General features: G+C 33.6%; 2 protein-coding genes across 4 annotated transcripts in view; both read left to right on the forward strand.

Moving 5' to 3' along the window:
* Window positions 1-28983, forward strand: part of maco1a (macoilin 1a) — a 32022-nt gene extending 3039 nt beyond the window's left edge. Inside the window, 10 exon segments of the mRNA XM_056479269.1 lie at window positions 3333-3456; window positions 8035-8050; window positions 8053-8092; window positions 8095-8211; window positions 11704-12205; window positions 12291-12449; window positions 15203-15385; window positions 18161-18281; window positions 20530-20704; window positions 26497-28983. Of these exon segments, the coding sequence (XP_056335244.1) occupies window positions 3333-3456; window positions 8035-8050; window positions 8053-8092; window positions 8095-8211; window positions 11704-12205; window positions 12291-12449; window positions 15203-15385; window positions 18161-18281; window positions 20530-20704; window positions 26497-26699 (1640 nt within the window). The 3' untranslated portion in view covers window positions 26700-28983.
* A 2266-nt stretch (window positions 28984-31249) lies between these two features.
* ldlrap1a (low density lipoprotein receptor adaptor protein 1a) lies at window positions 31250-54495 on the forward strand. Of its 3 annotated transcripts, none has more exons than XM_056480283.1 (10): window positions 31250-31475; window positions 42067-42209; window positions 45119-45231; window positions 45746-45860; window positions 48428-48500; window positions 49400-49483; window positions 49595-49695; window positions 49828-49862; window positions 51549-51646; window positions 53868-54495. In XM_056480283.1, exons 1-10 carry the CDS (start codon window positions 31391-31393, stop codon window positions 53912-53914), a joined length of 894 nt encoding a protein of 297 aa, XP_056336258.1. In that variant the 5' UTR covers window positions 31250-31390; the 3' UTR covers window positions 53915-54495. The 3 variants fall into 3 exon arrangements, with proteins under 3 accessions (XP_056336258.1, XP_056336260.1, XP_056336259.1); XM_056480285.1 differs by having other exon boundaries at window positions 31251-31475; window positions 51615-51646; XM_056480284.1 differs by lacking the exon at window positions 51549-51646 and having other exon boundaries at window positions 31252-31475.
* The last annotated feature ends 12555 nt before the right edge of the window (window positions 54496-67050 follow it).

A 67050-nucleotide genomic window follows, 5' to 3' on the forward strand; every position in this document is an offset into this window, starting at 1 on the left:
AAATAAATTATTTTGTGGTCAACAGAAGAAACCAAAATAGCTTTAGAACAATTGACAGGTGAGTAAATGATGACGTAATTTTCATTTTTGGTTTTAACTTGTCATCGTAGTTGCTGATTTTCATAGTTGTTAGCAGGATGGCTACCTTTTTGCATTTGAGGGGGTTTGCTGGCTGTGACATCTTTGTTTCCATGCTGTTGAATTCAACCAATCAATTAACTACTTTAAAACTCCTGAATATTCCACTTTTGTGCACTATATACTAGAGCTGCATGATATTGGAAAAATCTGACATTGCAATGTTTTGCTTGACATATTTATATAATGCAATGTGAATTTAATTTGATCAGATAACTTGAATAGCTCTTTTTGGAGGAAAAAAAAATATTCATTTAGATTGAGTGTTAATCATGTATAAAAATAATAAACAAATTGCAAGCAAGAATAATTACAATGTAGCAAAGAAAAAAAGTAAAATAAACAGTGCTTTATTGTTGTAGCGGTATTTGGCTAATAAAATGGGTTTGGGTGCCAGGGGTAGAAAACCCCACTACAGTTACTCAAATAATTTCATTAATGAAAAAATTAAGTTTCAACAAATGTATGATTTAATCAAGTAAACCAAAATCAAATGTTAAATCAACCAAATATATTAATAAAGGGGCAAACAATTAAAAAAGCAAACAATCTAACTTTAACACATTTTAGTTGAACTCATCATAAACCAAATAAATGTAATTTTCCAGGCCCAGGCACAATACCTATTAATACCCTTTACAATACAAGCAGAGGGTGATAAAATATAAAATTAATCTCCATAAAGATATAAATCATTTAAACACTCAGAATAGGCTAAACCAATAGTAATCAAATTTACACACAAAAAAATTTCAAGGCAAAAATCATCTCACACTAATGAATTTAGATACCTTAATCTTATAGGAATAACAAAGTAGATTTTCCGTTTGTGCACACTGAAACAATGGTATATTCAATGCACTTCAAAACATCTCTTCTACCATGTTCTAACTTAATCTTTTAAACAAAAAGATTCAAACAAAATCCAATCACTACAGTGATCAAACATTCAAACAAAAAGAGAAAACCCAAAACAAATAGGCAACTCGAGTGCCAAATTAAAACTAAATATACGCACCTCATTTTAAATCAATCCCGAAAACATGATGCGTTCAACACGCATCACCAAATATACAAAGGCTCCACCGAAAACCTCCCATTCATAAATGTTTCCGCTTCTATGTCTGCATCGAAAAATTTCTAACCCCAAGGAACCGGAGAATCAAACAGTATTCAGGTACAGAATTCAAATTACGACATGTATAATAATGTCTAGTTTTCATTGTAATAATAATTCAGTAAAATTATTCTGCATTAAAGTTACAAATGTTGTACAATATTGTGGCCGAATGCTTTACACTCACTTGAAATGCCTTTAAAAGACACACAAATGCTTTTTTTTCAAAATATTTTTGCAAAATACTTTGCAATGACTCAAAATCTCATGTATTCTCAATTGTTCATCAAATATAATCCCAACTCAACATCGCATATCCTGCGATGTGACTATTGAGGACACACACATTGAGATATCGATGCTGAAACAATATATTGTGCAGCCCTATCGTATACATCAGACAGTCTCACAGTATAATCTCTGTGATGTTTGAGACTAAAAACACATTTACACTTCATTGACACTTTCATTGAGAATTGAGCTCATTTTTGCCAATTGAACATGCAGAATCTTTTATTTAGGTATTAATTTATTTCAGGAACAGCCGAATCCACTCTTAAAAACAATTATTCAAATACATTTCATCACAATCAACAAAACATCTTCTTATTTAAACTCAGAAATAACAATTGATTTTATCCAGTCCGAAATGAAGCAAAAAATCTGTCAAATTACATGATGTATTCTGCTGATTGTGCACATTTGTTGGTGTCTGTTGGTGTGGTGTAAATTTGACTTCAGACTGAAGTGTTTTCACAAGTATCTTCTTAGGAGCAAGGCTGCTTACAAACTTGTATATTTATTGACATTGAGGAGAAACGCAACTGGCTGCCAAAATAAAACTCCTTCATGGAACCAAAAGTTACTGCTTCAGGCATCCACTAACCATGAAAATCTGCAGACATGTGTATCTAGTTGTGCTTTTAGAAATCCTGCTGACTGTTCTCTGACTGATTTAAAAACTGACCCAGTTTATTCCACATTTCTCTCCATGAATTGTTCAATCAGACGTTTCTATAGCATGTACAGTAAGTGCCCTAAAGAGTTTCCTACTGATTATTCAGTGGTATAATTCAGGAGCGTTCTGCTAAATATTACGCAACCGTTCACTTTCCTGGCAGTTACTAGAAAGGGAAGATGTTGAAAAGGCATTTCTTATGCAAACGATACCATTTAGATCACTCTGGATTGTCCTTTATGTCGACTGGTTTTGATAATTGCATAAAAGGAAAACTTGAACTAGAATTTTTTTTATTTTGTTTATTTTTTTTCCCCAATGCACTTGTTGTTGATAGATTATGCGCACAAACGTTCTAAGATTTGGACTTAATGTGATTTTTGTTAATGTTTTGATTTGAAGTCTCACAACGGCAGAATAGATTTGATCAAAAAAATAAAAAGCTATTATTTGTTATGATATTTAAAAAAAAAAAAACATGTAATTTTCATTGTAACGTCACCCTTCAAAAATTCTGTATTTTCTTGGATACTTTTCTAAAGAAACTAAATAAATTTAAAGCATCATACTTTACTGAATAAATACGCATTCTTCCATGTAGAGATGACCTTGCACTTATATTTAAACTCTGAGTGAACACCAGAGACTGTTGATGGATCTTTAAGTGCTCCTGTCATTATATGTCCTTTCCTTGGGTCGATTCTGTGATACTTCAGCATTGAGGAGGCAAAGAATTGCTGACACTGAGCGATTGTTCCTTGAAAACGGCTTCAATATACCTTAAGCTGTGACTGCGATTGCTCCTGCTGACACACAACTTGTAGCGTGTCTCAACAAGAGCCGGCGCTTTCAGCTGGATGGGCTTTTGTTTGCAGCCTAGAGCCTGATGTCTGAAACCTGTGCGACATTATTGATCCAAACAACCAGTGGCCTTTATACAGCATCTCAAACATCTGAAGACCCTGAAGGACACTAATGGGCTAGAAGTCATGGTAGTTTGAAGAATTATGCCTTCCTGGATATGCTGTAAAAATGTCAGAGCGATTACAACAGGCTAGAGATCAATTGTTGAACATTATATATAGTTCAATAGTCTCATGCTATTTTCCTTCTTTTCAGAGCGAGGTGTGTGTCTGCCGACTGTCTCTCTCTGGATTCTTTTTGTCTACATCGAAGCAGCCATTCGATTCAAGGACTTGAAACATTTTCATGTAGACCTTTGCCGTCCATTCGCAGCTCATTGGTAAGCTTTTGGTCAACATGTATCCAAAAGTGTTTAGCCCAAAGTGTACTTTGGTTTTGATTCATACAGGTGGCCCATATTTGTTATTGTGCAGCTTTTGCATGCTCTTCCTAATTTGGTTAAAATCAAACTAATTAAATGTGTTGTCCACAAGGAGGCAAAACTGGTGCAGGCCATTGATTTTAAAGATATTTAAATTCATTTTGACACATTGAATCTATACATATTTTGATCTATTTAAAAAAGTAATGTTCGAAAACCTCAAAGAAAAAAGATCTCTCAGAAAGACACATTATTTACTTCACTTTGCTGGCTCATAGATTTCCTGAGGCGTATTGCACAAAAGTAGAATCATGAAAGCCAGGATAACAGAAAAAGTGCAGCTTGACCTACAGTCGTTTAATCGGGCGCTCCTGGCTTAGTCCGTTGCTTGTTTGCTGATTCAGGATGATAACGAGCCGCTATATCAAACCTGATGTTAATAGCCAGGATAAGAGCACAAATTTGCGGCATTTGTTAACAGACCATGGGATCAGTCACAGAATCAATAATGCAAGTATGGATAATGCTCAGATCAGGATTTTTGCATCCGATACCGAGTACCGATTCCTTGGTGATCGGTTGATACAAAGTACAGATTCTGATGCTTTAAGCTTATAATACTATTATTATACGTATAGTACTTAAGTGGAGATCTCTCCTTACCTTAGAAAATAAATTAAGCATGCTGCATATAATCTCTTTAACACGTCTTGACCATTTAGGTGTAAACATGTCAAAAAAAATTGCTGAGAAATATGACTAAAAATGCAATTTGGAAACAACATGTCTCAGTCAAGAAAAAGTTTGGAGCACATATTTGATGCATAAGAAGTTAAAATGCAAACCTATAATCCATTGCTTCTTTACTAAAAGGAAATAGGTCTATAAATTACTGTATATTGCAATAAGTAAATTACAAGAAGTTACATTATTAAATATTCATGAAAAAAAAATCCTTTTAAAGTTTTTTTTAAAAATGCCTAAATGCATGCAAAATCATTCAAATATTTTGCTCATCTCCAACTAACACAAACACTTGTGATCGGTTCAGATCAGTGAGTACCGATCGAGTCAAATATGATTATCGGCCGATACCGATCTCCGATAACAGATTAAATCGTTCACTTTGTGTTAAATGTGACCAGTGGACATTCATGCTACTAATGAATTTATCGTGAAGATTATATCATACACTTACTCAATATTGCACATCTATTTTATCAGTTTATTTTATTTTATCAAGTTTATTTAATATTCATCTATATCAGGGTTGCCCAAGCTCAGTCCTGGAGGGCCGATGTCCGGCATAGTTTAGCTCCAACTTCCTTCAACACACCAGCCTGGAAGGTTCTAACACACCTAGAAAGAGCTTGATTGGTGTATTTAATTGGGGTTGGAACTAAATTATGTAGGACACCGGCCCTCCAGGACCGAGCCCTGATTCATTTAATTATTATTAATACCTAGTTTGAATGTCAATGCTTTATCTTTTTATACCTAAAGATGTTAGGTGAGTAAAGTCGTATTTTAATGAATATAACTGTTAAATAAAAAAAGTTTTGTTTAAACGCACCAAAATTAATGTTGATTTTTTTTTTTTTGTTATTATTATTTTTTTTTAATTATTATTATTGTTTTTTTTATTATTATTATTTTATTTTTTTTTTTTATTTTTTTTGCTGAGAAGTAGATAATAAAATATACATTTTTAAAAGGGGATGTACTCATTTATTCTGCTGAGCACTTTATGTGTATTTTTTTCTTTAATCATTTATCTATTTTTTTCATCTCTCTCATCTATATAAATCTGAAATGGATATATATGAACATGTATAAAAAGATTGCTAATAAAATATAGCATAATTATTTAATTCTAATAGTTGGAAAATATATGTAAATAGCCAAGAGCATGGAGTGACTGTAAAACACATACATTTTTAGTAGCACTGACACCCATGGTCATGTTACAGGGACCAACTAAATAAGACAGGGGTTGTTTTTGAGCAAATATTAAACAAATGTACTGAAAACATCCGATACTGATGAAGAAGGCCATGGTTTGTATTAATATAATTGTAATAATTTTTTTAAAGGCATTGTAAAGTATTTTGTGTTCTGTAATTTTAAGGGTACCAAACAATCAGATAGATTGCTTGCATATTGTTGCACAAGTATGCCATTTCACCCTAACAATGAGAACTATACTGTTAGCACCTACACTGGCTGAAGATAATGTTCTGTTTGTCATAGGCACACTTCTTTTTTTGGTATCTACCACATTTAAGTTCTGAAACTCTTTAAATCAGATTAAAATCTGGATTTTATCCTAAAGATATCATTCATAATTTTATTTATTTTATTTATTTGTATAATTGTGGTGTGAACTGTTTGAGTAGGTACTAATGCTCAAATCTGAAAAAATAAAAATCAAAATGCTACAGTACACCTGCCACATTCTTACAGCTCACTAATGTCGGTCGCATCAATTCCCAGACATTTAAATAACCTCTTCTGTGACCTTAGAAGAGTAGTTAACTGTCTATCCAATATACTCTTCAGAAACATACCGGAAATTTTTGCTTATTCAAGCAATTTTCAGTTTTTTTCCCAAATGATGCATTGTAAGTTGGATGTAATTCACTAGTGTATGAATTATATTACTAAGGATAACTACAACAATATATCACATTTAGTCTTAACCAGTCTTTGCGAACTATTATGGGACAAAAGAGGAGAAATTTCGAAGTATGTTCATGCTTTATTTTATTTTAGTGCTGGGCAAAGATTAATCGCGATAAATCACATGCAAATTTAAAGTATGTATTAACATAATATGTGTGTGCATATTATATATTCATATGTGATGCGCACACATACATAAAAACAAAAAAAGTGTAAAAACATGATGATGATAATAGTAAATTTTTTTATATATATATATATATATATTATATATATATATATTATATATATTATATATATATATATATATTTTTTTTTTTTTTATCTATTTTTTTTATCTATTTTTTTATCTTTTTTTTAAACTATTATTATCATATTTTTACACTTTTTTTTTTTTTTTTTAGTTTAGCCTTTTTGGCTAAGCTTACTTGAATATCCTAAAATGTCTGTGATTCGACTTTCGTATACGTTTTCCATTACCTTTTTATTAAAGCCTACTTTTGCTTGGTTTCGAAACTGACTGCACATGGACAGTTGCAAGATCAAGAGAAACATAAGATAATTCATTCTTTAATCTAAACAACACTGAAAAACTTTACTATATATTTTGGAGAGGGCGATATGACTGGCCTCAACTGGCTGCAATATATATATATATATATATATATATATATATATATATATATATATATCTATATATATATATATATATATATAATATATATACATATCTATATATATACATATACATAATATATATATACATATATATAATATATATAGATATATACATATATATATATATATATATATATATATATATATATACATCTATACATGTACACATACACCTTACTAATGGTTAATCAACGCATTTGCCTTATTTAAATAATCTACACATTTTAAACTTGTAATATTTATATATTTTTTTATAGTTATTGTCTGTTTTTAGTATTTTTTTTCTGTCATTTGCTGTACATTTTATTAATAGACTGATGCCAATATATTACAGATTTTATACACATTTAATGTGCTTTGGCATTCATGGTTTCCTTTCAACTTAAAAGAGAAAAATAAGCAGATTTTACCTGTTAGTGGGTGCACATGGCTCCTGAATAGCATAAAAGAGAAATAGTGAATTAATTTTTTTTATTTCCACTGTCATTTTTTTTTACTTTGACCAATTAAAAAGAAACCGTGTATAAAAGTGTCATAATAAAATATTGTTAAAAATTTAATTGTTTTGTTTGTCACATATAGTTAACTATTTATGTGATGTGAGTAATAGTGTGTTTCAATCTGGCTGCCACTGCAAGTATTTCAGACCTATAGAAGCCTGATTGTGTTACAATATATATAAATTTAAATATCAATGTATCATATACATTTATATTTTATATCTAAAGTTAATAATAAACATTTTCTCAATTATATGCATGTATGTTTGTATTTATATACATAAGAAGTATGCACAATATATACACATGCAATGTCAAAACAAACTTTTATTTTGGATGCAATTAATCTTGATTATTTTACTCAGCACTTTATTTATTTATTTCTCGACAAGCAAAAGAAAGATATTTTGAGTCATTTTTGTATCAATCATAAAAGCAAACCACAGCAATATTTCCACTTTTTTTATAAACATATATCTGTATTGCTTATAACACTGAAGTCGGCTTAGTATTTGTAAACACACTAGCAGCGTCTCCATAGCAGCATATGGGAGTTTTGCCATAATCTGAAGGTGTCTAATGTTGAGTCATCCCTAGTTGCACCAATCGTGTTTTCGAGTTGTTGTTTTTGTTTTTATGTGTTCTATAACTTGTTGTTCTAAATCCTTTACTTCAGTATTGGCTATCCGGTGGGGTGACGCTGGGCTTCGGCTTCAAGAGTTACGTGAGCTACAATGCGTCGCGAAAGCAAAGGAAGTGCAAAAGGAAAATGAGTTTTACATGCAGCTCCTACAGCAGGCTCTGCCTCCAGAACAGCAGATGCTTCAGAGACAGGAACGAGAGACAGAGGAGGGTAAGAGCACACATTGGCCATAATAATGGTCATTTACATCATTTGCAAACAAAACAACTACATATGTACCTGAAACTGAACCAGCTTAGTTTTTGTTCAGAATGTGCGGTCAGTTTTACTTTGGTCGATCTCTGCACAATGCTTCTTTGCAATGGATTTTTAAAGTGTAATTTATGTCAAAATATTATGTATCTGTGAAAACAGCAAAAACAAATGCTGTTCCAGGCAGACCCAGCTCATTCTTTGTGATCCGCAATAGGGAAGTGAACCTACACCGGACTCATGGTTTGGTTCGATATGATCATGTCATTGATTCAGTTCAATTTCATATCACGATGCACAGATGATGCTTTCCATTAGCTCTGCACAGTATATCGTTTCTGCATAGATATTGCAATATGCCCATCTACAGTAGTCACATCGAAAGATATGCAATGTTGAGTCGGAATTATAGTTGACCAAGAGCTGTAGAATCGTATTTAATTGATGTATTTATACAGAATTTTACAATAATGCAAAAAATAAGTGTTATTTCGATGCTCATTTTGGTTAATTTTGCTAACTAACAACTGTCGCACGTTAACTGAATATTAGCCATTAACTGGTCAGATTATTATTAAATTATTATTTAATAAAAAAAAAATGGACATGTCTATTTTGTGTATGACACATTAAATATTGGATTTTAAAATGCTGATTTATTTTAACATGCGAACGTATTAACAACAGAACAACAACAGAACATCTTCACGCATATGCAGTGTTTCCAACAGCATAGAAAAAATTAAAAAATAAATAAAAATAATAAAACAAATATTCCTGCCCTAGATCTTTTTTACTTAAATAATTAATTGGTTGTACACTAAATCATCACAACAATAGTCTATTTGTTGTGTTTATGATTTGTTGTGTTTATGATCCTGACGCTCCGTCCTGTGGCCGGCTTGTTTCCTAAGCAGCGTATATTTCAGAAAGTTTTGTTTTGCGGCTTCTTTCTCCAATTGTGCAAATAAACAGAAGTGTTTCTAACTCAGATCCAGAACCGAGGCAGTCAGTCTCAGCGCTTGTTTGTATCAACTCATCTGTGTCAAACTGTCACCAGCAATATCCTGCTTTCAAATTGCTTCTTTGGCTAAATATGTCTGTAGGCACGTGTGGTTGATTGTGTTACCGTCCCGCGGGTTAACAAATATGTGTTGCAGATTTATGCAGCCAAACTTAAAATATCTATTTTTTTAATTGTTTTAAACTGATACCATTAATCAGTTAAAAATGCACTCTTTTGGTTAACGGTGAATTGTTTATTATGAGCATACCTACTTAGAATTAATTCATCTGAATTTTTATGTATATTTCTTGTTAAGTTGAAAACAAAACAATATTTTACTTGATCTAGGTATTTTTATATATTTGGACTAGAAATGAGACAAAGTAAATAGTAGATTTTTCCAATGTCTTTTCCTCATTTCCAAATGACTTTCCATACGCAATTTATTTTATTTATTTATTTTTTTAAAAACAAGCAGTCAGAAAAATGAACAGAACCTTATAACTGCTCAAAGAAAACACACTTCTTGAATGTATCAAACATTAAATAAGCATGGTGTTCCGCTGCTCAGCAAGTGGGGGAGATGGAGCTTTTTACAGTGTGCCCTTTGCAGTGATATAGTGGATCATTGTGGAATAAAGTTAGGGCTGGGCAATATTATGAAAATCTCATATCACGATAACCTCCATATCTTGATAACGATAAATATTATGACATAGTACTCTTTCTGTAATCAGTTAATAGTCGATATACATTCACCATTCATGGAAAGGACTATTGTATTGTATTCATGGAAGGACCCGGTATTGTATAGAATGCCTGATTGTTTTAGGCAAAGAATGAAATATCCGGGGTTTTTTTGTAAAGATTTTGCATAGACATTCTATACAATTCCTAGGCATTATTTAGAATGACAAGTATCATTTAGGTAAAGTGTCAGAAGAGCACAACAAAAGCCTTTATTGATCGATATGTATTTTAAATTGGAAGGAATACAAAATGAAGCATATGATGTTCATACTGGACAAACAATGACAGCAGAACTGAGATTGAAGTATTTCTTACAATATTGTCTGTGATGTGGTAGTGTAACCTCATACCTTGGGATCATGTCTTATAATAACGTTCAACACACACATGCTTCGATCGCCATCATCAAACAACGACACATCAGTGGCAGGAAAAATGGTGAGGGTAGGCTAGTTGCATACTTTGCCGCACTGTAACTTGACATTCTATAGAATACCTAGGCAATGTATAAAGTAGCAATCATTTCATACGTTGACGTTTGATTTTAGGCATTCTATACATTTTATAGGCATTCTATATAATCCCGGATTTCACACATTGCTGGTAACATATACATGTTAGTTCAGATGCAAAAACCTCTAAATGCCATCTACAATTTTCCTCTAAAATGGGCATTTTAATCAGGATCCTGTGTATAGGTTCAGTAATATCTCATGGACGGCAAAGAATATGTCCTTTTTCCTGGTCTTTAATATAAAGTAACTCAAAATAAACAAAGGAGGCTGAGAAAAATGTTCATCTTCGATGGAAATTTGAGACGGCACTTCCTATTTATTCCTACTCCACGACTCTTCATATTTATTTATTTATTTGTTTATTTATTTTGTACAAGTACAAATTAAATTGTTGAAGTTGTAGTAAAGATATTTAGAGTCCCGAGTAAAGCGAAAAAAATTGTGCTGTTCTTTTGAACTATTTTGATAGTAACTCATAACTTTACGAAAGTTTTCTTAAGGCACCAAATCATCATATTAAAGTCATTTCTGAAGGATTATGTGACACCAAAGTCACATGATGCTAAAATCAGAGTTTTTCCAATTTGATGAAATAAAAGCAGCCTTGGTTAGCATAATACTACAATCAGAAACTGTAATCTTCAAAACTTTTAAACTTTTAGTAGAGAGTATTATTTATTATATGAATTATTTATTGTTTGTGTTACAGTAAAGTGAAATTTTAAATGTTTCTATTGTTTTATTACGTACTACTTATCATAAAGTGATTATTTTTATATGGTAAAAATGTAAATACCCTGGGCTTCGTTTTCCAAAAGCATCATATACCAAGTACACTGCAGACATGAAAACACAGCCCTGCCTGATTAACATTGTTCATTCATCACACTGGTAAAGAAAGGTCAACTTTAGTCCATTACATTTGAAGGATACTTTTCTACACTGCACATGCCACACAGTTTGCCTAATGTTTGTTATCTGCCCTTTCCACGCATTCACTAAATTTCCATATTTTGCCCATTATACATCCTGCAGAAACTATTATCTGTCATATTATATTGTACTACATGGTCAATAGATTTGCATTAAACTTTCCAACTTCTAATTTAATTTCTAGTCACACCAGTCAAACAGCATTTACCTCGTAACCTTAAAATCTGTCTCTTCTTTATTTGGCAGCCACCTCAAAAGGCATGTCTGAAGCAGACTCTGTGTTAGTGGCTCAGAACGGCACCGCAATCAACAAGAAACTGCCCATCTCTCTGCCTGAACTGGAATACAAAGAGAAGGGCAAAGATAGTGCAAAAGACAAAAAGCAACAGCAGCACAGCATAGGAATAAACAACAACATCTTACAGACTGTGGATGCTAAACTACAAGACATTGAGTACATGGAAAACCACCTAAACGCTAAAAGACTCAACAACGAGCTCAGCGGCAGTGCCGAAAACCTGTTTCTGAAAGAGGAAGTGGGTGCCGGAGGAGGCTCTGCGCCCTCCAAACATTACAAAAACTCCTCGCCACGCAGCCACAACTCAACCAATGGCAGCGTACCATCATCTTCATCCAACAGAAGTGATAAAAAGCAGAAGTGCGCAGGGAAAAACCTTGCGCCACATCGTGATCTGATGGAGAACTGTATACCTAATAACCAGCTCAGTAAGCCTGACGCATTAGTGCGGTAAGACTCCTCATGCAGAAGTTGGGGTTTGACTGCTGGAGTGTGTTTTCAGTCTGTTTATTTTTGATTTGTGTGTGTTTGTCAGGCTTGAGCAGGATATTAAGAAGCTGAAGGCCGACCTGCAGGCGAGCAGACAGGTGGAGCAGGACCTGCGCAGTCAAATCAGCTCTCTGAGCAGTGCTGAAAGAAGCATGCGCTCTGAACTCGGCCAGCTTCGGCAGGAAAATGAGCTGCTGCAGAACAAGTAAGTATTCAGGAGTTTAAATTCGATTTGATTGGATGGTACAGGCCCTAATAAGATAAAGAGTGATTTTTTTTTTCCAGTCTTTGCTTTTAGGTATAAAGACATGATATATGTGATTAGCAGTGGACTATTAGCAAACATCCCAAGAGCACACATACTGCTGAGAGAGGATACCAAAATTGAATTATTGAATGAATGAATGAATGAATTTAAATAAATTTAAAAAATTTGACCGATCATAACTGACCAGTTACAAATAAACTGTAAATCCTATCTGATATATTTAATCTAATTATTCATAAATATAATTTACCCAATTATAATTGGAATAATAATAATAATAATTACAAATATTTTTTTGTTTATTTGAACATTCATTTTTAATGTTTAAATTGCAATATAGTCCATATAAAGATGGATGGCCTCTGCTGCATTTAGAATATAAAAACACAAAATATGGTGATATTTGTCTAAGAAATTTGAAATAAAAATATATAATTTAATTTAATGAAATAATAATTAAATTAAATGCAATATAAGTTAAATAACAAATAAAAACATCAAAATCATTAGTCTAAGACTTGAAAAGTAAGTGAAAATAAGCCTTTAATGAAGGTGCTGTAAGTTTTTGACTCTTATAAAGCATAAAAATACCATAACATGTTTGCAGATATTTAAGAAACATGCTAAGTGCACCAGATGAAACACAACAGAAATTAAAGTACAGCCATTTAGAAGAACTGAATAGTGCACTTACTTTTTTTTTTTTTTTTTGTAATTAATACATATTAAACCTCTTTAACATTATTAAATGTAGATGCTGAATCACTGATATGTGTTGACTTGCACTGAGTCACATTTCTAAAGTTCAATAGGGTATATGTCGAACGTCACGTGACCAAACCGGATCCCTGGGTAGAACACTTCCACTCATCGGCAGTTCATATGCGCCATCGGTTTGTTATTGACAGTAGTGAGTAGTAAGTAGTGTTTTATACGTTATATAATAGGGTATATACGCTACTTTCGCGTTCCATTCAACCTGGGTAGAACACTTTTTCACTCTCCGCTAATATGGCGTTGTTTTATACAAGAAGCCTCCAGGAACTACCAAAGTTAAGTATCACAGATGTCCACAGGATATGCTCAGTAATATCTAAATGTCCGGCCACCAAATTGGACAAAGGATTTAAATTTGTATGCTTCATCATACATAAAGGATTATGAAGGTATGTAAGCTAGCGGAATTGAAATGCTGTACAATGTCACTACGTTAACTAGCTAACGATATAACGTTACTTAGTCTGCCATATGGAGGTAAGAGGATAATGGCCAGACTGGTTCGAGCTGATGGAAAGGCAACAGAACCTCAAATAACCAATCGTTACAACCGAAGTATGCAGAAGAGCATCTCTGAACGCACAACACAGCAGCAGAAGACCACACCGGGTGCCACTCCTGTCAGCTAAGAACAGGAAACGGAGGCTACAGTTCACACAGGTTCACCAAAATTGGACAATAGAAGATTGGAAAAACGTTTTCTGTTCAGATGAGTCTCGATTTGTGCTGCGACATTCGGAGGGTAGGGTCAGAATTTGGCATCAACAACATGAAAGCATGGATCCATCCTATCTTGTATTAATGGTTCAGGTGGGTGGTGGTGGTGTAGTGTGGTGGACATTTTCTTTGCACACGTTGTGCCCATTAATATTAATTGAGCATCGGGTCAACACCGCAGCCTACCTGAGTATTGTTGCTGACCATGTTCATCTCTTTATGACCACAGTGTATCCATCTTCTGATGGCTACTTCCAGCAGGATAACGCGCCATGTCATAAAGCGTGAATCATCTCAGACTGGTTTCTTGAACACGACAATGAGTTCACTGTACTCAAATGGCCTCCACAGTCACCAGAACTCAATCCAAGAGAGCAGCTTTGGGATGTGGTGGAATGGGAGAATGGCCAACAAATCTGCTGCAACTGTGTGATGCTATCACGTTAATATGGACCAAAATTTCTGAGAAATATTTCCAGTACCTTGTTGAATCTATGCCACTAAGAATTAAGGCAGTTCTAAAGGCAAAATGGGGTCCAACCCTGTACTAATTAAGTGTAACTCATTAAGTGTATAATAGCCATATTAATGAAGGCTGTATAATGTTTTCACTTTTTGAGTGCCTTTGACTAGATTTTGTTGTTTATCTTCATAAATTCCTCATTAAAAAAGCACTGATACATTAATTTCCCCTGAAATACTTTTTGTTTAGATTTTTGGATTTAAATAAATAAAACATTTTAACAAAAAACATTTTTTTTTTTTTAATTGTAATTAAATAGTTTTTTTTTGTCAAGTTTACATTGCAACCACCTGTCATTAAAACAAGTTTGTCACTAAAATTATTAAAACTAAATAGAAATTAAAAAGACAAGCATATAATAAAGTTTTTTTTTTTTTTTTATGCATTTAAGTAATATTAGAATGACACTAATTTACAACCGTCATAATTGACCAGTTAGAGTTTTTTTTCCCATCCGGTAAGTCCAATCTCTATAAAAAAAATTAAATCTGTATGAAATGTGTGGGGTTGTTCAAAACATCTAATATTAAATATTAAAAACTGATATTTATGGAACAAAAATTCCTTCAAGTTCAAGTACAAAAATGACTAAAACTAAAATAAAAGAACCAATTTAAAGTAAAAGAGAATTATATAAAAAACAAAAACTGTTTATTCGCATCCCTGTCTTTAGACTTCATAATGCTGTGCAAGCCAAGCAGAAGGACAAGCAAACGATTGTGCAGCTGGAGAAGCGGCTCAAGGCGGAACAGGAAGCTCGAGCCGCAGTGGAAAAGCAGCTTGCAGAAGAAAAGAAAAGAAAGAAGATGGAAGAAGCCACAGCCGCACGTGCTGTCGCTCTGGCTGCTGCATCCAGGTGAGAGACATGGTTCACCAAAAATATCATGAGCACATCTGTGGCAAAAACACTTCTGTTTGAACTTTGTTTTCCCTAAAGCACAGTAATATTCATCACATCCATTATATTGCTTCAGAAAGACTTGTTTTGGGGATAATTAATGGTCTGTTAAAAAGAAGTATTAATTATAATCCATTGTAATCAGTTTCAATTACTTTAAAGATGGTTTACAGTTATCATTACATTGCATTACTCCTATAACTCATGCAAAGCATCATGGGGTGTAAGAAAAACATGGATATTAGTCATTCAAATTGATCATAAAGGATACAGAATGTAGGATTGACGACACCAGCAGGAGCGAGTGTGTCTGACAATTGAGCCTGACAATGTAAGCTGCTCAGATAATGTTTTTGTTTGTAATATTTCTATTATTTACTATTTAAAAAAACACTTCATGTTAATTTTTATAACTCTGAATCTGCGGCTCATTTTGGAGGCTGCTACTGTCCCCCAGAGGTTGTATGTTCTGCTGTAGAGGTTGTATTTTCTGCCACGCGATTTCTGCACATTGTTGGCAGGTCACTATTTTGAGGCAACTAAAATTGAATGCACCATCGACCAACTAAAAGCTGGTCTAAAGTCAATGGCGCAGAGTTTTTGTTTATTATTTAAAGAGCACTTTAGTGATATGCACCAAACAAAACATTAAAATATAATTATGATGAAAAACTAAAAACTGAATTCAACCTTTAAACTAAACTTCAATGTTATTCAACCCTAAACAGAACCACACAGCCAGCAAATTATTTATCATTAAATTAAATGAAGAGAAAAACACATTCTTTCTAAATATCGCCTCTGTGATCATGACCTAGGAATAGAAAACAGCAGACATAAAAAAATCCTGGACTCCTAAACAACAGAGAATGTAAACAGTGTGATCGAAATTAAATAGAGGATAAGACACACGTCCTTCTGTTCTGCCCTAAAAACACCACAACTACAGAAATATTTCCCCCCAATTTGAAACATTAATTAATTTATTTTTTAATTTAAATCAGTCAGGAGAGGATGAATTGACGTCTTAACTAGCTGTAAAATATGTATACACCCTACACACCATAAGAAATGGTTAATGTAAGTTCATGCATTTAAATAATCTACACTTTTTTAAATAATTATTATTATTGTAGTTGTTATAATTATCAAATGTATTATGTTTTTTTTATTCTATCTTTCTCTTCATTTATTTCTTATTTACTGTGTAATTTATTCATTTGATAATGTTAATATATTACATATTGTATACATATTTAAAATGTTTTGGCAATACTGTACTAATTGTCATGGCAATAAAGCAACTTGTACTTGCACCAATGTAAATCCAAAACACGCGTACACATTGCTTAACACACACATGGATGTATAGCAGTACATGAACATCTTTTAAATATTCATTCATTTGTTTTTCTTCAGCTTAGTCGCTTATTTGTCAAGGGTAACTGTCTTCTTTCTAGTGAAGCATTCAGTTTTTCTGCTTGCCAAAAACAAATGTGCCAGGGATGACATAACTGACGTGGGAATGGAAGATGAGACTCTGATTGGTTTAATCCACGCTATGCCCAAACATACCCATAACTCGTTAATAGAATAAGGACAAGCCTGTTAAACCAAGCGCCTGGTGCACAGACTTTTTCTTATCCTTAAAATGGCCAAAGTGGATTCAGACACACCCTAAGTGAACCTGCAGCCTTCGTTTTAGACCATACACCTAGATTGTTAAAATAGAGCCCACTGTATTTTCCACCAAAGCAATTCAGGTGCTGAATTTTATAATTCAGTAAACTGGCAGTGGATGGAGGTAAGCTGACCAAAACAAAGACCGATATTCTGACATGGAATACGCCTTTTCAGTGGAGAATACACTTCACTTTAGCATTGTTTTTCAGATAAACATGTTCACTAAGCATAATATGTGCAAACATCTTATGATATTTTTATAGAGTCAACAGCTTACAGCACCTATATGAAGCTTTATAAATATGCTTCTACTACATGAATCCACATCTACATAAAGTTTCTATTAAGTTAGCAGTCATTGATTCTTTCTAAGGGTGACGCGGTGGCACAGAAGGTAGTCCTGTTGCCTCACAGCAAAAAGGTCGCTAGTTCGAGCCTCGGCTGGGTCAGTTGGCATTTCTGTGTGGAGTTTGCATGTTCTCCCATCGTTCGTGTGGGTTTCCTCCAGGTGCTTCGGTTTCCCCCACAGTCCAAAGACATGTGGTACAGGTGAATTGGGTAAGCTAAAATTGTCCGTAGTGTATGTGTGTGAATGAGTGTATGGGTGTTTCCCAGTGATTGGTTGCAGCTGTAAGGGCATCCGCTGCGTAAAACATATGCTGGATAAGTTGGCGGTTCATTCCGCTGTGGCGACCCCAGATTAATAAAGGGACTAAGCTGAAAAGAAAATGAATGAATGAATGAATGATGGAATGAATGATTCTTTCTATAATCTTGCCATTTACAGTAGTCATTTTCCTTTGGGTGAAGATGGTTGGATGCTTTTGAGTGTCATTTGCACATTCTGGCAAGTGCCACTGAATTAGACGCATTTAATGTTTAATCGATTGTTAATTTATATGGTAAATTTGTGAAAACTGACACCTCTAAACCCCAAAAGTGTGACCGTTTTTAATAGACTTAATAAGATAGTGTGCAACTCTGCGTGTTAATGCACTTTGTTTTGTTATGCGTTTGTGCCAGTGGGCTTGACTGTCTTTTCTTTCACAGAGGAGAGTGCACAGACTCGCTGAGGAGTCGCATACGTGAGCTGGAGTCCGAGTGCAAGAAGCTCACACACGACATGAAGCTGAAGGAGGAACAGATCAGAGAGCTTGAGCTCAAAGCGCAAGTAAGCCAGAAACCCTCCTTCAGTGTTCTTTTTCCAGGAGCAGTATCTTAAAACAAAGCATTCTGTGAGCTGAATGAGACCAAGCTTTTAGACTAGATTATTTATTAAAAATGTTGGTGTGTAATTGTTTTAGAACACTATATTATGTCGTCCCTTTACAAATATGAAACAAATTGTTTGGTTTTATTTATTTATTTATTTTTTTTTTAATTTATTTATTTAATTAATTAATAATTTAAATATATATATATATTTTTATATAAGATTTTATTATTGGTTTTGAAAGAATTCTGATGCTTTCCAAGGTTACATTTTATTGACGTTACAAGTGCAGTAAAACTTTATTATTATTATTATTATTATTATTATTATTATTATTATTATTATATTACAGTTTAAAATAAACAACTTCTAATTAAATACAAGTCAAAATGTCATTTAGTTGTGATGGCAAAGCTGGAAAAAAAGTAACACTAAAGACGGTCTCTTTCTCTCTCTCTCTCTCTCTCTCTCTCTCTCTCTCTCTCTCTCTCTCTCTCTCTCTCTCTCTCTCTCTCTCTCTCTAGGCATTAAATATAATATTTTTTTTTTGTCATTTATCAATTTTTTTACCATCACAATTATATTTTTATTTTTTATTGTTATGAACTGTTCAAAATGACTTTAACTAATGTGCTATGAACTGTTTGAAGACATTGCTTATGCAATTTTTAAGTATATTATTTGGTTTAATGGATAATTTATAAAGTGTTTTTTTTATTATTTTTTTTTATTTGTTTATTTTTTACAACTGCAAATTCTTGCTGGTCTCGATCATCTTTGGAATATTCTGATGGATACTATTTCAAAAATGTATTTCTTTTAATTTCGCTTATCAATAGGTTGTTTTCAGTCATGTGGTTTTGGTGACGTGCAAAATTCAGATGGAGGGCAGAAAGTAAAAAACTGAATGGGAGACATAGTGTAAAGTCTGTATTTTTGCGATTTATACCATATTTCAAAAGAGAAATAAATAGAAAATAACCACATATGTTGGGCAAGATCCTTATATCATGAAGATGGCCGAGTTTTCTACTGAGCTTAAATATATTTGCCTGTCATTGAGGCAGTAGATACTGTAAAAGCTATTATGTTACATGAGAAAATCCTATAGTAAATACTATAATGTTTGGAAGCATACTATAGATAATTATTTGAATTAAACTGTTGTAATAATTATATTGTTGCCGTAGTAATAAAATTATTCAATAGGCTTCAGTTTTCTATTCTACAATTATACACCATCACAATGCACCACAGTTTACACTAACATTACAGCATTTATTACAGTTTATCAGTTTACTGTGCTACAGTATTCTATAGCATTCATTAACAAAGAGTTGTACACATTATACACTTTGCTATGTGGTTAAAAAGCATGTTTATTATAAATGACTATAGTTTTTTCCTCATGCAGATATCTTCCAGACAGCACGAAATAACAAATGAAAGCATACATTATTACATTATTATTTATTTATTTGTGTTTGGGGGGAAAAGTGCTTCACAATAATAACAACTGTCTAGTCTTGTCACAAGGGTTGCATTTATTTATTTTTTTCTCGGTCTATGAACTCACCATCAACAAACATTCACTGCTGCCGCGCATATAGACGTTAACGTAACGGTTGTTTAATCCACCAAAACTCCAGTAAAGACATTTATATAAATTCTCCTGTATTTTGTATAAGAGTGGTGGTGTTTATAACCGAATTTTTAATAACACATCAACATATTTATACTCCTAGCTAGAACTGTATATAATCTTTATTAGTGCTGTAAAGTAAATTATCAAGCTCAAAAAAAGTTTGAACACATGGATGTATTGAATTAATGTTTATTACATACCGCCTTTTCTTCCATTTTTAAACCTTCTCTCCTTTATACGCAAAAACTTTTGGAAGTTTATGAAATCTGTTCGGCATTTCTCATTTTGGCCGATTTCAACAATTATAAACAACATAAAACAGAAACATTTTGATGTTCTGTTAACAATTCCTATGTCGAACAATCACTTCTTGCCCTCCATCTAAATTTCGTGCATCATCCATGTCATGTGAAAACGACCTATACATCCAAATATGCAAATAAAACCTCAATTGAATGTTATTTGGGTTTTTTTTGTTTTTTTGTCATATTGAGTGTTTCGACTATTTTCTTTGTTTTAAAGTAACTTCTTATACTCCCTTTTTTGTTTCTCTTTGTGCAGGAGTTGCACAAATATAAGGAGAGTGAAAAAGACACAGAGGTTTTGATGTCAGCGCTGTCAGCCATGCAGGACAAGACTCAGCACCTGGAGAACAGCCTGAGTGCTGAAACCAGAATCAAACTGGACCTCTTCTCTGCACTCGGAGATGCCAAGAGACAGCTGGAGATTGCTCAAGGTCTGTGCTTTTCAAGGCTCCGTTTACACCTGCTATCAAGAGACATTTTCATCAATCCCATAATAAGCGCATCTTAATCAGGGGTGCCCAAACCTTTTTGTATGAAGGGCCAAAAAAAAACAAATATCATTGAGAGCCATGGGCCGAAAGTAAATATACCAAACTAAATTACATTAAAGTTTCCGTGGGTAATTTCATAATATTTCAAAATAAATATAAAACATTACTTTCAATCATATTAACTAATGCAGTATAATTATTATATTTTATATGATAGCTTAACAAACAATTACATTTATAACACAGTGGAGTTCAATGCTGAATACACTAGTCAAACAGAATCTGCCTTTGACTTGATTTGCTCACCAAAGTCTCTGCATTGTCAGGTGACTATGTACATTTAAACAAAATCTGAATAATTTACACAATTTAATTGAAATATTTAATTTCAGTTGGCTTTTTAACAATAAAACAAACAAACAAACAAACAAAGGGTTACATTAAATTTGAATTATCAAGCTCAAAACCATTCCTTTCATTTTCCCACTTTTCTCAGATGGAATGGTGGGCCAAATCAAAAGCTACCATGGGCCAACTTTGGGCCGCGGGCTCTAGTTTGGGCATCTCTGATCTAAATATAGGGTAGTCAAAAATACATTAGATTGACTTGTTTTTTAATGGTGTTAACACCTCATGTGGTTAAATGCATTCAAAAAGCCACCAAACACCATCTACTCTCTCATTCACATGAGATCGATCAATATAAAACTCACAAATATTCGTCCAGCCAAATCCAGATTTACAAAAACAATTCCCATCCTACAGTTTTTCATTCATGTTTAAGGGCAGGTTTCTGCTCCTGAAGGAAAGGTAATGAAACCAGATAGTCAATTGTTTATTTTATTTATTATAATGTCAAAACATAACAAACGGGTTATCCAGAAGTTTTTACAAAACTGAGCTACAAAACTTGTAATTATGCTGAACATTTATCAAATTTGTATTGAGAAAACTTTTAAGATATTTTGTCCAGGATAAAGACTGCCAAAAAAATTTGGTCTGTGTGAGTCCTAATGCCCCAGTAAAAAGTGAAGGGGACACTATACTGTCAGTGGGCGCCGTCTTTCGGCAGAGATGTAAAACCGAGTTCCTGACTCTCTGTGGTCATTAAAAATCCCATGGCACTTCTCGAAAAGAGTAGGGGTGTAACCCCGGTGCCCTGGCCAAAGTCTCTCAATTGGCCCTCACCCATCATGGCCTCCCAAACATCCTCATCCAGTGAATTGGCTCTATCACTGTCTCTTCCCTGCACCAGAAGCTGGTGTGTGGCGAGCGCACTGGCGCCATTGTTTTGTGGTTGCCGTCGCATCAGCCAAGTGGATGCTGCACACTGGTGGTGGTGTGGAGAGACCCCCTCATGATTGTAAAGTGCTTTCCGTGTATGGCCATACACAATAAATGCGCTATATAAATACACATTACATTACATTACATTACATTACGTGACCTGCTCTGTTAGGCTGAGGCTGGTTTATTTTTCTGTGGCCACATTGCAGCCACATCTGATCTCTGGTCAAGTAGGATGATAGACCCATTCTTGAGCTTTACTTTCCACTACATTGACAGTGATTGGAAGCTGCACCAGAGATACCTTGAGACGACATATTTTCCATTACATTAAAGTTATTATTAACATTAAAATATTTGTTCACAGAAGATGCAAAAAATGCACATTTTAAAACATTATTAACAGGATATACAAGAGTTATTTTATTTAGAAGTAACTGCTTATTTAACTACTTTTAATATGAAAAACATTGAAAATAATGAGTTATTTATTTTTACTTTTTTATAACAAAAATTAATTTTAGGTAATGTGTGTTTTTAACTTCAGTTGTTCAGCGTCAATGTTCAATAAATAATCATAGATAGTAGATTGTGTGTGCCTGCGCGTGCGTGTGTGTTTCCATCAATTATTTTAAAATCAAGTAATGCACCCTTCATTCAAAAATCTCTCACTTGCAATATTTGAGCATATTTACTGTACATAACTTGTCTGTGAACTATGAGGGCAAAAAAATTTAAAATAAATAAAATAATCATTCATTAATCATAGCTGCGTTAAAATCTTCAGTTAATCAAGATTATGATTTTAGGACAAATCCCCCAGCCTTAATATATATATCTTCATGAAAGTCAGAGAATTGTATTCATAAGATGGATTGATAGATATACAGATTGATTCGTATGTTTTGCCTATTGTTATGGTTAGGCTTTTTTTCAGCACCATTTTATTCCTCTTCTGCTGGAAGTCACTAAGCGGTACCTGTTAACTCAGGCAGACATGCCAGGAAAATCTAAATGTTCAAGAGCCTTGGCTAAAAATGAATGCTTCAAAGACTTGTTTTATTTCTTGTCAAAATCTGAGGTAAATTATTCGTTGTTGCTCTTAAAATGGCTATAAAATTCATGAAAAATGATATTCAAGCTCAAACTATTTTAATATTATGCAAAGCACAGCAGTGCCATGTTTATTTTAGCTGGTGAAACTTTGAATTTGACATTTGGCTAACTCTTCAATCTCTTTTTGTTCACTGAATTTAGAACACAATGCAGATTTGACTTTGTTCATTAAAATAATCTGTAAGAAGTATTCTGAAGTTAACTTCATTAAAATTAAAGTCAGACATCCATAATAGATATACATAATCATAGTTTGCAACTTGAAATGCAAATATATGGATTAGTGAATGTATGAAAAAGATAAACCTGAATAAATTTGTGTATATGTATATAATGAAAATAATATAGTTTAATAACACTTACTGTAATTATATTCTATTATGTTAATACATTTAGAACATGTCTGCATTAATAACATGAAGAAGTTCATATGCATCTCTCTTTATTCACAATACCATAGTGCAGTTTAATAGTTAATGGCAGTTCCAATCCCTAGAATATTATTTTAATATGATCATTATAGTCAGTGTTTTTGTGCCTAGTTTTGTCAGTGGAAATTTATAATGCAATCATCATAATTTTATTCAGCACTCCTAAACATAGGTCAATATTCAATAATTCAGTGTATTGTGTTAATGAACATACACAATATTGATATTGCTGGCATTTCAAAATATGGTGAATGCCTATTTATTATTTAAACTTTTATAGTGTCTTTTAAGAATATTCAGATTGTTGTTTTTGCAGTGGTCATTCTTAAAGCACCAAATGCTTTAAGACTTCATCCAAACATTAAAATTGTCATCATTTACTCACCCTTTACTTGTTTCAAACCTTTATAAGTTTCTTTCTTCTGTTAAACACAAAAGAATATATTTTTAATAATTCTGAAAACCTGTAACCATTGACTTTCCAAGTATTTGTTTTTCCTACTATGAAAGTCAATGGTTACAGGCTTTCAGCATTCTTCAAAATATATTCTTTTGTGTTCAACACTAGAAAGAAACTCATAAAAGTTTAGAAACACTTGAGGGTGTGTAAATTTCCTATTTTGCTTGAACTACCTCTTTAATAGGCTGCTTATTTTCAAACATCAACATTTTCACGTTACTCTGGCACACAATATTGAAAATTCTTTGACTATTTATAGGCCTTTTGTTCGTTAACACTGTACAATAATATTTGTTAGCATAAATTATTTTAACTAAAGTCAATGTAACGACAACTACAAACGCATTTATTAATCTTAGGTGATGTTAATGCCTAATAACGCATTAAAATATGTAATCAGAATTGTTTCATTAAATGGAGATAACATAAATTTCACTTTTACTTTTTTTAAATTTTACTTAATGTGGCAGTTTTTCCCTCTTGATTATAAAAGGGGACCTATTACGCAAAAACAATTTTTATAAGGGGTTTAAACACCGTTGTGTGGCGCAGTATGTGAATATAACCAGCTTCTATTGAAAAAAAATCACACATAATAAAAACAGTCTGCAGAAACACTTTGATTGACTGTCTCCCTTTGTACATGTCATCAGAGGGGGGGATGTCCCACCCCATTAGTTATCTCTCCCTCATTAGCATATGATGTTAGTTTTGCTTTTGAATCTGCCACTGTGCTGACCAAGCGGCAACCTCCCGCTCTCCCTCGGGAAGCCAATACGGAAGTAACTGAAACTGCAATTCATCAAAATTCCGCTAGTCCTGGCTCCATAATAGAGCAAGTTGCAATTGAGCCCACTGTTAGAATGGCCAACTTTACAGCAGAAAAAAAGGTGTTTACAGCCTGGTACAATGAACGATTTGGGTTCATATAGCTCTTATTACCCTCCATAACAACTGTGAGGGGGGTGAATTTTTTTATAACTCATCCATTTACTTTATATTAGGTTATATTAAGTTTGCATAATTAAGGGTGTGGCCACTTGAGTGACAGCTAGGTCTCGCTGGTCGCCGTCACTTCACCTCAGCTGAATCCGGCAGATTAGCCACTGATCTCGGCATATTCATCGTATTTTTGTTTTGTTTTATGTGGCTTTACACAGTCAGCTGCCTTTTGGACTTATTTCTTACAATTATCAGATGATATGGCATGCTGTGTGCATTTAATTGTGCTCACAAACCATTCACGTGGCCTCATTTCCCATGTGAGTAAAGTTATATACTTATACACCATATCTATAAGTGTATTTGTTTTATTTAAGATCATTTATCATTAATATTTTTCTTTAGACCCGTAAAGCACTCCAGAATGTGCCAGATTGATTAGCTGTAGGCTCTAGAACAGTCATCTGAAGCGTTATCATACAGTGTTCTGCTGGAGTTCTTCATTAGTCCTGCATTTACTAACACACACTATATTTGAAGTGTTTGGAAGGATTTCGCGTTTTCCTCCTGTAGAAAAATGTCATAAGAACAATGCTTAGAGGCTCAATGTATTACAACATTGTTTTTAAATGTCTAAACACTTTATTGATATAGTGTACAGCCAAGCACATGTGGTCAGAACACAAACGAGTCGCAGGTAATAGAGTATCAAGCGTTTCTCCCAAAGTAAAGTCTGTCTGCCAGGTGTAAGCAAAGTGCCAGCAGGTGTCTGTAGCTCCACTCACTCTCCGCCTCTTTGCCCTTGTTTGGTATCCCGCCGTGGGTGCGATGACGTGCGAACAAAATGGCGACAATTGGCCGCGCCTACTTGTAGCTTCTTTTGCAGTGTTCAGAAACCTATGGGTGATGTCACGGATGCTACGTCCATATATTTTACAGTCTATGGTGCTGACGCATAGGTATTTGTAGCTCCACCCTCTTTTGAAAACAGGGCTGGGTGCACAATCTCATTTGAATTTAAAGCAACAGTCGCCAAAATTCTACAACAAGAATCAAAGCCTAAAAGGGGCAGTTTTTAAGAGTTATAAAACATTATTTGTGTGTTATTTTGAGCTGAAACTTCACATACACACTTTAGGGACATCTTTTTTTTATCTTACAAAAAGACCTAATAGGTTCCACCTTAATGAATTAACATTTACTAATTAGACTTTATTTAGAAGTGTTACCTATTGTACTTTTATAATTCTTTTACAATTTAATAATGTTTATATACAATACAGAAAGCAATGCACTAAGTATTATTTGGTTATTATTATACCTGTTAAAATAACCTTTATTTTTGCAGCTTAGGTCAACATTGTGATTAACACCATGATAAAACCTTCTGCAATTAATCACAAGACAATTTTATACCAGCAGAAGCCTGCCCACCCCTAATGTCAACATATAATACATCTCTCACAAAGCTTTTCTCTTTTTTGACCTCTACGCAGGTCAGATTCTGCAGAAGGAGCAGGAGATAAAAGAGCTGAAGCAGAAGATCGCAGAGGTCATGGCGGTCATGCCAAGCATTACCTACTCGGCGGAGACCAACAACATGACCCCTGTGACCCCACATTACTCCTCCAAGTTCATGGACACCAGTCCTTCCAGCTTGGACCCCAATGCCTCCATCTACCAGCCACTCAAGAAGTGAATGTCCACACACAACGTCCACTTTGCTCTTTGATTTGTACTAAAGTTCAGTATGCAAACCAATGGGATGGGGTAGTATTTTTGTTTGATTTACCCCTTCTCTGTTAGTATGACTCTTCTTTGTTGTGGATGATTAGAGAGGGAGAATAAAATGAGGGGGGCAAAGGGATGATGTTTTGACCAGAACTGCCCTTTTTGTCTTTAAGATTATTTTTGAAACTCTTACACTTAAAAAAGAAAAAAGTTTTCGGAAACGGCACTTAAGCCACTTGTGGTTCTCTTGTCATCCTATGTTCATTTTGTGAGGTCTTTATAAAGATCTTTTATGGTTTTATTAGTACCTTCTCCATCTTTGTGTTGAACAGTTTTATATGCCTGAAAATGGTGGCATGACTTTTTTACTTCCTTGGTTTAAACGTACCATCTTTAAGTTTATTGAATGTAAAAAAGAAAAGGGAAAAGGTATTAAGATCAGACGGAAGTATTTGTGGTGGAAAATGTGTTAGTGCCGATGGAATGGTTAAGAATGCATTTCAGTTTCATTTTGACCGTAGTATTGTACATGTCTTTATTTTGGGGAGGTAGAAAGAATTTTCACTACAGATTTTGGATCGTAATTCTATGGAAGCCTGGTACTGCCACAGGGTTAAAAAATACATGTATATGTACAATTCTGAGAAACATTTTTTTATTGCAATGCCAAAATTACATTTCTGAATTCTACGTTATGGATTTTGTTTCTTGATAAAGAGAACAAAGAAAAGGCAGAAGTGTGAGATGTAAATTTAGAATTGTGAGGACATAAAAGTGAGATTTCTGAGGGGGGAAAAATAATTCTGAGTTTATATCTCATAATTCAATTTTTTTTTTCTTTTTTTTCAGTTAAAAAATGTTTTGACAGTTTTGCATTAATATGACAATCCCCCTCCCCCCCTCAAGATATCTAAACTTACAATTGTGTTAACGGCAAAATTAAATATATTCTTTCAAAATTAGCTAAATTGTACAAATAATAGGCGAGATTTGTCTCTGTTTTCTTTGAAAGGGAAAAAATGCCTAAAAGGTTGAATTGTAAAATGTAGAAAAGAAGAAACTTTTTTTTTTCTGTGGCAGAACCAAGCTTCCATAATAATGAATATATTTTCTGGGTTTCTATAAACCAAGTTTTCTGTTCCTCCCGAAGATGTTTGCCAGAATGAAGACACGAAAAAACCCACGTCTTTAAAAAGGGACTGAACTTTACATTGTATTTGTTGACAAAAATGCTGCATAAATATTCGGGAATGTTGTTGTATTTTGCGGTCAATGCAAGTCCTTTTTGTTTTCAGGACAAAAATTGAAATAGAATTTAGTCAAAGCCAGTTGAAAAGCTGAACATATGATGTCTTGTTTGCCAGTTGTTATGTTACACAGTGCCTTGAAATATCTTGTTTAATATGATCTCACACACCTCCCATGCCATGTTCTGATTGGTCAGAGTACCACATGACTTTTTTTTTTTTTGCTCTTAAAGGGACCGTTCAATCAAAGATTAAACCTCTACCATCATTTATTCACCCTTAAATGGTTCCAAACTGGGTTCCTTTTTCCTGTTGAACAGAAATAAGATATTTTGAAGAATGTTAGAAACATATAACTATTGACTTCCATTGTGTTTTTGTTTTTACTATGGATGTCAATGTATATCAGTTTCCAACATTCTTCAAAATGTCTTATTTTCTGTTTACCAAAATATAATGGACTCATAAAGGGTTGGAACAAATGGAGGATGAGTAAATGGTTAGTAAAGTTTAATTTTTTGGCTGAACTATTCCTTTAAAAATAATTCGTCCTCTTGTTGCCATGTGTTTGTCAGGGAAAAAGAAACATAGAGGTAACAGCAAACTCACTCTAATTCACTTGTCATGCCTCTAATTTACATTAACATGTTTATCAGAATTTATAATACTCGCTGAATGGTTTGATTTTGTAAAAATGTGCCAACTTTTCCTCCCCTTTATTTGATGACATTGGAATAATGCAAACTATACATCGAGACATCATTGCAGTGACGTCTAGAATCAGCCCATAAATGCTTCATTACAAACTGATACTTCACTTTTCTTCTTCAGTGGTTTAAGTTGTGTGTCATGATGCAGGCAGAATATGCTTGTTTGGTTTAGTCCTCGTTTTACAACAGGACTTTCTTTTTTATTTGTCTACCTTGGGAAAGTATTACTGTGGATTGCATTTGGTGTTTTTATGGTAAACTTTGTGGACAGTAAAGAACACGCCTTTGTTTCTCAGTGAATTTGCTTTTTTTCTTCAAATACTGTTTAAATGCAACACTACACTAACACATTTACACAGGAAATCAATCATAATTTACACATCTTTCAAACACTTCAACAGATAATCATAATTAAAATGACTACTTTTCAAAGTCCATATTAGAGTGTCAGTGTTTTGTATATTTACAACAAAAATACTACAATCTAATATGGACTATAAACTATAAAAGGTATCAGCCGTGCTAAAATGTACATACACTACCTGACAGAAGTTTTTTCGACTATCCAAGTTTTAGGAACAACAAATAATAACTTGACTTCTTGTTGATCATTTGCTATCAAAAGTGTCTTATATGAAAGGCAAAGGCCATTAGATTACGCTTATTTCACCAAAATAAAATATGATCATGCCTTGATTTTTAGTTTCCAATTAGGACAGAAAGGTCTGACTTTGCTTAGACAAAAGTCTTGTCACTTAACAGAAATAATGTACAGTATAGAATATAAAGTCATGGTGCAATGGAAAAAGAATTAATATTGTGTTCGACTCCCATAAGCTTAAAGGACTGCATCCATACATCTCTGCAACAACTCAAATAACTTATCAATAAAGTCATCTGGAATGGCAAATAAAGTGTTCTTGCAGGACTCCCAGAGTTCATCAAGATTCTTTGGATTCATCTTCAATGCCTCCTCCATCTTACCCCAGACATGCTCAATAATGATCATATCTGGGGACTGGGCTGGCCAATCCTGGGCCTTGACCGTCTTTGCTTTCAGGAACTTTGATTTGGGGGCTGAAGTATGAGAAGGAGCGCTATCCTGGTGAAGAATTTGCTCTCTCCTGTGGTTTGTAATGTAATGGGCGGCACAAATGTCTTGATACCTCAGGCTGTTGATGTTGCCATCCACTCTGCAGATCTCTCGCACACCCTCAAACTGAATGTAACCCCAAACCATAATTTTTCCTTCACCAAACTTGACTGATTTCTTTGAAAGTCTTGGGTCCATCCGGGTTCCAATAGGTCTTTGCAGTATTTGTGATCATTGTGATGCAGTTCAACAGATGATTCATCGAAAAAATCCACCTTCTGCCAAATGATAAACTAGAAGTCAAGTTATTATTTGTTTCTTACAACTGGGATCAATCACAAGACTTTTGCAAAGTAGTGTAGACCCCACATCTGGGAATGCAGAATGATCTCAAATTAATATTTTTTATTTAATTAATAATTATAATATTCATAATACTGAAATTCTACTGAATACTGAATAATATTTACATGATTATGTTGTCAATAAATGAACGAAAGTTGAATAAATAATTGTAATCCAATTTTTATACATGATATACAATATTAGAATTATTTATTTTGTTTATTCATTCTTTTTCTTTTCAGTCCCTTTAGTCCCTTTATTTATCAGGGGTTGACAGTGGAATGAACCGCCAACGTATCCAGCATATGTTTTAGGCAGCAGATACCCTTCCAGTCGCAACCCAACACTGGGAAACACCCATACACTATCGCATTCACACACGGCCAATTCAGTTTATTCAATTCACCTACAGCACGTGTGTTTGGACTAGAGCGAAACTGGAGCACCCAAACATGGAACATGCAAACTCCACACAGAAACGCCAACTGACTCAGGAGGGGCTCGAACCAGCGACCTTCTCGCTGTGAGGCGATCCTGCTACCCACTGTGCCACCGTGACACCCTATTTCTTTCATTTTATACAATATATATGTATTCATATATAAAAATATATATGTCATTATTTTAACTGCTGTTTCTATTGTGTGACTTGTTTAACGGTTTACAGAAACTTTCTCTCCAAGATAGTAAATTAAAAACAACCAGCTTTGTCTTTAAATTAGGTTGAGCAATCGAGGTTCGGGAGAAAAGAGTTCAGAACCACAGCTTCACAGTCACCCGATTTTAATGTGGACACATTGTTTATATAGAGTGATTTTCCCTCATCAAAATGGGTTGTAATGCTGTAAATACACGCCGATATTTTTTATTATCCACACGAGGGCGCCAAATATGACATTAAAGGGTCTCATGTTCATTTTCATGCCATGTGTCCTAAAACTGGTGAATATTTACTAACCAATCAGAATATGGAGATACAGACGCAAAGTTAGAAGGTTAGAACACGGCCATTTAAAAAGCGAGCAACCACTCAAGTTTCAATTTCGTTGTTTAACCCAGTTGCCATGGAAACAGAATCTGTGCGCCGCGCGACTCCAACGTCATTTTGATTGACAGGTGAAGCGCCGCCCAGAAGACGCGGAGGCTCAAGTATTTCCACAGATGTCGGCATCCAAACGCCAACAACAAAGTTGAGGGAGCGAGAAGCCGTAGTTCATGGCCAGCGAGCTGCACCTGAAGACGCTTCTCCGCTTCTAAACTCGCCATGGATGTGCTGAAATCAGCCAGAAGGGCTTTCATTCGGAGCCCCAGCCTGACCAAACAGTCCTGGAGCTCAGGCAAACACAAAAGTGAGTACATTTACGTCAATAGCGACACTTGTTTGGGCTGTTTGTACACGCGTTGCGGGTCTGTTTGCGTCTCAAATTGTTTGTCAGTAAAGAGAGTTGGTCGTGTTTACTTGTTATACCCTCAAATATGAGTTGTTTTTGTGAAGCTTTATTAGATAACGTTAGTTTGAGTCTAAAATGTTGTTTTTATGTTCGTTATTGGCTATATTTTCTTTAAAAGTTGTTTAATGGCAAGTACAGTGAGTTGTTTATAACTGTCGACGAGATTCACAACCTTCACATTGAGGTAAAATTAGTTCTATGTTCACACGTTCAGACTTTCTCCTTGGTATATTTTCAGAAAAGTATTATTTGTAAATTCTAAATAGTGAAATCATAATAGCAGCCAATGAGTATCAAAAGTTCAACAACGTTCATAATCAATTAAATTGTGCTAATGTTGTTTTAAAGTCATACCTGCCTCAGACGGAATATTCAAACACGCCATGGTAAACAATATAGGGAGTATGTCAAGTTGTTACTGAATGGTTGTGGGAATATAAAACCAACTTTACCTCAATAACCTTCATGCGAAACTTAATGGTTTGGGGGTTCATTAGTGGTCGGTCGTGACATGAGTCTGGAGGAGTACTGAGTTTTTCCCTTAAATACTTTAACTTGTTTTATTTGGACAAGTTACCTATTTTATTCATTTTATGTTATTTTATTTATTTTTTGTTGAGTTTGAGGGGGAAAAAAACATGGCAAAATGTGCCGTTATGCAGCTCAAGATATCAGTTGTTGTGTTACATTGTGATTTAATATGCCATTATATGGTCCTTAGTCTTTTATGGAGACCATTCTCTTAAAATAAATGTTTTTTAGATGTCTTAGATGTCAGTCCATCTCTCTAAACTGTGTTGAGCTTTCTATTTAGGTTGCTGTGTGGCCAAAAATGAGGTATAACTAGGGCCAGACAGAATTTGTGGAAATTTTTTTGCTATTTTTGCCAAGAATTTTGTAAAAAAATCTGTGGATTTATGTGGAATGATTTTTAGGAGTATCATAACAAAAAAATTAATATATGAAATTACTTTACAAACTGTACTGTAAATAATAAAAATCAGATAAACATTTTAATATTACTATTATTCTATCACAATAATATTCATGAAATTAGTTTAAAAACGGAATAAATATAAATTTACACACATTTACACTGCAGAAATATGTGTGCACAGATTCCGTTTGGGCCTAGGTATAACATTTACCTTTTCTGGAGTACCTCAAACAACTGTCTACAAGATTTACAATGAAATTTGTTTTTGCGGAGATTCATTGTCTCAAAACATGTAGAACTAATTTGTTTTTGAATCAAATTTTTAAATATGTTTATCTCAGAGCAGCTCAAGAAAAGACGGTTAAGATCCTGAGGTATTTCTACACTTCACTGGCCTTCTGTAATATATACTGAAAAGCACACACAGAGGCCCACAGAGCAGTCATTTTGACCTTTTAAGCCTTCCAGCAAGATTACAGAAACCTCGGGATGTATTTCTGAACACTCCTCAGACTCTCTTTAAAGTTTTATAAGGATGCATTTAAATTCTATGCATATCATATCTAATAGTTATATGTGCATATTTTTAGTGTCACAAAAAAAAGCGTTGGTCATTACTGCTCACTATTAGCCATTTTAGTTTAGATTGGTGTACACTAGTTCAAAAGTTTAAGTTTCATCATTTTCTTCTGTTCATAAAGGCTGCAGTTTTGTATTTTTAAAATGTATTTATTTTTTTAATAAAACAAAACAATACCTATAAATATGCCGTTTTGTCATTCTGGACGTTTGTCAATTCATCAGCTTTTAAACACCTTGCATATTGCTTTTAATTCAGTTGCGGTTATGCTACCCTTGTAAATTTTATGTACATTTATGAAGCTGTAAAACTTGTTCTTGATCATTTTTTGTTCCCTGAACTTGCTGTGCCAATGTCAGAATTTTACTTCAATTATGTGAAATAACTGTCATTTAATGACTTTAAACAGGTGTTGCAGTTTGTTACAGTGGGTAATTAAAGAGGGACTTTATGGGGATGTTGAGAAGTTGTCTACATCAGTTTGGTGAAATAAACATGATGCAATGCCAGCAGTGAGATTTTGTCGGCATCTGAAATCTGTTTCCTTCTCTTTGGCATCCATCCTGGACTAGTCTACAAGTAGTTACTTGTTTGCTGGCAGTTTCTAAGACATTCTAAAGCACATTTGTTTCAACAAAGACTTCTTCAAAGTTGCAATGGCCAAGCTCCGAGTAAAGCTTTGAAAGCAGGTGAAGTGGGCTGGCATGGCCTTTACAAGTGCAACTCTCTCTCTCTCTTCAGTGGGATCAGAAAGTTTGCTGTGCATTTTCATTTCCAATTTAATTCCGTCTTGACTCCACAAAAGCGGCTCTGTTTGTTGACCGAGAGCTGCTTATCTTCATGACCTGGAATACAAGGAGTCTGCGAGGACACAGTTATGATTGTGTTTAGTCGCAGTTAAATGGTTCAATCTTGGCCGGAATGGTAAAAGTTTCCAGCTTTAGCAAGCTACCAGTGTTTATAGCTTGTTTACTCAACGGGTGAGCGATGGAGAATAAGACTCATTTGTGTGGTTAACATTCTTTTGTTGATCTACTGACCTACTTTTAGCTGCGTAACAGACTCTACCTAATTTCTCTCATTTTTTTGTCAAATCCAAATAAAGATGTTTTTTTTTTTTCCCTTTTTGTTTTGGACTGGGTTGTGGTTGCTCATTTTGCCATTTGGATTCAAAGGGGCCTGCCCTCAAGAGGCTCTGATTGGTCGGCTAACATAATGGCTGAGATTCGGGGATTGGCTCCACATCACCAGGAAGGGCAATGTCTCTATAGCATACACTGTAGTTTGCTGTAGGTTTTGCTAAGCTAACTCTGTAAAAGCCAATGTCTCCCTTTGCATTAAACTTTGAACATATTACATTCAAAGATGTTGTTTATGTTCACACATCAACAAAAGCTTAAAATATGACATTGTAGTGGACCACCCCTTTAATTAACAAGTTCAGTATTTGGGGATTCATAGACTTTTCTGTTTATTTAGGATTGTGAATTGCATTATGGGTTGTTGATCTCATCTGCTCTGTCCACTTTTGGTTTTAAAAGTTTTAACAGAGTGACTTTTATTTACATTTTCGAGACAAGATATATATATATAAAACAATTATAACAATTATAACAATAAAATAACAGAAAACATACTGGCAGCTTATTACCATGTTTTTGTACCATACTATACAACACCAACCCAGACAATATATCAAACTAGGGTTGTGTGATATTGAAAAAAAATTGACATTGCGCAGTTTGTTTGTCTGCAATATATATTGAGATACGAATACAATTTTACCAGATGGTTTAATAACGCTATTTTGGAAAGAAGTCTTGAATTTAGACCTATTGTGATGATTTTGTAGGGGACTGAATCATGGATGAACAATTCTTAAACTCTTTTGAAATGCCTTTAAAACACTTTCACATGATAAACTTTCAATCTGTTTTGGTTAAACTTTACTGTGATTTCACAATTCTCTTGTATTCTGAACAGTGATGCTGATCAACTATAATCCAAATGCGACATTGCAGATCCTGCGATTTGACTATTGCACACATTGCGATATGGATGCTGGAACGATATATTTTTCAGAAATGAAAATGAACGTCTATTTCTCAAACTTTTTAACATCAGAAGCTTTTAAAGAGCCCCTATTTGCATTAGAAAAGGTCATGTTTTGCTTTTGGGGGTCTCCAACAACAGTTGATATCCATGCAAGGTCAAAAAAACACGTTCATTGTCTTCTAATATGCATTTATTTTTACCTAATTATCCCAAAGATTCCCACATAAGTCGTTCAGCAATTAATTTGTTCCCAAACCCCTCCTTAGTGCAAAGCTAATCTGCGCTGAGTGGAACGATGACCCAGTCTGTTGTGATTGGTCGACTGGGTTCAGCGCGAGACACAAAGAAATGCCCACCAAGGCTACAGTATGAAGTAGCAGAAAGTATGAGAGCCCAATGCAGGAATGCAATAAAGCAATGCAGTTCAACACCAGCATATTACTGTACCCTTAACCCTAACCCCAAATAATAACGACACACATTCAGTATTAATCTACACAGTGGCAAAAGTTTAACTATTTTGAAAATTGACTGCACCGTGCGTGTGAGGAACAGCTAAGGGTGGCCATAGCAACAAACAATAGAGGATCGCAAGTTCAGAAACGCATTTAAATCGGTAAAGGACGAAGCACCCATCACGTATTTAACGTGGTTTTGGACGCGATATGTCAACAGCCCCATACAGATTTAATCTGAGAGATACAGTACAAGCACTGATCTATAATAGATGCATGATTACAAGCTGCGTGGGGCCATTACAACTTATAACACGAAATTAAACATATTTTGCAAACTACACATAACATGGCAACAATGTTATTTACACTTACATGTTATGATCCGGAGGAAGTTTAGGTTATTGTATCAATCATCAGAAAAATGAAAGGAACGGTTGGCTATACTGTGGTATTGGTGCGAAAATGAACTTTAACCCTTTATTCCACTCAGCCGAATCTCCATCTGCCAGTGATCGTCATCTTCGCGTCATGATCAGTCCCGTGATCCCCCGCGCTTTCGCTAGTGTGTGGAGGGAATACGCGTGCACATTTTACCACATATTTGGTGATGTACCGTATCGATGTCAATGCGATCAATCAAAAGATCGAAAGCCAACTTGATTAATTTATTCGACTCTAAGTCAACTATTTCGCTAAAGAATCAATAGTTTTAAACATGGTGCACATTTAGATTTAAACGTCAGCTGGATTGTTCCATTCACTTAGTGCCGTATTACACACTGCATGGAAGCTCATTTTCAAAAACTTATACTTGGGGTAAAAAAGGTAAAATCAAGGTCACATAATGCAATTATTTAAAGGTAAAATCAAGGTCACATAATGCATTTCAAAAAATATAAATAAGTGGAAAATAAACATGAATCACAAATTTTTGATAACTGTCAATTTACAGATATTTTTTACAGTGCACATTAGATTTAAGTTCGTCAATGAATGTTTTTCAGATCTATATAGTTTTTTAGGGTCATTCTTGCAGATTTTTAATTTTTCAAGCAAAAGTAAAATTTTTAGCACACTACACTTTACCGAGGAACATTTAAGTCTTTAAAAAGTTTAAAGTGGTGAAATTCATGTTTGAATTTCATGGAGCTGCATCTGATTTTAGTGGAAATTATAGGACTGGACGATATGGCAAAATTGCAATCTCAATAATTTAATTCTATATTTAACGATAGATATTTCGGTATAAGTTGTTAATGCTTCCACTTTTTAAAAAAAAAGGAACCCAACCATGACTGAAGGTCAATACTGCTGGCGAAAAGTGAAACGAGTGTGCTAAACAATACTGGGTGACACAGCATGACTTCAGAAGAATTCGATGACTCTCTAATATCAACACAATGATAGATTCTTGTTTTTGCTTATTTTCTGCTGTGTGATTTGGCTCTTAGAATCAATATAGAGTAAAAATGTCCAGAGCTTAGCACTGTTAACAACAAAAATTTTATTGCGATTCGATATGGTATTGTTTATTGGCCCAGTCCTAGGAAATTATTTTGTTTTGTTTATATATAGCATCTAGTCATTGACCCCTTTAATGCTGAATGCACAATCATATAAAGGTATCCATATAATTCTTAACCGTGCGCATTTAGGATATTTAGCATTTTTTTATAACGATTCACCTTGTTAAAGTTCATAATTACTTTCCTTCCTCTAGTACAGCTCGTTCAGTTATCTCCTATGATCATTTCTCATCAGAGCAATCAGAAATGTCCTTCTTGCTGCTCCAAAGTCAGATGCCTGAAAAGAAAAAGTGCATAGCTTGCAGCAAACATGGCTGCATTGTAATGAAGGGAGAGTTTTTATGGTGTTTTATAGTGGTGAGATTTATCGCCCGTGCCTCTGGATCTTTGGTGTGTCTGTGCCCTGCACATACTAAAAAGGGAGGCAAGCTGACGCAGAGCACGAGGGAGACGTCCAGCAGCAGCTGTTGAGGCTTTTCCAGGCAATCCATTTGATAAAAGCATTCAATAATCATCTCTCGTGTATTGTGAGGAGTTGTGTTTAAGTACAAACATGGGTTAAAGAGCTAGTTTACCCAAAAAAGTACAATTCTGTCATTCCTGTCATCATTCACTTTAGGGCTGTACCATACTGGAAAAGTATTGATGTTGTTAAGTATTATGATAACAATATTTCTTAAGATATAACATTTTCCTAGAAAAAAAAATCTATTTTATTTAATTATTTAATTATATTACAATAAACGTGCGTGTGCGTGCAGTATGCGTGTGCAAATAGCAGTAAACTATTTACCACAAACCGAAGTAAACTGCATGGCATGATCCATCAAAATGGAACGCTCCGATAAATCTCTCTTCTTTAGGTCCATTAACATGACTATCACTTGTTATCTGCTGTACATTTATTAGCAAACAATTTCCTGTTTCTGAGAGTTCTGTTTATTTGTCCATTTTGCAAAAATAAACAATAGAAATTCTTCCCATGCTATCTATTTGAGATTGAATGACTTCCAACCTTCCTATGACCTCAGAATAAATAAATCGCCGTAATTCTATCTGGCCTAAGAGCGAGTTCAGATTCAGATTTTAGCTTTTGTTGATAAGCGGTGGTTTGGGTCACTCCACCCTTGGATGGTTCTCCAGGGATATGGTTAAAACAAAGTAGTGCTTTACCCCCCTGTTATTTAGGGCTCTTGGGTGTGTCACTAATCTATGTCAAGGGCTCTATTATTACACCCTTTTCCATCGCTCCATTATGTCTGTGAATAACCTTACTTATATGGAGTGATTGTGGGGCAACATCAATGGTTATAGTGTTATTTCATAGGTTGTGGGCAAAGAATGATATAGAAACATACTTTATTTTGTTAAATCACGTTCTAACTTGTAGTTATTCATGGTTTTGTTTGTAATTAAAATACCACATCAGAGATGTAAATTGACTTTGTCATGACATTGTTTATGTTAGCTGTGGAGTATCAACAATACCTTTCTGAGAATGTGATTCACAGTTTCCTGTGGTTGTGGTTCCTGTAAATATAGTTCATTTAACAAGTGGGACAGTAACTTAATGTTTAACCGTTTGAGAGATTTCTGGGATTCTAGGAGACTAGTTGTCTGTTTATAATTGAAAGACATGCCTTGCCAATATGACTTCAGTATAATTTTGTTTACTCCATATTGCTGCATGGGGAATTATGCTTTTATGCTGTTGAATGGCAAGTAAAGAAAAAGAATGGGAAAAGAGGGAATGGGAAATAATAATAATAATATTAATTACATTTTAGTTTAAGTAACTGTTCTCACTAGTGCCATATTACCTGAGTTATTGGGTGTTTATTAATACATATAATGTAGATAATATTCTTGATCAAATTCTACATCCCTAATCCTATCCTACCTAATACCCAACTACTAATAACTATTAATAAACAGCAAATTAGGAGTTTACCGACCTAAAAAGTCATAATGAATTTTAAACACACAGACAGAAACCATTTTCCTGTGGAAAGATTATTTATTTTGATTGATTAGTGCTGGTTCCTTGGTGTGTCATTAGTGACGAATATTGCACTAAACGACCATTTGTGCATGCTTTGTTTGAAGCAGCTGATTCATTTAGAAATGAAGCAAATTACTTTATGAATTGATCACTGAAACATTGGTTTGTACAAATTAATTCAGGGATTATTATTAACAGAGAATTTTAACTTCTTATTTGTTGAACTGGTGTATAAAGTCAGTCTAAAAATACCATCTTAGTCACTATGGTACCGTGATTATTTGCACTCTCTTGCTTTTGTAATTTATCATCTCTTGTTGGATGTATTGCATTTTTTTTAAAAGAAAAAAGAATTTAAGGATTTTTTTTTACTCCGACAACTTGATCAAAGTTTTAACTTTATTATAAAAGGCATCATTTACACTTTAGATATTCTTTGAATGACAATAATGCCTGTTTAGTAGTTATACGGTGTTAATAACATTTGCATTGTTTTAGTATTTGATTCTTCACACACCTTTGTTGAATAACTTAATAAATAGTTCAGATGTGTTGTCTTGGTGGCGGTTCATTCCGCTGAGGTAGCCCCTAGTTAGTGAGTGAGTGAGTTTTCTTGGTGCCTTTATGATGTGATTCTTAGAATGTCTTTTGGGATTTTCTGAATTTAAATTTTTATAGCTACACTGCCAAAGAAAGCAATCAGGTGACTGCAGGAGCCTGAGGTAGTGAGGCAGGAGCCACAGGTGTTACTAGAGCATGACATGAGTTTCAGCAGAAATTATTAGCATTGTTTATCTGCATGCTTCTTGGTAAATAAACAGCTTAGTGGTATTGTAATCAGGGGCCCGTTTCAAAAAGGAAGTTAAGTGAAAACTCAGAGTATTTCAACCCTGAAATGAGAGAAACTCTGGGTTTTCCGTTTCAAAATGGCAGGTTTGTTAAACTGGAGAAAGCAGGGTAAGTCAAGCCTGTTTCTGAAAGAGAGGTAACTTTATCTCCGAGTCAGTTACTGTGGTAACTTGCTCTGTGAACCTAACCTGGTCAGGAGCAGGTTTAATTCTCTAAACTCTGAGTTTCTGTTGGTCTCCTCCCCTTTTTCAAAGTCGAAGCCTTAGCCTTATGTTTCCACCAACCTATTTTGATGGTCATTTTGGAGATGCGCATAAAAATGATTGCTGGAAACGTCATGATGCGCATAACTTTTGAAAACACGCATAAAAACACGCATAACGGAGTAGTATAAACTTTTATTCAATAGAGAAGATGCGCATAAACTACAATGTAAACACTTACTGAACAAATTACAGTACGGCAGTATTACTGAACAGTATTACAGTAAGCATTGTCTTCTGAGGTGCAAGTACATTTATTAAATAAAGAAAAGATTAACACAGTTTCTTCTACTGCAGCAAATTCTGTTTTTACTGTTGATATTTGGTGCCAGTTAATCAGGAAGTGTTGATTTTTGTTCTCTTTGACTCATTGGATGGAAACGCTGCTTTAGCCACACATCTTTTATGCGTTATTCCAATTTTGCACATAAATTTAATTAATATATTTGGATGGAAACATAGCTATTGCCAACATTTCAGTCGCACAAAGAATAAAGTCACTTACAAGAATGGCTTTTAAAAAAATAATTAGCTTAAATTCACTGACCTTCGACAGGGACATGTGCTGTTACTAGATTAATGGGATCATTATTCTTTCTAAAAACTATTGTTTAGTTTTGCTTACATTCTAAATGTCATATCAACCTCTATCACTTGATCAATAAAAAAGGCAGACACACAAGTGCACTAAATTTATTGAAACTGATCAACGTGTATAAAAGTGGGAACGTGTGTAAAAATGTTATAAACCTCACACATAACATTACTCATTATACTAAAAATATTTAAATACTTAAGTTGTAAAATTACGCATTAACTTGAGCAACTATGTTTCCCCACACGGTTTCACTACCGCAGTAGTGTTGCTTTTTTAATTATATGGTCATATTTGCTATAACTTTGTATGAGCACATCAAGTTCAGCTGGAGAAAGAAATGCTGATCTCTTTTTTAAGATATTGACATGATCACTCGTAATATCTGCACTGCATTGATAATGCCTTTTTTATAGTTGCGGTGTGCGCGCTTAACTCTGAGTTGGTCTACTCAAAGTTGATTGACCTAACTCAGATTCGCTATTCTGAAACCGAAAAGTTTTTAATCTCTCGGTAAATTAACTCAGAGTTGGTTGAACCTCCTTACTGAAACAGGCCCCAGGTCAGGAAATTATGCTGATTGTGAATGCAGGAATATGGGAGGCAGTGCACTCTAGTCACATTTATTTATTTATTTTTACAGATAACACTTTCCTGGCATCAGCATTAAAACTATTAATTTTCAGAACTGCACACTGTTTTTACAGAACACAACTAATACAGTGGATATGTGTTTATATATTAGTCTCTTTTTATGAAAGGTAAAATTCACCACACTGTAGTTGATTTGTAAACAGACATGTTATGTTTACATTCATTCTCAAGGCCTAACAAATATGTGGAAAAATTTAAATCATCATTAATGGTAAATTATTACAGTGAGTGATACATATTGTGTGAATAAATATATTGTGATGAGATGAGATATATACAATTATACTTTTTTTTTTTACTCAAGTAAGAAAGGCCTTTGATTGACAGGCTTGAAAATTGGGATGTATAAAGGCATCTGAAGTGTTTTTTGGCCTGCTCTCTAGAGCAAGGTTTGATTTCCAACAAATATTTACTCATGCCTTTTTTGTTTTTCTTCCTTTAAATATTAATAACTGTTCATGACCTCTGCAGCAGAGGTCTCTTGTGTGCACTTGGTTGAAATAGTTTGTTGGATGCTGTTCAGTGTTCAGACTCAAACACTGTTGTTCATCTTCTCTCCTCTTTATACAGAACTGCCTGAGAACTGGACTGACACGAGAGAGACTCTGCTGGAGGGAATGACCTTTAACCTTCGACATCTAGGAATGACACTGGTGGACCAACCTAAAGGAGAGGAGCTCTCAGCTGCTGCTGTCAAGAGGATTGTTGCCACGGTGATTCTGTCATCTCTGATATGAATATACATCATAATATTATTGAGGCCACATATAGCAACCACTTAGAAATGAACACATTGTAACAGATTTAATAATGAAACAAAAACTGGTAACACTTTAAAATAGTGGTCTATTAGTTAATGTATTTACTAACATGAACAAAATTAGTCATACAATTAATACGGTATTCATTCATCTTTCCTAACGTTTGTTTATGTTATTTTAATTTTGTAAGTTCATAATAACCCACGATGCATTAACTAATGTTAACAAGCATAACAATGGAGTATAATAATGCATTTATTCATTGGTGAACTATGATTAATAAATGCTTTACAAGATTATTGATACTTAGTTAATTCTAGAGTTAGTTATTCAAAAATGTTACCAAAATACTCGGTACAGGTGGGATAATAATTCTTTGAAAATGCATAAACGTGTTATATGTCTAAGTGCTTTGACACCTGGCTCTTGTTTAAGGCAAGTTTTTTCATTAGCTAATTTTCTTTGGCCATTTCTGAACATGGCAGTTGTGCTCTGATGCTCTAAAACTAAAAATTCCATCTGCCTGCTTCAAGGTTCGTTTTAGATAAGTTAGCTTGTGCTTAGACAGCAATTTAACTCAATGGGCTAGTGCACTTGACTTTTTATTTTTACAGCTATTATAAGATATTGCATATGTTACATTAAAAATAGTCTTTGTTTTTCTAATAACTCTTGGAATGATTTTGGGTTAACGTGAAGTAAAAATGATGTTAAATGTCTAATTAAACTGTGGTCAGAGGAACATATTTCAGAGCAATAGTCTTGAACAAAAGCCTTGATTCTCGCTTAGAAATGCACAAGTACCTTGTCTATTGGAGCTATTGTCTATGCATATTGTCTATGCACAGGCTGATTGTAGTACTTTAAAAAGTATTTGAAAGCCTTAAATTCAGATTTGATATGTCTTGAACATTTTGCTACGTTACAGCAAAACATTTCTTCAGTCTGACAGATTTATGATCATTGGACAGAACAACAGATTTTTTTTTTCCCGCTGTATTCATTGTGTTATCAGAGAGAACTGAGGTAGCATAATCAAAAGCACAGGTGATGTGATTTGCAGCGTGCAAGTGTTTAAAAAGAATTTCCTCTCATGCAGATCTGTTATTCTCTCGCAGAAGCAATCTGCCATGTGTGGAGGTGGTGAGCTTGATATTGTTTGTCATAGAATTGAAAAAAATCTATGCTCATGTATCAAACAATCAATGCTGCTGCTTTCAGGAATTTAATATGAAAAATATTTAGTCTTTTGGTAGGCGACAGAGGTAGCTGTGATTTGCTTATTGCTTTAACTATTTATTGGTTATTAAAAATCTACTCAATCTTCTCTCTGTTAAACTACACTTGGGAAATATTATGAAACATACTTATTTCACAAGAGGGCTAGTAATGCTGACATGTACAGTTGAAGTCAGAATTATTAGCCCCCCTTAGAATTTTTATTTTTATAATTATGTTTAACAGAGCAAGGAAATTTTCACAGTATGTCTGATAATATTTTTTCTTCTGGATAAAGTCTTATTTGTTTTATTTCGACTAGAATAAAAGCAGTTTTTAATTTTTCTAAAAAACATTTTAGGGTCAAAATTATTTGCCCCTTTAAGCTAATTTTTTTTCCGAATGTCTACAAAACAAACCATTGTTGTACAATAACTTGCCTAATTACCCTAACCTGCCTAGTTAACCTAAATAATTGGGGAAAAAAATAAACAGGGGCTAATCATTTTGACTTCAACTGTATATGCATATGTAATTTCCTTGCAGGTTTGGTGGTCTTATCCCTGTAACTGCCTGCTCTACCAAATGGTTGACATTTTGACTGTTAAAGTCATTTAAAGAATGATTGTCTCAAATAATGGTTTACACTACACAGTATTGTTGGTTTACAAATACAAATTTAACAAACATAATCCTGTTGCACTACTACAATTGGTTTTGGTTTTATTATAAAAAAACAACAACAACAACAAAACATGTTAAATGAGAATCTGAAATATTTTATGGTATCCTTCAAAAAATAATTAGGATTTAGCATTTAAAAATGTTTTATTTAGATTTTTATTATTATTATTTTTTTCATAAATTGGTCCTACACTTCATATTTTTCTGATTTTCATAGTATATGTATTAATTCCAGTACTTTTACCATAAACCGACATATCAACCATTTGGTAGAGGTTGATATTTTAGAAATAATGGGATGTGTTAGGAAAAAAATGCAGTAATGAGTGTGGTAACTAGCGACATTTAGGATTGTGAAAAATCCAATCCATTTTTTTTCTTGGTGGGGCAGTTAAAGGATTAAATTTCATATAAGTTGATATTAAAACAAATTTAAATATAACTAGTTAAACTCTATAGATGCCATGATTCATTTTGGCAGATGACTGATATGGAATTGCAGAACATAAACAAGTGCGCTCTGACCAATGGGATGAACTCAATTGTACATGACAACTTTAGTTCATTTAGAAATGTTGCTTTAAGACAGCCAACCAGCCCAAAATAAAATCACAACATTGTAACAGTATGAACCCCAATTTCAGAAGAAAGAAAACAATCTGAAGGTTTTTCCTCTTTAAAACACTCAAATGAGCAACCTAGAAATCACCCAGAATACCACAGCAAATATGAGCAAATTCAAACCACTCTGAAAATGTTAACAACAGCGTAGCTAAAAGACTGCTGTAAATTCTCTACAAACCACTAGGGATGAATGCCCAGGCAGTCACCCAGGATACTGTTAGTGAACAGCAGCACTCAAAACATCTTAGCAGCCCCTATAAAAGCACCAAAATAAAAATTCATGCACTCCAGAAAACCACCAATATAAAATTCTTCTGCTGTTGTTTTTCTGTCAGGCCAAAGCCAGTGGAAAGAAACTGCCTAAAGTGGCCCTGAAAGTGTCTCCTCAGGGAATCATCTTGTACGACAGTGTGTCAAACCAGATGATCGAGAACATTTCCATATACAGGTGAACTCCACACACCTTCTCTCATGTTCAACTGCCTGTTAAACTTGGACTCGCTGTGCTGCTGAACCACATTAGACTATGAAAGGATCGGTCTCCGCACGCTTCCTCTTCTCAGAAATGAGTGTGTTTGACCTACAGTGAAGTTGATTTATTCTGCCATCCAGTGTTTTACCATACACACTCATCTCCAAGTTTCTCACAAGGGATATGTGAAATACAGCACACTGCAAGGGACCAGTGCTAGTCCCCATAAATCTCTACTTCACAGTTGAATGTGCTTCAGCTGAGCCTACTATTTACACACACAAGCAATCTTCCCTCTTCCCATATTTGTTTAAATAAAACTAGCAGCCATCACTTCTTCAGTGTATAGAAGTAGTACAAAAAACAGTCCTTGAAGTTTCTGCGCAGACAGCTGTGTCTGCTTCACAACTCTGCAAAACATCATTTTTATTTACTCAAAAGTAACTGCGTGTTCTTAACGCTGGTCTGTTTTGTGACCCTTTTCTCCCAGGATATCATACTGCACAGCTGACAAGACGCATGACAAAGTGTTTGCTTTCATCGCCCAGAACCAACAGAATGAAACTCTGGAGTGTCACGCATTCCTCTGTGCCAAACGGAAAGTGGTGAGTGTTTGATGCTTTCCTTATGAAAGGCGTGAATCTTCGATCACAACAAAAACTTTGGCTGGGGCAAGAGGAGTCAAAGCAGAGTTTTCAGAATAGCTGACTGAATCACTTTGAAGGACACTCTGTACTTTTTAGCATAGCATGTAACAGTCCAAACATTTTTAGTGAGCATGTGATCTGGACAGCATTTGAGATTTTCATAGATGTACTCCTGAAGGCTGTTTAGGAAGCTAGGTCTTTTCAGAAATGTATTCATTTAAAAGAAAAACAATAGAAAAATGCGTTTATTATAATCTCTGACAAACTCTGAAAAAAACATGCCAAAACGATAAAAAAAAGTCAATTTACTCTCAACAACTACTTTCTGATATGTCTTGCTTTACCTTAATAAAGCAATTCCACCGTTATTGACGTGACAGTTGTAGTAAAAACTCAAAACATAGATGCTCACATAGGAAGTGTACGTTAACATTATATTGAAACAACTGTTTATGTTTTCCAAACAACTAACCACAGAGTTATGGGATCAGAAAAGTATCAGTTTGTAATGTGTTAACATGTGTTATGGATGTGACAAACAAAAAGTCTGCGAGTTCACAGTATACAACATTCTGTGAATTAAACTGCACAACCCAAAAGAAATAATGCTAATCAAAAGAATAAGAGTATGACTGGTTTAATTTTATTTGACATTTTTGCATTTATGAGGGAAAGGCTTCGTTTTGAATGTCACACTTTTCTGTTATGGATGTGGCATGTGAAATTGCCACAAGTCTTGTGAGACTTTGGTAAATCAAATGTAATACTTTGAAAACACAGACAGAGACATTTTTGAGTATTTTTAAAGTACTGTAAAATACTTGCTTACACAAAAAATGTAGAAACGGTTTCTCTATTTTGGTGAAAACGTATTTTTTTTCATGGCAAGGTTGACATTTGCATGGAATTGCTCAATTTTCTTCTGACCATGAAATGGCAAGCAGAATGGGATCAGTGCTCATAAAATGAACTTTTTGAAATTCAGCCAGAAATAGGAAGAAAATCCAATTTATTTTTTTACTCAAGACATGATGAGATTGTTTATAGAAGATTCCGTATTGGACACACGAGACTCATACATGAACATTTACTCAAAGGAAAAGAACCCACAAAATGTCAATATTGCAACAGAAACCAAACAGTTAAACATACTTGTGGAATGCCCTATTTTAATGTTATCAGAGAACGATTTTTATCTGGAGAGACTTTAAATCAAATATTTTAAAATTTGAATCCTTCTAAAATTGGACAACTTTTATTAAAAGTAAACCTTAAAAGCTGTTTTAGATTTTTATCTTGTTTGTTATTGTTGTTATTATTATTATTATTATTATTATTTATGTATTTTATCTTGTGTATTATTTAGTGCTGTTGATGACATTTAATTGTTAGAATATTTTTATAATTATAGAAAAGTGGTATTTATAGACTGTGGTAAACTTGATCTGTTTTTTTTTTTTGCCATGACATAATCAGAGAAGCAGATATGGCAATAAACTCAAAATTCACTGGATGTTGTCTTTGCGTGAAAATCCCAGACTAGCCCATCTTCCACCAACAACCATGCCGTGTATCAAAATTAATTAGTTATAATTAAAGATTTATGCACTTATTGTATTATAATATTTGTAAATATTGTAAGTATAAATACTTTCAATGTACCAAGTTTAAATATTTGGTAACACTTAGTTTAAGTACCAATTCTCACTTTTTAACTAGTTTTTTTTTTTTTTATTTCCTGCCAATTATTTAGATATTAACTGTTTATTAGTACCTACAAAGTACAGATTCTGCATGATCTTATTCTACATCCTCGATCCTACCCAATACCTAAACCCAACTACTGCTTTAATAAGCAGTTTAACTACTAGTTAACTTTAATTATTAATAAGCAGCAAATTAGGAGAGGATTGAGCTAAATGTCATAGTTAATGGTTTGTTAATGGTAATAGAAGCAGGATAATGGTGCAATTGCAATCATGTGATGCAATTTTGCAGGTCAGAGTTCACCAAGCTTGAACTTTAGAAAGCAGCAACATGCAAAACTTTTCGCACAAGCTTGTGTTTCTGTTCTGACACATTTGCATGCATTTGAATGGAAGTCTATAGAGCAAAAAAAGACAGTGTGACTGCAGCTTAAAGTCTTCAGCTAACAACAAAGTTTTGGCTTATTGGAATATTGCAATGTAACTTGTAATACTAATGGAATCTGGGTATAAGTTTTGTAAATTGTTTTTGTCTATGCCAGATGAGAATATATCAGTAGCTTACAAAACATGGCCAAGTACTATGGCACAATTAGAGGTGTACTGTACTTAAAATTACCAATAAATAGATTTATTTATTTTTAATATTGCTTTGTGTGTATGAAAAATGCATTTGTTTATGATCTGGTTTCAAATGTTGTGAAACACTCATCGCGGGTGTTGAAACGCCTTTAAATATATACAGTATGCTTTGTCTGTTAGTTGTTGTGTGTATGTTATGTAGATATAGAGTCTGACTGGTCTCTGTTGTTTTCTTAGGCCAAGGCGGTTACGCTCACGGTGGCTCAGGCCTTCAGAGTGGCCTTCGAGTTCTGGGAGGTTGCCAAAGACGGTACAGAGTCTCATATCTCTCCGCAAAACAATGCAGAGGTCATATATAACTGCAGAGGATCATGCACCACAAGTGGAGAATAATTTGTCTCTCAGGGCATTGATGTTGTTGTGATTGATAAGGGCCAGACTATTACTCTGTTGCCTTTTCTTGTTATAGAAAGATGGAGGCTCACAAAATCATTTATTTTTTTATTGCAGGATAATGCATCACCTACCAAGAAATTCTCGTAGTTTGCAAATAAAGTTTAAAAAAATTATATGTAAATGTAATACTTTAAATAATAGTTGACCCAAAATATTTTCTTTTTAGGCTATCAAATGTGTATGTTTTCTTTAGTAGTGGTCCTTGTTGATATTAAAAAAGTAAATTTAAGTACTGGCACTTTGAGAGTCCTGCCCATACTTTAGTGACTCGTATAAAGAGAAATGGCAATGAATCATCAGTTCAGCCATTTCATTCAGAATGTGAATTCATTTAGAAACAAAATGGAGATGCACTTGGGTGATACATGGAGATACACTTTTTTGTCTTAGCTTTATATGTATATTTGCATTGATAAAACAAAAATATTGTGACAATGCACGACAATATTAATTCATTTGTCTCATTTGCGCACTTGCTTTTTTTATGATGAAAACAGCATGCATGTAATATTGCAGTCTATTTTTGTGCTGTTGCTTAAACTGTATTCTAAATATGACACAGTAAGTCTTAACTCAGAATATGGAATTTTAGACTAATATATTTGCATTATATAGGTTTCATTACACAGTGAGTTGTTGGCCTGCATCATGCTCCTCAACAATCAACTGTATGAAATAATTTGCCTCTAGAACTAGTTGTTAAACGGGTTATTTTTTCTTTTATTTTAATGTTTGAATTTATTCTGCTTTCAGAGAAAAAATGGGATTCAGCTGGAGAAACATCCAACAGCTCACAGTCTGACCGATCCGTCAGCCTGACCAGCCTGAAAGTAGGAGGTGCAAACTCCTTAAACTCTCTGTGCCTTTTGTTCAAATTATTTTGGAGACTGAAATGGTAAACTATCCCTTTAGCACTTTGATATTTAATGTGTTGTATGTGTCTTTCAGTTGCAGCAACAGAAAATCTGTTGGAAATAGAGGACTACACGTCGGCTTTGGAAAATGTGGACAACCCCACCGAACCCAACAACAACACCACCACCCTATGGGTAAAAGCTTGTCCAGTTTTAGACTCCTGCTTTTCACTTCTCTCTCACTTCACAGGCGGGATTTCACATCAATGACTGCAGACCATTATCATTGCTTATCTTTTTACAATGTGGTTTTGCTCCTCTTTTTAGGAGATGGATGATGGTCTGGAAGAGGCTTTTTCAAGGTACCATACACCCAAATCTGTTCTTATCTTCTCTCACAAGATTGTGTCTCATCTAAATCTCCTTTCTATCTCTCTTCAATGAGGGGCAGGAAGGTCAAATCCTTGAGGAGTGAGCTGCAAGTAAAAAGCATGCTGATAAACTCTTACACATCAAAATGATCTCAAACTGCACTCTTTCAGAGTTCGTTCTCAAAGCTGGTTGGAGCCATTTGAAATATTTCTTTTAGTTTGCTCCGCATAATTTCTCTGTCCTTTGATTATTCATCCAGGGCAATTGAGCAAAGGCATTTTCCCCCATACTGAGTCTCTTGAGACTGATTTTTCTCATTTTATTTGCAGAACCAAGATGAAGCTTTATTTAACAGTGCTTTGGCAGGGTGTAATTCACCAGTGTAATTCACCCTGCAAAAGTCGAACTGCCTTCAGTGATTTATTTCTGATGGCATATAGATGACAAAACTGACCTGAATATTTGCGCTTTATGAGATACAGATGCTTCCCATTTTATTTCATTAAATCCATCTGATAGACTGAACATGAAATGGCCGGAATTGGTTATTCAAATAGCTCTTTTTATTGTATTTTATGCTTGCTATTTATTAAGAAGCTTAAATGGTAGCAGTGTTTTTAGAACTAAACATTATTATTATTATTATTTTATTATTATTAATAAAGTCCTATAATGCACACACACAAGATTAATTGATTATCAATTGTTGATTCTGAAAAACTATTATTCTAATGAGTTAAATAATTATGTTTTATGTTTGTATGAATAGGCATTGAAAAATTAAGACATTGTATGTGTATAACATATAATGCATATTTATTATTATAATAGAATTATACAAATGGGTACATGAATTGGAGATTAAATAACTTATTTTTTTAAATCAATATTTATTTTTACATACAGTTGAAGTCAGAATTATTAGCCCCCCTTTTAATTTTTTTTTTTCTATTTCAAATATTTCCCAAATGATGTTAAACAGAGCAAGGAAATTTTACAGTATATCTGATAATATTTTTTCTTCTGAAGAAAGTCTTTGTTATTTCCGCTAGAATAAAAACAGTTTTAATAAAAAAAAAAAACATTTTAAAAAATGTTTCAAAATTATTTACTAATTTAAGCTATATGTATATTCTTTTGATAGTCTACAGAACAAACCATCGTTATACAATAACCTGCCTAATTACCCTAACCTGCCTAGTTAACTTAATTAACATAGTTAAGCCTTTAAATGTCACTTTAAGCTGTACAGAAGTGTCTTGAAAATGTCTAGTAAATATTATTTACTGTCATCATGGCAAAGATCAAATAAGTCAGTTATTAAAAATGAGTTATTAAAACTATTATGATTAGAAATGTGTTGAAAAAAATCTCTCTGTTAAACAGAATTTGGGGGAAAAATAAACACGGGGAAACTAATAATTCAGCGGGGTTAATAATTCTGACTTCAACTGTATATATTGCTTATTTAATTAATGCTGATATTGCTTCAGAGAACAATGTGTTGACTAAAGAGCATTTATTATATTCATTCGCGATGGGAGCAGCAGCAGCATCTTCATGGTTGAAAGAGCTATTAATTACTGAATAATTAATATGGAGATTATTAAAATGCAACTTAACTGACTGATTTATTCTTTATCCTATTTAATAAAACAGCATTGTGTTTCTTAAAGGTTTCGAGAGAACCATCCTGCAGCTCTCAAATCCTTGATTGCTCTACTCTCTCTTTATTCCTCTAGCTGCAGTTTGGATAGCTATGAATACTCTCCAGGTACAGATCCAGTCTAACCCGAGTTCAGTGTTCACCAACTCCATTTTCAAATCTGTGTTTTGTCTATAACATCATTCCCCACCCATCCTCTTCCAGAACCCTACCAACTCATCAACCCAAGCTAATTATTGATCCAAGATGCAGATTTAAGTGTTTATGTGATGACAGTGTTCTACATTGATTTCTAAATGCAATCTGCAGATCCTGTCTCTTTCTCTGTTTAAAATCCCATTACCCTGGTTATTTTTTGTTATTTTTGTTCAGTTTGTAGTCCCTTTTTAAAAGAGGCTATATGTAAGAATTGTACTCTATTAAACCCTTTTTCTGTACTGTAATTTCAGTGTGCCCGGCACAGAAAGTGATTTATTAAAATCTGTTCACATGCATATATAGCCTGTAGTCTAAAATGCTTCTTCATAGCCAAATAATCATAACATCTGTTGACATCTGCTGATTAATTAGAAAGCTTGTCCAAACATATTCAAAATTGTTGTTTTCTCGCCACTCTTGTTTTTTTATTATGTCTCTTAAAGAGAGAACAGTCCAGATGTATTTACATATTCATCTATAATATATATATATATATCAGTATATCATGCAAAATATTGAAAACTTTTTATTCTAAACAATGATCAAATAGAGCTCATCTGTGCGTATATCTGGGCATTGATATTTAGGATGTTTACTGTTATGTGTGCACAAGTGCGTTTCTAAATCTTCATATTGCCTCTTTAATCCCTTAATATAACACTCAGGGTGTGTTCACACTTGTAGTTTGGTACCCATAGTTCTTTTTATCCAGACCAAAAAATATATATAAAACAGTTAATTGAGCATTTATTAAATCTGGCTGGAAAATATTTGTTTTGTTCATCCCACTTGTTGGTGTGGGAGTAGATTCAGTTTTTTAAAGTGACCAAGTGTAAAATTAAATGTTTAAATTTCTGAAAATGATATCTCTAAATGTTCAACTTTGAAGTAAATTGCTGAATCAAACAGACGTGCTCGTGTCTCATGTGATTGGTTCTTTGCTGCACTTGACATGACTGAGTTAATTATCAATCCTGAGTTAAACGTTCATATCATGCGTTGTGGGACAGCTTAACCTGATCTTAACCAGTTTGTGTTTCTATGGATATGTCAACCCAGAGATTGTGTAACAGACCTGTGGAAAAGGCTGTTTGCTAGATATTTAAAAAACTTCTCCTTCTGGTGCCATCAATGTGTTTAAGGGTACACATTTACAATGCTGCCTACTGCAGTGTGTGGGTTTTGGAATGTTCGAAAACAGTATATCGTCAAGCTTCTTTTTGCCCTCAATTAAAGAGTGAAAAGGATCTTTATTTGAAGTATACTCACTCTTTTAGTATAGAGAAAATCTTAAGCGTGCTTCTTTGATTTATACAAAACTGTACATAAGTAACTAATTAATATACCTAAAGTCAGGGGTGTCAAAACTCAGTCCTGGAGGGCCGGTGTCCTGCAGATTTTAGCTCCAACTTGCCTCAACACACCTGCATGGATGTTTCTAGAAAGCCTAGTAAGAGCTTGATTAGCTAGCCCAGGTGTGTCTGATTGGGGTTTGAACTGAACTTTGCAGGACACCGGCTCTCCAGGACCGAGTTTGGACACCCCTGCCTAAAAATTAAAAGTAATCCCTTACTTTACCTTTTCTGTAACTTTGCTTTTGTAACTAATTACACCCTATACTGATTGAATTCCTATTTCAGTAAGACAACACCAGTTTTCATTTGGAAACAAACAGTGACCCATCTTTTCAGCACTCTCTGTCCGCTTGTTTGGTGTACACAAATGTTTGATTTTGCTGCGTTAGCACTTATTCAAATGAACCGCACTAACAGAGAAGTTAAATCAGTTTGTTTTAAACGAACAAAACTTGCCAAGTGTGAACATACTCCTTAGTGTAGTATAATAACATTAATGTACAACATGCCCTCTAATCATACAAATAAATCCATAGTTCAAATTAATCCATAGTATTCAGTTTGCATAGTGAATAACATGGTTATCAACATAATGCGGCCTTCCGTTAAAATGTAGACACATATGGGCAATTCCATTGTCACTAAATCAGGGGTTTCCTTGATCTTTATCTATGGTAAGTTTGACATGTGCATGGAATTTCCCATATGTTCATTAAACCGGCATCATCTATAGCGTCTTAGTTTTCACATCATGTTTTTCTGTGTCTTTTTCATAGACTCGCTGAGTCTCGTACTAACCCCCAGGTCCTGGACATTGGGCTGAGCTCTGAGAGTGAATGGGATGAAACCAATGGAAACTCGCCAAACGCCAATGAGCTCTGCGGCTTCTGAGCACAGATCCAGAGCCTGCATTCCGTCTGGTCCTGCTCATCCCCGTCATCACCACACCACACCACACCAAAGCAATAACAGATGAGTCTATTTTTGCTAAAGAAAAAAAAAAGTGATACTGCGCTGAGTTTACATGCTTTATTTTTGTCAATCGAGTTGTATACAGAATATATGTAGATACCAGAGTCAGTATTGTTTTTCATGTATGAAAAGGAAAAAAAGTTTATGGTAAATATAACATTGTGTATATTCAGGTGCACTATAGAGTTATTTTAAAGTCTAACCCTGTAGTTTGCTGCTTCGAGATTACTTTATCACCACAATGCCCTTCATTAATAGTATGGAAATCAGCGTTAATTTCACAGTACTGCTTGTCTCTTGAGGATTGTGAGTCATGTGTCTGTATTTACGTGTATATGTTTTTTCTATTTAATCAGAATTGTATTATTGTTATAACACCCTAAGGGGCCATATAATATTTCTCTAAAAAGTCTAATAAAAGTGTTAACATTATGTGGTTTATCCTGTTTTATTTTCCTTTGTCTTATTCGTATTTTACCATTTATACTGGATGGAATTAGTAGTGATGTTTTGTTTTCTATTACAATTTATTTTATAATGACAGTTGTTATAATAAGAGTATAAATATCAGTTTATACATAATACATCCACATTTGTTCAGTTAGAAAGATGCTAAAAATTTTAACTTTGTTTTGTAACTTGTAACTTTGTTCATCTATTCATCCCTGAATCTTTTTTTGGTTGCATTATATCATTTAGCAGTGATGACATTTTTAAAACATGACTGTTCTGTTAAAAAAAAAAATAGGTGGTCGCTGCTTCCTAATCCATATAGATCAATCAAAAAGACAATAAAAACAGTTTATAGAAAAAAAAATATATAACATTTTATTCAAATTTATCCATTCATCCGTTTGTCTCTCAATTTTATTTTATTTATTTACATTTTTTTTAATCATTTATTAATTTTCCTTCAGCTTAGTCTCTATTTCAGAGGTCGCCACAGCGGAATGAACTGCCAACTATTCCAGCGTTTGTTTTACGCAGCAAATGCCCTTCCGGTCACAACCCAGTATTGGGAAACATCTATACACATACGTTTACACACACACACACACACACACACACACACACACACACACACACACACACACACACACACACACTCATACACTACGGCCAATTTGGTTTATTCAATTTACCTATAGCACATGTCTTTGGACTGTGGGGGAAACCGGAGGAAACTCATGCAAACAAGGAAATGCCAACTGGCCCAGCCGGGACTTGAACTAGCGACTTTCTTACTGTGAGGTGAAAGTGCTAACCACTGAGCCGCTGCGCTGCAATTTTTTAATCATTCATGCATATATGCCACCCACATCATTGCATAATCCATTTATTTAACTAAGAAAGGTGCTAAAAATAAAAAAAATCTACAAAGAATATATAAAATCGTACAGTTTATTAACGTAATGAGAATGAAAATAATTGTCCATGCACATTTGTCCTATTAAACCTTATTTGTTAATTTGCTGCACCATCCATGCCTATATTATATACCCTTTTATATCACCAGGAGAGGGCAGTATTGCCTTGAAAATATCTCTGTGTCTTTTATCTCCATTGTAGTCCTTTGTGTGAAATTGTTTTTGTGCATTAGGTGGATTTCTTTCACGTTTTCTAGAATCGTCCCAGATGGCACAAAATGCACTCGACACATGTAGAACATCTGCAGCCGAGTCTGTCTGAAATGCCACCGGAGACGTCTTTAGTTTACTGCAGCACACATCCAGCATGACAAATCCCTGTGCTCATCATAATGTAAGAGCATTATCATTGCTGTGATGCAATATAATGCCTACTTAATATATTTTTTTTATCAGACTTGTCAATCAAATTACAAATAGGTTCTAATTGGGTCATCAATGCAGTACAGGGTGTCTTTAATCGTCACGTTTCCAGTAAATTGCCTTTAGTACATGTGATTTTGTTTTCCAACATGAGATATTGATTTTCCTGTATCTTCTGCTTCTGCTTTACAGAATCGAACCCGGGCAGTTTGTTTGTGATTGTGTGGAGTCAGGTGTGCATGTGGGTTGAAGCGTGTGACGCAAAGTGCTTGAGAAAACCCTTGACGCACAAGTACACACACACACACACACACACACACACACACACATACACCATCAAAAACGTGTCTGGAAACGTGTGGGAGGCTCAGCTCTTCAGAGAGCGGCTCTCCCCTAGTCTTCTCTATCGTTTGAAGACTTTCCCTCAAACTTCTGCATTCATTCTGTATCGTATTCTTAAAACGGGCACAAATGTTCATTCCAAATCAGATATACCTAACATTTGTGCAAAGAAGGCAGGGAAATTTTTTTCAATCTTTTGATAATTTGCTTACAATATTAACAAAAAAAAACCTAAGATGCTAGAGTTGTTTTTGGATGAGGTTGAAGCTTTTGAAACAGTTTGTGGTGATGTTGCCTATTGTAGTCAGGGTACAAATTACAGGATGGTTAGACCCCCTCCCCAATTAACTGATTTCTGGTCAAAACAAGATTTATTAAATTAGCTCAAATGTTTGCTGGTGTTAGCTCTTTGTGTAATAGATGCCAGGCTGCTGAGGGTACTTCCTGGATATGCCTTAAATTAGAAAACTTTTGGAGATCAATATTCAATGCCCTTTCTGTTGTGCTTCAATATACAGTAGATTAGAGCCAGAACCACTTGTGGCATTATTTGGAATGGCCCAGAAGACTCGTGTTTGTCTGTGCCAGTGTAAGATTTTTGCCTTCTCTTCTTTATTAGCGCACTGAGTAATGCTGCTTAAATGAAAAGATCCCCTTCCACCCACCTTTATTCAATGGACCAGAGAGATGATGTCTTGTCTTTACCTTGAAAAAATGTGATACTCTTTAAGAGGATTGAGTAAAGAATTTTATAAGATATGGCACCCCTTCATTGATTATCTTGACCATATTAAGTAATACCCAACAAATATATATGTGAATATAATTTAATTTTTAATCAGTTGATAGATAGATAGATAGATAGATAGATAGATAGATAGATAGATAGATAGATAGATTGATTTTTATTATTATCATTATTAACATTGCTATGTTTCTCCAAATACTTGTAATTTTAAACTGAAGTGATCGACAGCTATGTTTTGTTCTATTCTAGGTAAGGGTTATAGGGTTTGTGAATGGATATATTTAAAAATTAATAAAAAAAAAACATTCAAACGAAAACAAGATGGGGGGGGGGGCTTTAAGTAGTAAAAAAATAGTTTGTTCTGAAATAAAATGTTCATTCAGCAGTCTGAAACTGGCAGATCTAGAGCACCACAAGACACTGTTCTTTCTTAATTAGTACAGTCATCCATTTATTGGTGCAGAAATACAAAGTAGTCTCGGTTTTATATCAAAAATAGGTCAAAACATCTGCTGAAATAGCTAATCAGAGGTAACTGTCTAACTGATTATCCTTCAAAACAACAAAGTTTTATTAATAAATTTGTTGTAACTGATCGCCCCCCCCCCCCCCCACACACACACACACACACCCACACACCCGTTATTATTATTTTATTTATTTATTTTATTAAATTATTATTTTTTTTGCTTTTTTTTACATTTTTTTAAATTTATTTATTTATTTTTTATTATTATTATTTTTTTATAGGCACTTTCCATTTGTGAACCGACAACCAACCCTTTGCTGTAATTCGCAGCAATGTTCTTTGGTCTTACCCAATGTGATAAATGACTGAGTGAGTTTGCCCTACTTTCCTCATGTTATTAGCACCAAAATCGTCAGTTCTGCAGCTGTTACTTGTCTGTAAAACATACATTTTTTGGACCATTTTGTAATGATGTGAGCAGTGTTCGAGGTCTTTTGAAGTATGTGTTGAAGTTACCTTTAAAAGTAATGCATTATAATGTTTTATTACTTTTTGAAAAGGTTAACAAAATGTTGCTTTTTGCAGTGTCTCCTCTCTGGGCTTCTGTTCGAGCAGCTGTACCGCAGCAGAATAGTCAGTAAAAGAACACCGCTATCCACTACAACATTGTATATCTGTCAACTACTGAGACTATTTGCACTTTTAAACGTGACTATAGTCTGTCTGTTATGCACATAGTTACTATCATATTTAAGATGCTCAATAAATATAATTTATGCCCATTAAGTTATGTTTATATAACTAATAATAAATTATTCACTGAATTTGCACATTTTTAGGGTATGTGGTTGCAATGCAAACCATTTGTATGAGCTGAATTAGAAACAAATTAAGTTAAACATTACTAAATTGAATTTGTTTAAATTTAGGCCTTATAAATGGTTTGAAGCCACTTAACTGAAAAAATTAAGTTAATCAATTTAATCTTTTTTTTTTTTGAAAGTGCAAAAACATTTTTTTTTCCTGTTTATTATATTCAGATGTTTACATTTGGATAAGCTGTGCTTCCTAGATAAACGTTCCAAAATGTGTTTATATACCTATGATGTTTTTGCAAAGATAGTCTAGATCAGTGGTCACTAACAGGCGGATGGATGTTTGTGTCCCATATGGATCTGGATAATATGTAAAACAGAAAAAGTGGACATTTTATCTTTTTGTTTCTTTGTCTCTTACTTGCACAAATGAGTGTCTTCTTTTGATACAGTACTATAATATGCATATAAAGAATAACGGCCAATATATTAATATCTGTTTTACTTCCTGATATTGGTATCTGCATCAGAGCCCAACTATTATGTTTTTTGGGGGGCTGCATACATAATATCAAGTACTCCCATGATATTATACCTCTGTGAAACTTGAGGTCAGGTACTAAATTCTTATTCACTAAAGAAATGTAAAACATTAACATTTTGCACATATTATTCTATAAGTATGCCAATCATTTTGCCACAAATATATTTAATAAAGATCTGTTTTAATTATTTGTTACAAAAATCCAAGTTTTTTCTTTGCTTAAATTTATCAAGAGTGCCAATATATTATATAGGTTATAACAGAATTCAGTCTTTTTCTATCTTTATTTTGTGCAGATAAAAACATGGGAGTGAAAATAATTGTGGTACACACGTATTTAACAGACATCTATTAACATTTGAGGCAAAAGATAAAAAATTTACAGAACTTTTTTTTTTTCTCAGCCTTTGCTTATTTTACCAAAAGTGCCAATATTGGTGTATAACAGGATTTAGTCTTTTTGTCTAAGTTATTTTGCCCACATAAATCCATAGAGGAGCCAATAACTGTGGCATATATATTTATAAGATAATTTTTAATATGCGTTCCAAAAGATCAAAAGTATATAGAATAAAAAATAAATTCTCTCAGCCTCCTTTGCTTATTTAAGAGTGCCAATATTGGGGCATAAGAGAATTTAGTCTTTTTATCTACTTTATTTTGCTCATATGAATCCATAGGGAAGCCAATAACTGTAACAAATATATTTAGACCATTTTTAATATGTGTAGCAAAAAATCAAATGTAAATAGGATAAAAAATAAATTCTCTCAGCCTCCTTTGCTTATTTTACCACAAGTGCCAATATTGGAGTATACCAGAATTCAATCTTTTTATCTACTTTATTTGGCTCATATAAATCCACAGGGGTGCCAATAACCGTGGTAATATATTAAATAGTTTTTAATATGTATAGCAAAAGATCAAAAGTATATAGGATAAAAAATAAATTCTCTCAGCCTTCTTTGCTTATTTTACTAAAAGTGCCAATATTGGGTGATATCAGAATGTAGTCTTTTTTTTGTCCATATAAATCCATAGGGGAGCCGATAACTGTGGCACATATATTTAGATACTTTTTAATATGTGTATCAAAAGATCAAAAGTATATAGGATAAAAAATAAATTCTCTCAGTCTTCTTTGCTTATTTTACAAAGCGTGCCAATATTTTTTTCAAAATATTTTTATCTACTTTATTTTGCCCAAATAAATCCATAGGGGTGCCAATAACGGTGGCAAACATATTTATATACATTTAAAAAAATATATTTATAGTAAAAGATATGAAGTTTAAACCACATAAGTATTTTTTTGTTTGTTACAACCTTCTTTGCTCATATGAAGTGTGCCAATATTAGAGCATATAACGGAATTGAGTCTTTTTTATTTCTTACTTTGCATGTTGGTAAATAGGTGAATTGTGGGTGTAATGTCATCAATTTGGCCAAGGTCTCTAGTTGAGAGCAGGTAAAGCTTGAGCTTTACAGACAGTAAAAATAGATTAAAGCTAAAGGGCAGAGAGTCCGGGGTGTTCGGGCATCTGTATTCACAAGACCGCTGTCTGTGAATGAATGCCTGATGGGATTTGCTTACACACTAAACACACCAAGGTTGAGTAAAAGATGGATTGCTTTGATCAGGGAGAGTTGGTTGAGAAAGTGCGGACCATAACTTTTGACTATTTCTTACCGTAGTCTTCTATAATTCAGCGCTCAGTTGCTGAGTAATTTCCGTCCGAGTGCTGTCTTTTGTGTACGTTTGACTCTGATGAATGCCTTTGGTTTGAAAAGTCCTCCTAAAGGTTTTTACTCTGCAGTGTATTTGTTAAATTTGATTTATGTTGTGATGTGTTTATGTGAGAATCTGTTTCAGTTTAGCATCAAAAACATTTTAGTGAACTGTTATCGCCTCATTAGTCATTGAGGTCTTAAATACAGCTTGTGTGCATTAGTTTGTTTATTTTAAGTGAAGAAATAGTTTAGCGGACGTTTATAATTAAGCAGTCATGATGGTTAATCTGATTACACAGTGTTTTATTGACTCCGTAAAAACAAAAAACAAGAGACTTTGAAAGTCAGTTCATTAGATAACAGTATTTTAAATAGTTTATTTTTGTTATTTTATATTTAATATATTATAAATATTTTAAAAGGTTATTATTGATTACACTATCAATTAGCTACATTTGAAGCATTTAACAATTTACTTTCATAATTTACTAGTAAATTCCAAACATGAAAAGTGTGATTTAATATACAGTTGAGGTCAGAATTATTAGCCCCCACCCCCCCACTTCTGTTTTTTTCCTGCTATTTCTGTTTAACGAGGAGAAGATTTTTTCAACACATTTCTAAACATAATAGTTTAAGTAACTCATTTCTAATAACTGATTTCTTTTATCTTTGCCATGATGACAGTACATAGTATTTTACTAGATATTTTTCAAGACACTTGTATTTTGCTTAAAGGGCAATTTATAGGCTTAACTATAATTAGGTTAACTAGGCAGGTTAGGGTAATTAGGCAAATCATTGCATAACGGTGGTTTGTTCTGTAGATTATCAAAATATATATAACTTAAATAATTTTTACCTTAAAAAAAAAACGTTTTTTTTTTTAACTGCTTTTATTCTAGCTGAATTAAAACAAATAAGACTTTCTCTAGAAAAAAAAAATCAGACACACTGTGAAAATTTTCCTCCTCAGTTAAACATCATTTGGGGAATATTTAAAAGAGAAATAAAAATTCAAAAGGTGGCTAATAATTCTGACTTCAACTGTACATATATTAAATCTGAAAATGTTTTAATTCGCATTACAGTGTATATATTAAAAACAATATTTAATAAATTTGGTAGAAAAGGTGTCGAATATCATGTAAAAATATTTATATATATATATATATATATATATATATATATATATATATATATATATATATATATATATATATATATATATATATATATATATATATATATATATATATATATATATATATATATATATATATGAGCAAAAAGTTGTATGTGGAAAAGAGTTTAAATAAGAATGTTAAGTACTCAGCTAATTTAATTGTTTTTATTCTATTAAAAAAGTCATTTTATTAAGATTTATTAAAATGTATGTGTAGGTGTCTGTCTTAATCTTTAAATAGAAAAATAAGTGTTATTTATGTTTATACATGTTACTACTAAAATATATTTGTTTTTAGATTTTTTTTAATAATCATTTAAAGATGACTTAATTTCCAAGTAATATAAAAATTGCTTTTTCAGATTTTGCTAATTATAGGACTAGGCTGGAAGAAATCTAATTAAATCATGATTGATTGTTAATTTCATATTTATTAACTCTGTAACTACATAAACTGCACAAAGTGACTGTAAAAAGCAATGAATTTGGTTCTGAAACAACTGAAAATACATCTAAAGCATTTAAATTCAATAAATCATAAACATTTCAGCACTTTGTTACTTCTTTCTGTATTTACTAACATGATGAACCCAAGTGAACAAACCGAAAATAAGCAATTGTTCTATTAACTTAAAAAAAGAAAAAGTATAACTTCTATCCATCCATCCATCCATGCATCCATCTTTTTGTACGAGTATGTTGTATAAATATGTGTATGTAGATAAAAAGCTTAATTTTGATGTTATTTAAAAAATAAATCCTTTTAAAAATGTAATATAAAATTAATATTTAAAAAGTTCAGAAATAAAAAACTATTTACTAAACATGACCAAAAGCAAATTATATTTGCTAATTTATTGTTTTATCTTTTTTTATAGTGTTATACGGCCATTAGAGACACACATTCATGCATATTAATAAAAAAGACACACATACAGTATTTGAAAATACATGATCCTTTATTTTTTGTGGTTGTACATAATTAGACATTTATCTATTTGGTGCCCATATAAATTGTATAATTCTGTGTAGAATAGCAGAAACATGCTAGCCCTCATGAAGCATTGTTCAAGAACAACAGTTAACAGACTCGATGAATTACATAAAACATTCCTTCTGTTTGGAAATCCATGCGCTATAGTAAATATGTGGAACGAATGTTGGTTATGACCCACTCTGAATCTCATCTCTCTTCTTTTAAGGCATGATCTCTTTCACTAAATCTCCAGCATGCTTTACTGGAAATGCAAAGTTGCCACGACACACAACTATACTGTATGTACAAGAAATGCTCATTTAAACACTCTTAATATAGCATAATCATAACCTGGACACCTTATTTTAACCTTATGTAGCTGTATGGTGACCGAGTGGAAAGATGAAATAGGATTTTACACAGACTGTCGATAACACATGTCCATATACAGGCCAATGCATTGATTCACAGAAGCTTAACATAAGCATACATATACTGTATATCATACTGTGCCAACACTTGCTGTTTGTTCCTCATTATGACAGGCTGACGGAAATAGTAACACAGGGGGTCTATTTTTGTTTCTGATTCTTAAATGAACTATTTATTCTCGCTCTTCAGAGATGCTTCAAATGAAACTCTCAGATAAAAAAAAAATAATAATAATAATAATAATAATAATGGGTTTCCTTTTTAACTCAAATAGCAGAGTTTTTTTTTTTTACATACAAGTCACAATAAAATAAAGTCAAATGATTTAAAATATATATATATATGTAAATATGTGTATGTATTTAATTTTTTTAAATGTTAATATGACTGACAAAAGGATTTTGATGCAATAATGTAAAATTGTGGACTAGATTTACGGAAATCTTTATTTTACTGCATAATAGAGACCATTTTGAGGGATGTACACAAAAACAATGGTCCCAGCGTATTACCTGTTTTACATTTTTACTTTCTATAGCTTCCAAGAATACAAAAAGTCTTACATATTGATAAATTTTTACCTTCTGTTACAGTTATGAAATAGCTTTCTGTTAAATATAATACATAATAAAATACTTTATAATTGTTTTCAAAAAAATTTATAATGACAGAAATTAGGTCAATTAAAATAAATATTACAGTGTTTTCTTTATGTATATGATTGTGTACTTTTTGTAATATCTAATAAAACAAAAAATTTTTAAGTATATGATTGCTATTACAGTGTGTAATACTTAAAACATATTGCAATTTAATTTTAATTCCTAATCCTTTTAAAATTAGGCTAATTGTCGTTGTGTTGCACTGTTTTTATATATTTTAAATATATTATTATTATTTTGGTTACTGTTTCTAAGATGTTCATATTGCTACACCTTTGCTTAATTTGTTTGGATTGCCAACTATAATTCCAAAAAATATATTTAAGACATATCTGTCCAGCTAGTCAGACAATAGGTTATGCGGAAGTATGCAGAAACACTTTTTATTTTTCAATAATCTGGGTCAAGCGCTTCCGGTGAACTTTTGTCGTTACAAAATCAGAAAATTTAAGACCTGATTTCTTTAAAAATCCCAATTGTCACTACATTATCTTTATACGATATAAAGTGGGTCTCATAATGTACAAGATGCACTGCATTAAATAACATTTTTCCACACTGTCTTTAAAATATGAAAATTACCCCAGTATTTTCAATGGAGTTTCTGCACTAGCTTGTTGATTCTGATGGGCACGTGCGTTAAACGGCTTTTCATATTTTTTTATGCTTCAACCCCTAAATGAATGGCAAAGTCTATTTAACTGATTATATTTTAATTACATTACAACATTAATGCTGTAAAAGGAACCATATTAAATTGAAAATAGTCACATTGACCGTTCAGCAGAAGTTTATCGGTATGGAAAGAAACACTAGCTGTGCATATACCCTATCCTGATAGTCATGATAACGTTTTAACTGTCTATCCCACAATCAAGGAAACATATTACATGCTTTTAAGCATTTCAACAATGCTGTTGATTCTCATAGAGATACTTCACCTCACAATTAAATTTCTCTTCAATATTTCTATTCGTGGACAAGAATTTGTGTTGTCAAGTACTTATACATGACCATTTACAACAATAATTGTATCTTTTTCATTATACATTTGAAAAGCTATTTTCTACAGATTGCATTTCCAGGCTTCATTTTTCCGTATACAACCAAAACTATGCAAAAGGATTACGGTCAAGTTAAATAATAATAAAGTACACTACCTGACAAAAGTCTCGTCGTCAATCCCAATTGTAAAAGCAACTAATAATAAATTCTAGTTGATCATTTGGAAAAGTGTCAGAAGGTAGTTTTTTCAGAAACAGAATCTGTTGTCATCTGCAACACAATCATCACAAACACTGCTGAAGACCTATTGCAACCCACATGGACCCAAGACTCTCACAGAAATCTGTCAAGTTTAGTGAAAGAAAAATTATGATTTGGGGTTACATTCAGTATGTGGGCATGCAAGAAATCTGCAGAGTGGATGGCAGCATCAACAGCCTGAGGTATCAAGACATTTGTGCCGCCCATTACATTACAAACCACAGGAGAGGGCAAATTCTTCAGCAGGATAGCGCTCCTCAGACTTCAGCCTCCACATCAAAGTTCCTGAAAGCAAAGAAGCTCAAGGGGCTCCAGGATTGGCCAGCCCAGTCACCAGACATGAAAATTTTTGAGCATGTCTGGGATAAGATGGAGGAGGCATTGAAGATGAATCCAAAGAATCTTGATGAACTCTGGGAGTCCTGCAAGAACGCTTTCTTTGCCATTCCAGATGACTTTAATAATAAGATATTTGAGTCATTGCAGAGATGTATGGTTGCAGTCCTCCAAGCTCATAGGAGTCAGACACAAAATTAATTCTTTTTCTACTGCACCATGACTTTATATTCTATGTACATGACAAGACTTTTGTCTTAGCAATGTCAGACCATACTGTCTTAAATAAATAAAAATCAAGGCATGATCATAGATCTGCCATTTTTGGTAAAGTAAGCATAATCAAGAGGCCTTTGCCTTTCATATAAGCCACTTTTGATACCAAATGATCAACTAGAAGTCAAGTTATTATTTGTTGTTCCTAAAACTTGGATAGGCGACTTTTGTCAGGTAGTGTACCAAAAAATACATCTAAATGAAAGTAATTGTAATGTTAGATTAAAGTCATTAATTTTAAGAAGAATTAGAAAATATATTGATGAGAATAAATTATATTTAAGATAAGTTGTTCAATAAAAAAAGTTAAATATCAAGTTTCAAATTTAAATCTTTTTCTCGAACTTTAATAAGTTTATTCTCGAGAGGGTTTATTTATTTATTTATTTATATATTTAGTTAGTTAGTTAGTTATTTAGTTTAAATGTGCTCGGTTTTCATGTAAAGGTATGTTCAACATTTTAAACCAAAATAAACATTAACAAAAACACTACTTTTGCTTTACTTCAGATTTAGGATAAAGGTTTTACCTACTGTAGCCCTTCACTTGAATTGCTGAAATGTCTAGTATTGTTTTTTTAACATCCAGAAAGTTTCTCGCATTTTTTTTTTAAACACAATTTATTCAAACAAATTTATTCTCAAAATTGAATGTGTTTTCTTAACATCTATATTTTATCATTTTCCTTCAAATTTAAAATGTTTATTCCCAAATTGAACAAGTTTATACTATTATGTATTATATTATTAATTATCTAAATTAAGTTTATTTTATTATTATTATTGCTTGGCCCTAATCCGCTTTGGTACAACATGCATTACAAACATTTCTGTTTTTATTTTTAAAAATGGTGTAAAGGCCCCATTAGCGTACATCAGACGGCCATTCAGCTTTTCTAACTGATGACACAAGCGCAGAAGCACAAAATGTGATTACATTTGCTAAATCTCTCCAACTGTGCCGGCTCTAAAAGCTCTCTCAAGTGTCACTAACAGGAGAATTATTCTCTTCAATAAGTAGCAAATGAGCTGCTCTCTTCAATCCAGACGTTTGTGCTTGGGCTTTGGAGATTCTCTTTGAGAGGACTTTGGAGGTAAAGAATAGGATAAGCTTGGATTGTGGGAGGGGAATAAATCGTTCTTATTTGCTCATGTGAATGTTAGTCATATGACAGTCTATTAGAGGCGACTGCTGCTTTTAATATGTAGGAGAACAATGCGAGATGATTTGTATGATAATAGCTGTGTTCTGAATGGCGAAATAATATACAAACGTCCTGTTTGTATGTGGAACTCACCAGGTGAATCCGATTAAAAGATTTCCAAGTCATATTCAGACCAAACTCAAATAATATGAAATAAGAAATTCTATTTTGCATTAAGTAACGCCTATTTTATAACCACTGAAATTATT

Source organism: Danio aesculapii, chromosome 19, assembly GCF_903798145.1.
Source record: "Danio aesculapii chromosome 19, fDanAes4.1, whole genome shotgun sequence".
Taxonomy (NCBI): Eukaryota; Metazoa; Chordata; class Actinopteri; order Cypriniformes; family Danionidae; genus Danio; species Danio aesculapii.

What these genes read in the sequence shown, in the direction of transcription:
- ldlrap1a (XM_056480283.1), top strand. Translation starts at nt 31,391, where the DNA reads ATGGATGTGCTGAAATCAGCCAGAAGGGCTTTCATTCGGAGCCCCAGC. An exon ending in GAGAACATTTCCATATACAG is followed by an intron (nt 45,232 to 45,745) that starts GTGAACTCCACA and finishes CTTTTCTCCCAG; the next exon opens with GATATCATACTGCACAGCTG. An exon ending in TCTGTGCCAAACGGAAAGTG is followed by an intron (nt 45,861 to 48,427) that starts GTGAGTGTTTGA and finishes TTGTTTTCTTAG; the next exon opens with GCCAAGGCGGTTACGCTCAC.